The sequence below is a fragment of the Schistocerca cancellata genome, chromosome 1 (assembly GCF_023864275.1).
Source record: "Schistocerca cancellata isolate TAMUIC-IGC-003103 chromosome 1, iqSchCanc2.1, whole genome shotgun sequence".
Classification (NCBI taxonomy): domain Eukaryota; kingdom Metazoa; phylum Arthropoda; class Insecta; order Orthoptera; family Acrididae; genus Schistocerca; species Schistocerca cancellata.
In genome coordinates, this window is record NC_064626.1 from 476,421,853 (window position 1) to 476,493,941 (window position 72,089).

Consider the following 72,089-nt stretch of genomic DNA (forward strand, 5'->3'; position numbering starts at 1 on the left):
GTGATGGTCTGGATAGATGTCTGGCTATTACACATTATGCCCCTCTTCAACTTTCGGCGGTCTCTGCCAGTCAACAGACGAGGTTGGCCTGTATGCTTTTGTGCTGTACATGTCCCTTCACATTTCTACTTTACTATCACATCATAAACAGGGGACCTAAAGATGTTTAGGAGTGTGGAAATCTCACATACAGATGTATGACACAAGTGACACCTAATCACCTGACCATGTTCAAAGTCTGTGAGATCTGCGGAGTGCACCATTCTGATCTCTCATGATGTCTAATGACTACTGAGGTCACTGACATGGAGTATCTGGCTGTAGGTGGCAGCACAATGCACTTAATATGAAAAGTGTATGTTTTTGGGGGTGTACAGATACTTTTGATCACATAGTGTAAAACATATATGCATTTCAGTTTATTCACCTTCTTGCAAGCCAACAGAGAGATACATGAGAGAGATTGGACACCTTTGTAGGACTTATTGTGCTAAGGACCACACTAACTGGTATTCTTAGATAAACACACACACACACACACACACACACACACACACACACATACACACACACACACACATGTACATATGTTCATGCAACTGTTCTTTTCAGACAAATCATGCTTCCACCTAAGTGGATACATTACTTAACAAAATAACCATTATTGGAGCTCTAAAATGCCAAACATAATACACAAGGCACCCTTGCATGACCAAAATAGGGGTGTCAGGTGCACAATTCATGGTGAGAGAATAGTAGGCCCTATTCTAATTTTACTAAGCATAGTTCTTTACTTAGAGTCTCACTCTGAGCATTTACTTGCAGACTCTGAGCTTTAATTAAATTTATCAACTCAGCCCAGTTAGGCACTTCTTTGCTAATTTTCATGGCTATAGCCAGTTCTTGAGTATCCTCAAACCTGTTGTATATTTTCCATACTCTTGCATGGTTTAGCTTAAAACCAACTTTGAATATGATAACTACACAAATAAAGTTCACTCAGCAGTATCTTGTACCACTTTGTGCTAAAGTAATGAAGTTTAGTTTCACACTCGCCTGGTGTAGAATTCTCGTAGCATAGGTGGAGGCAGGTCAGCACCAGTGAACAGCAGCTGGTGTCAGTGGCGTCGGATGTACGCTGGTTTCCGTGTCTGTGTTCCTGTGATGTGTGTGAGAGCTGTATACTCCCTGCACTGAATCTTCTTGGTTGAAGCTTTCTATGCATATTTCTCCTTAGACCAATATGTCAAAATCTTCTTTGCTGTATTATCGTTGTAAATTTTTAATGTATTCACCATTTTTCATTCAAATTTTGCTCCATTAGATACTTGAACATGTTCCAATGTCTCAGAGTAAATTCCTTGTCATATTATGTTTGGTTGCTGTGGCAACACACAACAGCTTCTTTTCTCATTTTTGACTGAAAATTCCTGTTTTCCAGCCCTTTCACACAGGTTGCCATGTTCTAATGTTCTGTGACATTTTAAAGTGTGAAAGTTGACATACAAACTTTACATTTCATCAGTTAATGATGTATTTGACTTTCATGCACAATACAAATCACACTTTCAACATACATATGTAACTTTCTGTAAGTATCTCATACCGCCGAACATTAGAAATAAAATGAGTTACAGGTAAAAGATAGCTGGCCTGACTACCATGACTTTCTTAAAATGAATCAGAAAATATGTCTTGCCTCTAATAAGGCTGATTCAAGAGTCTATACAAGCATTTTTTCAACTGTTCTTGTTTCAAATAACAATAGTCAGATCAGATTAGATTAGATTTACTTTCATTCCAATTGATCCGTAGTGAGGAGGTCCTCCAGGATGTGGAACATGTCAGAAAAACAACAATACATGACAAATATTTACAACTAAAACAAATAAGCTAATGTACCATTCCACAGGTCCCAAGTGGAATGATCGTCATTTTTTAATGAACACTAAGAGTCATTTTACAAATACTAATGCACTGAATTTAAAATAAAAAAGTTTTTTATTTATTTATAAGGTAATAAACATGTAATAAAACTACTGTAATACTTATTTACAATGAACACATTACTGCACTGAAATGGTGCAGAAGTTAGATTATACTTATACTTACACACACACACACACACACACACACAAATTTTCAATGAACACAATACTGCACTGAAATTGTGCAGAAGTTATGTTGTACTTATATACAAATCAGTTGGTTTTACTAAGAAATTCATGAATGGAGTAGAAGGAGTTGGCCACCAATAAATCCTTTAGGCTTCTCTTAAACTGAATTTCATTGTTTGTTAAGCTTTTTATGGCTGCTGGCAAGTTATTGAAAATGTGTGTTCCTGAATAATGCACACCTTTTTGTACAAGACTAAATGACTTTAAATCCTTGTGAAGATTATTCTTATTTCTATAATTTCAGTGACACAATAAGCACAGAGCGGCATAAAAACTCCATGGTTCTTACTTACACACGCACTAAAACCTCTATGGATTGCCCGACAGGTACTTGTTGGGGCCCGAGACTGATTTTAAACCTGCACACACAAACATGTGACATGCAATACGTAGGAGTTTACCATCCCACACTCATATCTAGAATATTGTGTGTTCGAGATGGTAGAAGGTTGAGTGGTCCCAGAATTTATGCAGAAATTCTCAAATCACTACACTGTTTGTTTTCTGGGAAACAATTAACAGTGAGAAATATGTGTAAAACATTTTCTGGCCTTTTATTGGCCGGTTAACAGAGAGAAAATATGTTTTCATGACCTTTGAGCATGACTCTGCAATGGCGCAAACAGCCAACTTCTCATTTCAGGAAATTTGTGATGTGTTTCAAGATTTTATCACTAACAACATATGGCCTCTGTGTCCCCCAGTTTAACCCTCTGCAATTTTATCTCTTGGTGGGAGGGGGGGGGGGGGGGGCATTAAAAGAGAAAGTGTACAAATCAAATCCATACACTTTAGATGAACTTAACACTAATATCTATCAAGAAATTGCTGCCATTTCTCCGAGGGAACTGCACTGTGTAATGAGCAGTTTCCTAAACAGGTCTCAGAAATAACTAAACAATGAAAGAGGTCAGTTCCAGTCTCCCCTTGCTTAATATATGTGAGTATTTACTTCTCTTTTTGGGTGTTTACATTAAGTATGTTAGAAATAACTGACATGCTGACCAGCCAAACAACTGCTAAAGCAGTTGCGTTAATGACTGATCATGTTGTATATGGTGAAATCAGTTAATACAATACTAATAGTTTTAGTTAGAAAACGGAGTACCTGAGTTGGTCTTCCACTTTGTAAATTTTGCAGTTTCTAATTGAAAATTTATTTCAATAAAGGAATTATTCAAACAAAAGCATTTTTAATTCAGCTGTTAGGCACATTATCTGTCAGGTGCTTGGAAACATTAGATATCTGACTTTAGTTTTTTGCACCAGTACATTTATCTTTATTTCAGTCTGGCAAGTGTCTAAAACGTAAGAGAAGTTCCATTCAGGTCTCCTATGGTTACTGCACTGCAAATAAATTAAAAATGGTGCTCTAGTCTAGAAACATATTCCAAGCAGATTCTGTTCATAACACAACAGAAGATTAAAAAAAAAAAAAAATTTAAGATAAATTTTAATATTTGGGTAATCATCTTATGCTGAGCCTACACCAGCCCAGTAAAAATATTACAATTAATTTTGGTAAAAAGTAATTTAATAACTGCTGGCATACATATGAATCATTAAATTTATTTTTGAATGAACATCCAGTTTATTCAGCAAATTAACTAGAAGTATGAGCAACAACAAGAAATGGCATGGTTCACAGGTCAGACATACTTTTTGTTACATAAATCCACAGTGAAGAGATCCACAAGAATGTAGAATAGTGCTGCATAACAGGTGCATTGTGTGCGAACAGTAATGGCCCGCCTTATCGACCTGCTTTGCGGGCGAGCCAAAAGTCAGGGGCAAGAAACAGGTTCCCAGTCCCTGACCTGTAGGCTGTCCTGCACAACAGGCATGATGTGTTGGAGACACATTGGCCTCCTTTATAAACCTGCTTTGGATGGCAGCCTACACGTTGGGTGTAACAAAAATTATTTTCAAGAACCTGATGTGTAGGTTGCCCTGCATGACAGGCATGTTGTGGGCATAGTATAGGCCTGCCTTATTGATATGTTTTGCAAGGATGACGTGCAGATGGGCACAGGTCAGGGAAAGTTGAGATGTATAGAGGATTTGATGGGCAGATAGAGGGGGCAGAGGATAATGTACAATATGGGAGGCAGGAGGCAATGGATAGAGAGAGAGAGAAGGGAAGGTGAGGGGGGGGGGGGGGGGAGACAGGAGTGTTGTGGACAGAGAGAGGAGGACAGGAGTAGATGGACACAAAGTGGGGGAGGAGGATATTGAGAGAGAGAGAGAGAGAGAGAGAGAGAGAGAGAGAGAGAGAGAGAGAGAGAGAGAGTTGATATTTATTAAAAAACAAAAAAAATGAAACACTGATCAACCAGAAGAGTTGGCAAAGACGTTAACTATGAATGCACAGTAAGGCACAGATAAACAAAAAAAAATATTCATTCAATTATTTGTACATGTACAGTTCTATGTTTCTATTTTTGTATTAGTTTCTAATACAACACAAGGAGGAGGTGGATAAAGAGAAGAGAAGGGGGAAGAGAGGATGGCCAGACAGAGTGGAGGAGGGTGAGATGCAGAGAGAGTATGGGGAGGAGGATATGCACAGAGAGAGTGTGATGGAGTAGGAGATGGCCAGAAAGAGGGGGCTGGAGGTGATGGGCAGAGAGAGGGGGGAAGAGGATATGGAAAGATGGAGGGGGAGGATGTGGAGGAGATGGACAATGACGGGGGTGAGATGGAGAAATACAGTGGATAGGAGGAGATGGACAGATAGGAGTGGAAACAAGGTAGATAGAGGAACAGGAGGGGGAAGAGATGGGCACACAGAAGGGGGAGGAAGAGAGTTGGGCAATATGTGTGTCGAACACATAAGCTAGTGAAGCCGGGATAGAGAAGCTAGTATAAATATCAATTACTCCAGAAGTAATCTCCATGATTAGTAGTGTGAGTAGATTAACAGTAGTAATAATTTGTTGTTGATATATTTTACACAAATATACTACAGTGCTTACTTCTGCCTGTTAACACAGAAATCAATTCATTCCACATCCATGAAACTTCTCCGAATAAATAACTACACTAACCTACTGAATTTGATAAGCTGATTGAAAGCTGCCTTGATTATCTGATTCTTTTTTGATTCTGAACACAAAGATATTACTCCCTGCACTGAAAAAAAAAAAAATCACATGTGGTAGTTAATCATTGTTTATTTTACTCACATAAACCAAATGTGAGTTTATTAATTATCAAGTACAAAATTATTGGCAATAGATATTAACTATTGCTGGTTACATTATTTAATCTGCAGCTCAACTACCACAAACTTTGCTGAAAAGTTAAATATTCTTGATATAATTGTATATCCCTCAAACAACTGAAGCCTGCATTTTCAGCACAGCTTTAAGTCCTAAAAGTACCAAAATGCACCTTATTTCCTTTTTTACAGTCTACCAATAGTGTGTGTCCTTCAGCATGCCATCCAAACTCTTGTGCTGATAGAAGATGCGTAACTATCAACGTGTGTCATTACATCTATATCTGGCAATGGCACTGCCAGCAAAGGAAAAACAGTATCTTGAACTGACCAATCATGTAAGACCAGATACCTGATTGATTTAAGCCCGAGTGGCCAGGAACTCACTCTCATTCTCTGCAAGTCAGCCAATGCTGTAATCTAATGTGCAAGTTGAATATGACCATATGTGGGATTGCTGAAATTACATTTCAGTGCCTACAGACTGGTATACTTACTCAGCCAAGCAAACTAACTATCACACTGGTTTCCACTACTTTCTATCAATATCACCACAATGGTGTTAGTACACGGTGGAGCAAAGGAAATGCATGTTTTTCACTATTGAATGACTGGAACATGGTTTTATAAAAATAATAAAAACAAGCACTAAGTGATAGATTCTTTAATGCAGTTTTGAAATATACATGCTTTAATTAGGTTTGAAAAATAATGTCTTGGAGATGACGTCCTTCTTGCTGGATACAAATTTGGATCCTCTCCCAAAAGCTACGCATGGCTCTCTCCAACATTTCATTCGGCACGGCTACGATTTCCTCACAAAAGGAATTCTTCACGTCATCAATTGTGCTAGGCTTGTTCACGTAGACTTTTGATTTTAAATATCCCCACAAAAAGAAGTTGCATATTGACAAATCGGATGAGTGAGGGGGCCAGTAAACATCACCATATCTCAAAATACGAGGGTAATCCCAAAAGTAAGGTCTACTATTTTTTTGATAAGTACATAAACCTGTTTATTTCTACAATAGTTTACATCAGTTTACAGCTTGAACATTTAGCTATTTTTCAACATAATCACCATTTCTGTCGATGCATTTTTGTAGACGCTGTGGCAGTTTCTGTATACCAATGTCATACCAGCTCGCCGCCATGCTGTTCAGAAAGTTATGAACCTCTTCTTTCACCTCATCATCGGAGCCTCACAGTACCTGTCAGCGTTAATTGTGGTCCCAGTGGGCATAAAGTCAACCAGCAATACTCCTTTCCAATCCCAAAAAATGGTTGTCATGACTTTGCCGGCAGACTGTGTTTGTTTGTATTTCTGTGGCTTTGGTGAAGAAGGATGCCGCCACTGGCATGATTGTTGCTTGGTCTCAGGTTAAAGTGGTATGCCCAGGTTTCATCACCCATGACAATTGAGTCCAGAAAGTTGTCCTGTTCGGCTGCAAAGCAGTGAAGAAATGTGCGGGAAGCATCAACTCAATGCACGTGGTCCTCAGTCAGCATGCATGGCACCTATCTTGTGCACATCTTCCCGCAGTTCAATGTTTCTGTTAAAATTCTGTGAGCGGTGCTTTGGTAAACCTCAGGAACCAGAGATCGTCCAGGGTGATCCGCTGATCTTCACGCATGCTTTGCTCAACCTTCAACACTGTCTCCTCAGAAACTGATGGTCTCCCACTCCTTTGTTCGTCGTGAATTTCGGTCTGACCAGCTTCAAACTCTCTACGCCACTTATGAACATTTTTGACAGCCATGCATGACTCACCATACACTTCCATCAATTGGCGATGGATTTCAATTGGTGCAGTGCCCTTTGTGTTCAAAAACCGAAAAACTGTGCGCAATTCACACTTGGCGGTAACATCCCACGGGAGCTCCATTCTCAACAGCTGCCAAGCCAAGGCTGAGCACCTCAGTGTGACGTGCACATGTTTACACACAGCGTGTGACACACTCTTCATAACAGTGTGACCAACTGCCGCACAAACAGAGTTCTGTACTTACAAAAAAAATAGGAGACCTTACTTTTAGGATTACCCTCATAACATGTCCTGGGAACATCTGTCGAACCACTTCCATGGATGCTCTCGCCATGTGAGCTGTGGCATCATCCTGCTGAAACCATATTTATCTCATGTTCACTTGATGCCTTTCAAGTTGTGGATGAAGAAAGTTGTTTAACATTTTAACATAGCGTGCTGATGTCACAGTAACTGCAGTTCCTTCCTCTTCAAAAAAAATAGGGTCCGACAATCCCCATCTTTGAAATACAGCACCACACTGTTAGTTTTAAACTGTGGAGAGGTCGTTGGTAGAATTCATGTGGGTTCTCTGACACCCAATACTGACAATTTTGAACATCTACATGAAAATATTCTTCATCACTCATGAAGACTGTAGCATCTGCATCTTCCACAAAAATTTCGTCCATTAAGCGACAAAACTCTCTGTGCTGCACAAAATCCCCTTCACTAAGCTGCTGGACAATTATTATCTTGTAGGGGTGAAACTAAAGATCATCGTGTAAGATGCGGTGAAGCAAATGACGTGACACACCCAGCGCTACAGCCTGTCATCGAGCTGATCCTTTCGGACTAGCAAGAACTGCCGTTCTCACTCGGTCTACATTTTCCAGGATACAAAATGAATGGGGAAGACCAGGTGGTTTCTTTTTCATCACAGATCCGGTACTTCTAAACGCTGCAACCCATCGTAGTACAGTATTTCGATCAGGCACTGCACCTCGATGTTCAACTCTAAAATTTTGACAGAAAAGATGTTACACTGTGACTACAGAATCATTGTTTCTAAATTACTGCTCAACAATGAACGAACGATGCTCTACACTCCAGTGCTCCATAGCAACTGAAACTCCATTGTATGGGCAGTCTGCCAACATTCATTCATGGCCAATACCACCTCTCACTGCTGCATACTAGTGGTTCAAAAAACATGCATTTCCTCTGCTCCACCCTGTATATGACCACAGGCCTGTATCCAGTTTAACTTATGGGTACAGTGAATTACATGTGTGAATCTGTCTTTTTATTTTCTTCCAGACAATTATTTAATTTCATTGTGGATTATGAACTTTCCTTTCACATTGCAGTGTATTTATGCCAGTGTAATAAATAATTGTTGCCTTAATAGGACAAGTCATATGAATGCAAAAATGATTCCCCTTACTACAAACTCTGGTTCAATGATCTTAATATTTCCTCAGAGTGGAGGAATCACACTTAAATGTTTTAAAAGTCATCAGTGTGGAAGACATGGTACTATTACATATGGTCCTGTTTACCTCTAGTGTAGATAAATTTCAGTAATAAGGTTGAAAACTTAATAGCGCTTGTTTGAAAGTAAGTCTGGAAATCAGTTATAACAGAACTAAAATTATATACAATGAATACATCAATGACACAATAGTAAAAGTTATCAAGTGTGTCACTGAACCAGATAAGGAGTAATTGCATTTAGGGCAAGTGAAGATGATGACAGAATGGACAGGAAAAGAAATAAACAAGATGGTAAAAATGTTTGGACTGCTTCTGCCAGACCGAATAAGGTTTTCAAAACTATATGTTGGGGACTGCTAAGAGAGACAGGAAAACAAACAAATGGATCAAAATATGGAGTGGAATGGAAAATATAACTATGATCATAATCAAAATGAAATATAGCTGGGCAGGAAATATAAAAAGGCAAACCTATGGTAGATGGACAACAGTTGGTCTTTACTAGATTCCGAAAGATAAGAAATGATGAAGGCAATGCTATAATGGAAGGAGGCTAGATGATATCAAAACACATGAAGCACCTATGTTGGTGTGTATAGCTGAAAACCATAATGCCTGTACTAGTCAGGAGAAAGTCTTCATCAAGCAGTGGACATCATATGGCTCATCATGACAATGATACACTGCTTCCCATTAAAACTGCATCAGCATGAAGGTGGGACAGGAAAAACATTAAATGGTTCGAAGAGTTCGGAGATGCAAATGATTAGCATTTCTGTGCTACCACATGTATTAGGTTGAAGTATATCCTGTATATAAGAAAATATTATGCAGCACGTTTAAATGTTGTTGTGATAAGATAATGTTATGTCTCTTGTAGGAAGCAGAAATGTCTACTACCACATACTGGAATTCCACAGTAGTAGAATTGTGGTCTATTGAGACTCCAGTTTATCATTATATGATATTAGGGCTTGTGTCAGTTAGGATCCTATGACCATAATGCCAATATGGAACTGATGGATCCAAGAAGGCCATAATGTGCACACACTGACTATAGCACAGGATAAAAACAGCCCTGCTCTGTTAGCACCTGCGAGGATAGGTATATTATCCTCTCAGCTGTGCAGTGTAGTACGGAAAAATCATGTGCAATTAGTCAGGAAATGGGCTTGTTTGCAGGAGCAGATGGACGTGCACCAACATTGGTGCAACCAACATCACTGACCACAGGAGTGTCCTTAAGTCATGTTTTTGTAGACCCACTTCTATGTACAGCATCACAATGGATGTACCCATGTGTAGAGAATACTGACAAAATACATTCCTGATAACAATTGGGGCCTGGCACCTGATGTGATGGTATTGGATGCCATTGGTTACATAACACAATCATCCCTGCTTCACGTAGTCAGTATTCTGACCGCAACTGTTATATTTCTAATGAGTTAAAGCCATTGGCTGTGGCCTATCTTCACGGTCTGTGTGAGATTACCTTCTGACAAGAAAATGCAAGACCATATGTTGCCAGTACTGTTAATACCAACTTCGACATAGAGTGTGTTTTCCAGATCTCTCACCTATTGAAAACTTCTGGTCACATGTTGCCGAGAGCCTGATATGGCTCCACTTGCCAGCCACTATGGCTGATGAAGTCTGGCACCAAGTTGAAACAAGATGGATTGATGTATCCACATCTGTCTTCTAAGCTCAGTTTTACTTGATGCCCAGCCAGGTTAGACATGTTGCTGCCACCGGTTGCAGCTGTTCTACCGTGTCTGTATCAAATTTTTTTATTTTCTGTTCTTCCTAGTGTTGGAGTTTTAGTGCCAAGCAGTACTATTGCCTATGAAATAGATAAAGGCATGATCCAGGCTTCTGCCAGATGAAGTTATGTGGTCATCCTCGTAATTAAAAAGTTACTCGTGTTGTTGTAAATTGGAAAGTAGTGTGGATTACAACATCTCCAATGCTTAAACACACTGCTCCACAACTCATTTTATTACAACATGTAAAGTTGAAACCATTGCCAGCTTGCAAAGGATTGAAATTTTACAGAGACAGAGCCAGACAGCACTGCCTGTATCATTGTCAGATAATTGTCTGAACTTTTTATATTTATGTCCATCCAGAGTCTGTTTCCTCCCATCACTATTGAAAAGAAGACAACACATGCTTGTTTTGTAGCTTCATACTGTTGGATGCTGTCTTTGACTAGCTTTTGTTGATTTCTATGCTGCATACTTCACTCTGTGTGTGTGTGTGTGTGTGTGTGTGTGTGTGTGTGGGGCCACCGTACCATTCTTCAAATCCAGAATTTGGAGTGATATTTTCTCTCCTCCCGAATCGCATTTCCTTTAAAATAAAAGTTATGAAAGGTAGATACTGATGTTTTTAGCTATTCATTTTGCAAGATAAAGTCTTTTGGATTTTGTCTCCCATCGTTCTTCTACTTCCCTCCACTGCTACATTGTTCAAGTTCAAATTTAATTTCCCATGGTTCATTCCTAGGTGGCATCCTAAATTATCAATAATAATAATAATAATAATAATAATAATTATTATTATTATTATATTATATTATATTATATTATATTATATAATAATAATAATAATTATTATTATTATTATTATTATTGTTATTATTATTGTGTGTTGTCGGTGTTAAATCTTGACAAATAGTAAATACCAATAAGTAGCAAAACATGATGACAGTTGAATTACAGAAATCGAAATAGCACCTATGCCTCCACCACCCACAACACTTTATTACTGTACAACATGTGCACTAAAACTTATAACAGAAAAAGTGAGTAACTGTTACAACTTTAAACCTTTTTTGGGCAGGGAACATTATTGTCATTTTCTGTATTTTTTCCTTGTGCTGTAACTTGCTGAAATAAGGATTTTCTTCATACCAGTACAGCTGTATGAAATGTAGTATGAGGTCATGATGACACTGACTGTTTATGAACAGTTTCATGATGGGCCTTGGTGAGTGCATTTGAGTGAGAGAGAAAGTATGTATTTATAAACTGGGAAATAGTTTCTGTACTATGAGGTATGTATACAAAGTAAGTTTCGTTTGGTTATATAAATCAAACATGTACAGATAGAGAAAAAATATTTATTCTACAAAAATCTAAAACTGTTTAACTACTTTTCTACATAGCTTCTGAAATTTTGTAGGCACTTGTCATAGCATGGCACAAGTTTTTGTATGCCTTCTTCATAGAAGGTTGTTGCTTTTTGTATTCAACCATATGGTAACATGTTCTTTCAGCTCGTCATCATCGTTGAAGTGTTGACCACAAAGGACAGATTTTAGGTGTAAGAAGATATGAAAGTCACTACAAGCGAGATCCGGGCTGTACGGAGGATGATCAAACGCACCCCAGTGAAATTCCTGTAAGAGCTGTTTGGTCACATTCGCCATGTGAGGTCAGGCATTATTGTGGAAAACAACACCACCTTTCGACAGTAATCCTCGGTGCATGTTCTGCATTGCGCGGTGCAATTTCTTAATGGTCTCACAGTAACCATGTGCATTGACTGTTTGGTCTCGGGGTAAGAAATCAATCGGCAAAATGCCTTTTTTGTCCCAAAAAGCAGTGCACATGACTTTTCGAGGTGTCAAGATTTGCTTAGGCTTAACCTTTGTTGGAGATGAAGCATGACTCCATTCCATTGATTGCCGTTTTGTTACAGGGGTGTCGTACGATACCCTAGTTTCATCCCCTGTGACTATCCGAGAAAGAAAACCATCACCTTCTTCATTGTAGCATGTAAAAAACGGAAGTGCACTGCCCATCCATTGTTTTTTATGTTGTTCAGAAAGAATTTTGGGTACCCAACATGAGCAAAGTTTTCGAAATTTCAGTTTTTCAGTAACAATGTCAGGAATTAGTGATCATGAGGTTTGCGGAACTTCCATAGCAAGGGCACTAAGCGTAAACTTATGGTTGTGTTTAATCTTCTCTTCAATTGTGTGAACCAGTTCATCAGTAACAACAGATGGGCATCCACTTCGTTCTTCATTGTGCACTTGATCACGTCCTTCATTGAACAGTCTGATCCATCTTCTAACCGTTGAATCTCTCATAGCGTTGTGTCCGTAAACATCACAGATTTGGCGATGAATTTCCTTTGGTTTGACTTTATTTATGTTTAGAAAATGAATCACAGATTTGATTTCACATGCGGCAGCATTTTCAATAACAGCTGACATTATAAAGAAGCACTACAAAGCAAACATCCTTTAGTCAGAGTAACTGCCGCATATGCTTGGAAATGTGATCATAGTGCTGCCGTGGATAGAAATAGAAATGGAACTTACTTTGTGGACAACCCTTGTATTACATGTGTTTAAGTGCCTCACATCAATCAGCTATAGGTGAGCGGTTGCCTTTCCTCATTTTGTTAAATCTGAGCATTAATATGACAATACATTTGAAATATTGGTTACCAACATTTTTGTCAATGTTTAGCAGAACATGATAATAATATTAAGTACAAAACACTTACTAATGTCCCACTAATTAGTATTTATTTGCTCACAAACCAGATTTCGGATATCTTCGGGTGTAAATTGAAGATGGCTGAAGAAGCCAAAAGCTAGTTCACGACCAAATAAATATAATTTTACAGAACATTAGGAAGTGTTTCCTATTCAATATCATCAAATATTTTATAATATATATCAAATTTCAACAATTTAAAGCTTCAGATGATGTATGCCCATCATACTGATGGAACAGTTTTGTAGTACATTCGCAAATGTGTGCATTCGCAAATGTGTGAAGAGAAAAAGTTACCATCAATTTTCTAGCATGAATCATGAAAGAGGAAATGAATACAACAAGGAAGCAAGTGTGTCGAAAATTTACTGAGTACAGAAGAGCAAGTGCTCTTACACTTACACTGTATTCCTGAACAAGATGGGCACGAATGTAGAAGTGTGAGATTCAAGCTTGAGAAATAGTTATACTTATGTGGTTAAAAAGGGAGTTTATAAGAATTGTAACACTGAAATAACAACACTAAAAGAATGAATTGCAAGCTTACAATTCATAGTCAGTGATTTAAGAAGGCACATTGATTCACTTAAGAAAGAAAATCGGGATCTATGACCGAAGCCAACACCAAGTGAAGTGATGCAAGTCAAAAGTAATAAATCGTCTGAGTGGGTAGAAGTGTCATATAAAGATAGTTTTCCAACTGAAAAATGTACAACAGCTAAAATTGTAACATTTTCCATTAAAAACAAATATGATGTTTAGCAAATGAGCAACTGTGATAATGGCTCTCCAAATGATTGTGAACTTGTAAAAATCATTGAGCAGAAAATGAATAGTGTTTTTGCAAAAAATGTCAACAACAAACACAGATGATCAGGGAAAAAGAGTAATGTATTATTACTAACAGACAGTCATGGTAGAAAGCTATCCAACATGTTCCGTGAGAAAAATCGCGACTTAGCAGTGACTAGTGTAGTGAAACCAGAGACGTGATGTAAAAATGTTGTAGATAGTAACTCTAAGATGAAATTAAAGCAGGAAAATGACTATCATCTATATAGTGGGATCAAACAATGTAACCAAAAATTGTGCAGAGGTTTGTGTGCAAAAAGTGCAGAATATCTTACTAACTAGCAAATGCAGAAACACAGTAGTTGCCACACTGCCTGTTAGGCACGATCTAATTTATAATTCATGTGTAAACCAAGAAACTCAAAAAACAAACATTAAAATAAAGAAACTGAGTTCATAATACCTAAGTGTGTTGTACTGGATATAATAAGCAAGTTGCATCAAACTCTGAACACTGTAATGGGACATCCTTTTCTAACATTACCTTTTTTCATAAAAATAACCGATACCATTTATACTATCGATTTTTGTATAGGTGAACATTACCTCAATTGTTTAACTAAACCAATATCATTTGATTTTGTATAAAATGTATTAAATTTCAGACTAAAATGTATAAAAAGAAATTAATTTTTTAGTACTATGTACAGTTAAAATTATTTTTCTTTTAGAAATAGTTGAAATTACAAAATTATGGCATATTTAAAATTCATATTATTAACTGCACAATGTAGCATGAATCATTAAATTTTGTCCCTGGCCTCATTTATAAAATAATGATATAACTTGAAGATTCTTCTTTTGTCAAGAAAGTATGTAAATTATTTTGCTTTGTAAGCTCTTTGGAATATTGTGAATACTGCAGAATGTTAGTAGTAGTGGGCATGTCTCTGAGGGAGAAGTTTGGGTCGGTTACACCACACAACACTCCCATTTTACAGTAGTTTCTTCACCTCCTTACACAAGCAAGGTTTACACAGAACTGGATGGCAGAACTACACAAAGATAATGTTTAGCTTAGTTCAAAGACAATACTCAGATCGATACTGGTAGTGTTGATCTCACCGGCGCCACATACATAGCCCCCCCCCCGCATTACAGAGTGCTCTTGAGAGGCGGGGGTGGGTGGGGGGTGACTATGGCGTCAGCAGGGGTGGTCCGGCTCCCGCAGACCACGGTCAGCTCCACAGCATCGTCGGGTAGCTGTGTGGGTAGATGTCGTGAAGGAAGGTCCAGCCACCGAACTTGGAAGTCGTTGAAGCATGCTGGGCGTCGTACTGGGTGTGCTGGTCATGCGGCAACAGGTAGGCCAGCAGTTTGCGGGAGGAATGGAGCGATGACGACATTGTCTCCGGTGGGTGTTGCGAACACACGAAGCATGTCCAGATCAACGTCGGGTGAGAGGGGAACATATTTCACCAGGTGGCAGGGAATGGCAGAGGTTGTGTCATGAGCACCGGATGAAGGGAAATGCACGACGAACAGTGTATCATTGCGTGGAATAATAGAGATGTCATGGATTATGTCCGGGGGAACAGGCACAAACCCCTCGAGTGAGGGCACGTTCAAGACGGGGGGGCGTGAGAAACCTCGACAGGGCGAGGCAGGCGAAGGGGGAGAGGTCAAAGGGACCAGCGAAGGGCCCGGTGGCAAGGGCGTGATCGTAGGTGAGCTCGATGTGGGGAGCATGGGGTCACTTGATGGAGTGCATGAGACCAGAGTAGGGAACGAGGTTGGAGGAGAGCTCGACAAATGGAGCTGGAAGTCACTCGACCGAGTGTGTAAGTCCGACGTGGAAGGAGTGGTTGGAGCGTCGTGGGCCACAACAGTGAGTGGTGTGATCATAGCCTGAAGGGGGGTAGAAGCGGGCTTGACATGAGCAGGCTTAAGTCTGTTGAGAGAGACTGTAACAGCTGAATTTTTTATCTGGATGTCATAGGTGTTGGCTGAGCATCGGAGAACTCGGTATGGGAGGTTGGAGGGGAGCACGGACAGTGTCATCTCAGAGCATGACGTACTCGCAATTGTCCAGAGATTTCAGGACGTGAACCTTAGGGTGGGAATGGCTGGTGGGCGGAGGGATGTGGAGGTTAATGAAGTGGCGTCTGACGTGGTCCACGAAGGAAGGTAAGTCAGACTGACAGAGAGAAACAGAAAGCCCCACAAGTTCACCAGGGAGAATAATGTTCTGGCCATATACGAACTCGGCTATTGTGCCTTTGAGGTCTTCCTTATAGATCGCACAAATGCTGAGTAGCACAAGGGGAAGGGCTTCCATCCATAGAGAGTCGTGCCATCGAAGAGCAGCCTTGAAAGTGCGGTGCCGGCGCTCAACTAGCCCGTTACTTTGCGGGTGATATGCTGTGGTATGGATGCGCTGGATGCCACAAATGTTACAAATCTTGTTGAACAGGGCTGACTCAAATTGTCTGCCCTGGTCAGTCGTGATGATAGCTGGACATCCGAAACGCGATACCCACGACTCGACGTAAGCTCGAGCAACAGTTTCTGCCGTGATATTGGGGAGGGGGACAGCCTCAATCCAGCAAGTTGTTCGGTCGATAGACAAGAGAACATAACGAAAGCTGTTAGAGGGGGGAGAGGGCCGACAATGTCAATATGAATATGCTGGAAATGCCCAGGAGGGATCGAAAAGGCGCCGGGGAGGGGGGGGGGGGGGGGGGGGGGGGGGAAGTGTTCTTGTGTACTTTGCAGCATTGGCACGCAATGCAGGAGCATGCCCATTGCTGGCAGTCCTTGTTGACATTTCTCCACACAAAGCGCTCCGCTACGAGGCGGGCGGACCTACAAACACCGGGGAGGGTTAAATTATGCAGTGCGTGTAAGACAGCTCAACGGAGCGTGGTTGGGATGAGGGGGCGTAACGTGCCCGTACTGTCGTCTCACCAGATATGCCAGGGAAGGAGGTGCGAATGAAGTGTAGTGAAGAGGTTGAGTCTGAAATCAGGTTTTGCATGTCCTCATCAGTGGGTTGGAGGTTAGGCAGTTCAGAGAGGTCTAACAGTGAATGAACGGCGTCGACTCGTGAAAGGAAACCAGTAACTATATTGTCAGCACCCTTTATGTGTCTGACATTGGTGGTGAACTGAGATATGAAGTCCATGTATCTGAAGCGGCGAGGAGGCGGGTCAGCTGGTGGGTTTGTAATGGCCGCAGCCAAGGGTTTGTGGTCTGTTAAAATATAGAAAGGGCATCCCTCAATGTCAGTCTCAAAATGCTTGATCACTTCATAGACCGCTAGCAACTCCCTGTCAACTGTGGAATGTTTCCGTTGTGCATTGGTGAGCTTGCATGAGAAGAACTGCAGAGGCGAAGTTCGGCCATCGTCTGTCTGGCTAAGGACAGTGCTGATGGCAGTCACCAGTGAGGGGGAAGTTCAGGTCGGTTACACCAAACAACACTCCCATTTTACAGTGGTTCTTTATTCACCTCCTTACACAAGCAACGCTTACACAGAACTGGATGGCGGAACTACACAAAGATAATGTTAAGCTTAGTTCAAAGACGATACTCAGATCGATACTGGTGTCGATCTCATCGGCGCCACACCTCTGATGGAGACAGGCGTATTTATATAATTGAGACTAACAATGTAATTTGGAATATTAAATGGAAATTGTAACAATGGTGTGATATTTAATAATGTGACAAAGAATTAAATCCAAGAAATATACAGGTAAATCTTCATCAGTTATTTAGTCACCAGGAACCCACAACGTTAAATCAAAATTTCAGCCACAAGAATGTACCCCAGATGCAAGATTTGGAGCCAACATGAAGAGGAATTGAAGATAAGCAAAAAGTTTTTCTTTTGTATATCTTATGCCTCTCAAAGCTTTTGAAAATTTATGAGGAGACTAAGAGAAATTTAATGATGATGTGTGGGAGGGTAAGATGAAAAATGTGGGCTTCAGCTGTGATCTGTTGACTGATGATAAAGTTTTGCCTGTCGCAGAAGAAGAATGGATTTTGTATTTGTGTATTTGCATTTTTCATGTAAGTGAACTTCAATCACTCAATGAAAGAAGATACGAGAACTGCCCAACAAAGTTGGACCAACACTGATGAGATAATATCAACAGTGATGGACTGGATTAATTGAAAGAGGACTTTACAACTACGATGAGGGTTATCAATAAGAAAAAAGATAAGTACAAACTATTTGTGAAATTAATATTTTTGGTGGTCTCGTGTGATTGCTAGGTTAATGAATAGAGATGAGTTTAGTGATGATGAAATGAGAACTGTAGAACCAAGTGAATGTTTAGTTAGCAAAGAAATGTTTATTTTGGCGAAATTGAGTACGTTTACTGATCAGTTAATGGTAATATGAACTGAAAACAATCATAAAATGGACAGGGTACAGTACCAAATAGACCAACTTAGTGATAAGGTTTCGGAGCCAGAAAATGGGTTGTCAGATGGATGAAAAAGGATGAATGAAAAAGTTGATGTATTAGAAAATAAATTTATTGTTTTGGAAAATGAGTTAGTTGCACAATCTGAAAATAAGGATAAGAATGTTAATGATATAAGAGTTCAATAGAAGGCCATAGAGGAAAAAATGTAACAGAACTTTAGTAGTTCAGGTAAAAAATTTTAAATGTTGAAAACAGTATGCTAACTAATGTAGATGTTTTAGATCAAAAAATTTCATTAGTTCAGGAATATTGCAGTCACAACAATCTGTATTCAAATGATATTGTGTGGTCCAACATGCCTATCAAAAGTTTTCCATCAGACAATTTATATCCAGTTGATTTTCTACACCACTGTAGGGATAGTTTTGTGTTGGGCATGATTGGTGACCAAAACATTAAATTTGTTATAAGATGTCTTGAAGGTGAAGCTCTGTTATAGGAAAATCTAAAATTAAGTCAGTGGGAAACATATCAAAGTTTCGAAAAAAGTTTTTTAAATAAATTTTGGTCAGAATCTGAACAATGGATAATTAAAAGTGAATTGCTGAATGGCCCAAAGTATTGGAATAGGGGTGGTACTCTGAAAGAGTTATGTGAGAATCAACATAAGAAACAATACACCTTGACAAACCATTTGATGAAATGACTTTGATGCACTGAAGAGGAGATTACTAGAGAGATTGCGGTAGGATTTAGTACACAGACTTGACAATTGCCTTGAACAATTTTTACAAGATGTTGACAGGCTGAACAGGGCAGTAGAAAGAAGCATGTAACATAACAATAGTAATGATAGAGACCACAATCGTAATAACTACAGAAACAGAGATAATGGTAATTTCTATCAGGGTCAAAATGGTAATAGAGATATAAACTTTGAACATCAGCAGAATAGGGATAATGGGGATAACCATTGTCAATTTAATAGAAGAAATAATCACAGAGATGGCCATTCGGGAAACGGCAGTCTGCCTCAATGGAGGTCCACAGTTTTGGGGCGAGCAAACACAACAAGTACAGGACCCCAATTTACAATTACAATTAGACAACAATAACATTATTAATAATGTAGCACAAGTATCTGGAGTTGAACAGAAGGAACATCAGATTTCTCACTTATGTTTTGATCAAAAGTTTTGGAATACTATGTTTAATTATAGTAATGTAGATACTAATCGCAAACCAGAATGTGAGAGTAATGAGAATTTTGATGTAATGTGTAATACTTAAGAATAATGAAGTTTCAGAGTTAATTGTGAATACAGGTAAGGTAAGTGATGTTCATGATGATATGAGCCAGTCATGGAATACCAGTCAGTCTGTGATATTATTGGATTTCAGACATTTTGCATATGAGAAAAGGACAGCCACCAAGCTGTAGTTTGCAGTGATACTAAGCATGACAACACGAGAGTAAAAAAAAAAAACGAAATCTGTTTATAACGTTCGCCTACACCAAGACGCGCGGCCAGCGTTTAAAAGGTACTTTTAAATACTATGACACGCTGGGCGCAGATATTTAAAATCATTGCCGCAGCGCTTGATAGCAAGAAGCTGCGAAACAGAAGAAAGAACAATTTATCATTTGTTAGGAAAATTCTAGAGTCTTTATAGTTGGTTGTACTTCTGGTCGCCGATATGTTAACATGTACTTCATTACCTTTGATGTTTGGTTGCCGACTTGTTAAGACGTGTTGTGTAGCACCGCTACAAGTTATATTTCTTTTGGTGTGAAAAACCACGTTATCACCAAGAAAACAAAAACGCTTTTATAAACTTTGTGACGACAAAAAATACTTACGCGCACGCCAGAACATTTAATTTTTACAAAGTATCACACATACAGAAGCAGCGATTGTTGGTCTGCTCCATGTATGAGAAAAACATAAAAATGTAAGTTTTGTATTCATTGTAAATTTGGTAATGTTTATAGTTTAACGCCTTTCTTCTTTAAAAATATACTTTTCCTCCACTGTACAGAAAATCTATGCTTATTCTTTTCTTTAAATTAACCACAAATAATGTTTATGTTTAAATGAACTTTGTTACAGGTTCGCTCTTTATCGCGGTGTGTCGATTGTATTTGGGAGACCATTAACGTGTTCAATTTACGATCTGACAACTTTTTTTACAAAATTTCACTGTTTTGCATTCATTTCCAATTTTTTTTATTATTCAAATAGGTCCCTTAGGTAATTTCATTGAAGAGTCTGATTGCGTGAAAGCAATCCGGGTTAAGAGGTCATTTGAGAAACTATTTTCACGCAATCAATCCGTACGTCTCCTAAACACAATCGAGAACCGACGCATCATCGATCATTCATTAATTTTTCTCTTTTTCCAAGTCGTACCAAGAAACGGCCAAGGAGAACTGCCGTGAGTACGCAATCTAGTGTTAAAAGGTTGCATTCTTTATCTTGTCGGCAAACATTGCCATGAATTATCAACATCAGTGTTATATTTGGTTAAATGTGAAAAGCCACAAAAAACCTTTTAACGCTAGAAGTCAAAGCAGTTTTTCATTAATGTCATGCAGAGTAATGATCCAAACGGTAAAGGTGAGTCACCTGTAAGCCTAGAGAATAAAGATGAAAACTTTTTGAAATTTGTTTGGACAGCATAGATAAATGTGCATTTGGAATACGTTAGCTGTGGTTAGTCAAAATTTGTATCCAAATTGGTGGAATGAAGTGAAAGAAGATCTAAGTAGGAAATATAATTTTGACAGTAATATATTTTGTGTCCCTTCTGCAATAAGTGATGTTAGTTGTGTTATGAAACCCATTCAGTGTATTCAGTCTTTACCTGACAACAAGAGTAACCAAAGTAATGCTATGATACAAGTAAAGTTGATAAAACCCTGCAAAAACAGTGTAAATGTAGCATTTGATGAAATTGAAAGTGATCTCTTACATGAAGTATCTAATAAGAGAGACGATGATTCAGATTTTGGATGTCCTTACATTAAGATTAAGACTGATCAGGAGGAAGGGAACTGTTTGATTGATACAGGTAGCCCAATTTGTTACATATCTGAGCAATTAGAGATGAGATCCAGTATAGTAAGAATTTTGTCAAAATGTCCATTCCACCTGGAAAGATAAGAGGAACCACTGGGAAGCAAAGCAAGCAAGAATGTAAAATGTCAAGTACTGTTAACGTTTAGTATAGAGGACAAGACCTTCGAACATGAATGCTTAATGATACCTAGAAGAAAATATAGACTTCATAAGTAGATTCGTAAGACTATATAATCCTGTTTTGTTCGCCATTAATGTAGTATGTAGGATCATGTAGTTTTTTTTTAGTTTTATCTTATCCATTGACTGAGTTTAAATTTATCTGTCAATTCATAAGACTATACAACCATGTTTTGTTTTCTGGAATTTAATATGTAAGATGTGATTACTAAACTTTTGTGTTATCTATTGACTGAATTAAAGTCTATGATACATTAAATAGTTGTGTTCTGTAATATATTCGTGCTTTAGAATTTGATACATATATGCCATGAGCCTACATGAATAGATCTTTTTACAATTTTGAAATGGGACAATAATCATAATTTGTACTGTAAAAATTAGGAATAGTATCTGAGCATAACTGTGTGTATTACCTTATTAGTCCATTTTTTACTGCATTTAACTCTGTTTATTAATGTTTCTAATATAAACACTTTTTAATCACACCTGACATAAATCCCATATAACTGACTTTGAAAAGTTACTAAGGAGAACATGTCTCGTGTGATGTGAAGGAGGCATTGAGCACCATATTTAGTACACAAAAAAATGTTTCAGGATTTGATGTGAATGCTACACAGGAAGTTACCTATCCATTGGAGTATGTGATAAGAAATCCAGGAAGGGAGCTGAAAGATGTGGGCAGATCCACTCCCCACATTGCTGAATGGTTGTACCATGCTGGACCAGTGAACTTACAAGATATCTTGGGTGCTCGGTAACATACTCGAGCATGTCAACTAAATCAGTGTTGTGACTGATATTTGTGAATTGTTAGCCAAAACTGCTAAAGACAGTGTCATTCAGCATAAATGGATGTTTTTTCAAGTAGAGGGATCAATTGTAAATGAACCTTCTAGGTCTTTGTGTACATAGGTTAGTTGGTACGGACAAATTAGCAAATAGTGTGGAAAACATTTACTACTACAGGCAATATAAAAAGATGTATACATGTCTGCTTTTGGTTCTCAAGCTACTGGATTGTGTCATCCTTCAAAGCTATTTACAACTATGTTTACCTGACTTTATCCTGAGTATTGCAATATTGTATCTGATTGGAACTCGAGTTGCGGACATACACATGTTTAACTCTGTTTTGGGTATCCCTAGCCATCAAGACTGTGTGTGTGTGTGTGTGTGTGTGTGTGTGTGTGTGTGTGTGTGTGTGTGTTCGTTCAAGGAGAGCATACACTCATTGATTGAGGCTAGATGCTTCTTACAGTTATTCTTTGCATATAATTGGACTTACTGTTGTGATTATTAACTTTATTCATTTTGTTGTACCCAGCTTGGTTTGGATTCATGGGTGATCCCCACATTGTAAACTTAGGCCCTAATATTTTTCCATTATTTTGTTCTTTCATGAGTCAACACATCCTTGAATACTCTCATTTATGTGGCTGATTGATTCCTACTCATGATTGAGTATATTTTTCTGTTCTGTACTCATCACTGTCAGTTTTTCGAGTTGGCTCACTCGTTTTACACTTCAGCTCTGAATTTTTTTTCTCTTCTCTCTTGATGATTTTGAAGGTTTGATTGTATGGATGTTAATGTACAATTTATAATTCTAGTAATTTACATTGTATTTGTATTTATTTCTATAGTTTAGTAGCGTAATGTTGTAGTTTTGACCTTGTATTATGTCTTGTGACAGTATCTTTCACAGATCCTGATATATGTATAGATGTATAGATAACGATTTGCAAAGTAGATATTTTTCATATGTTATCTGTAATATGTTACTTATCAGATACTTCTATGCACCTACCTGCTATCCTGGGCATCATTATGTACACCGTTTGGCAAACCTTGAAGTCTGTCGCAAAATGTTGTACACACACTGTTTCTAAATTTTGTGAGGGGGATATTCCAATGGGACAACCTTTTCTAACATTAATCAAATAATGGAAAATCCAAGATGGAATGTATCAATACCAGAGAAGGAAAGTTGGTACTGACCTTATAGTGGAGATGCTGAGTTGCGATAGGCACAACAAAAAGATTCACACAATTACAGCTTTTCTAACATTACCTTTTTTATAGAAGTAATCGATACAATTTATACTATCAGTTATTGTATAGGTGAACATATGATGTTAAAATATCACAAGATTCTCATAACAGTACAGTGAAAAATAATGTTAGTATATCACAAGATTCACATAAAAGCACAGTGAAAAATAATGTTAATATGTTGCATCATAATATCAGGGGATTACAAAACAAAGCAGATAAGCTTCTTGTTTGTTTGGAATATTTAGAAAATGAGTGTGGAATAGCTGTACTTTTTTTTGGTCATCAGTCTACTGACTGGTTTGATGCGGCCCGCCACGAATTCCTTTCCTGTGCTAACCTCTTCATCTCAGAGTAGCACTTGCAACCTACGTCCCCAATTATTTGCTTGACGTATTCCAGTCCCTGTCTTCCTCTGCAGTTTTTGCCCTCTACAGCTCCCTCTAGTACCATGGAAGTCATTCCCTCATGTCTTAGCAGATGTCCTATCATCCTGTCCCTTCTCCTTATCAGTGTTTTCCACATATTCCTTTCCTCTCCGATTCTGCGTAGAACCTCCTCATTCCTTACCTTATCAGTCCACCTAATTTTCAACATTCGTCTATAGCACCACATCTAAAATGCTTCGATTCTCTTCTGTTCCGGTTTTCCCACAGTCCATGTTTCACTACCATACAATGCTGTACTCCAGACGTACATCCTCAGAAATTTCTTCCTCAAATTAAGTCCGGTATTTGATATTAATAGACTTCTCTTGGCCAGAAATGCCTTTTTTGCCATAGCGAGTCCACTTTTGAAGTCCTCCTTGCTCCGTCCGTCATTGGTTATTTTACTGCCTAGGTAGCACAATTCCTTAACTTCATTGACTTCGTGACCATCAATCCTGATGTTAAGTTTCTCGCTGTTCTCATTTCTACTACTTCTCATTACCCTCGTCTTTCTCCGATTTACTCTCAAACCATACTGTGTACTACGCCTGTCTAAACATCATATAGTCACAGGTATGTAAACGTAGATGGATATAAGCTTTCAGCACATGTAAGTAGAGACACTATGGAGAGAGGAGGAGTTGCCATATGCTTAGGTGGCGCAGCTACTGCATGGCTGGCAGACAGTGCCGCACGTAGAGGACGCGCGTAATTGCGCGGCGGCGCTTTGAATGATCGGCGAGTCACAACATATACGTTAAAATCTGTTATAGTGTGAAAAATTTGGAAACTAAAAAATTTTGTGTAGGCAACATATAGAAGTATGTGTATGATAGCTTAAACTAAATAATGGCACTTTTATAATTGTAACCATGTATAGGTCCTCATTGGGAAATTTTCAACTATTTTTTAAAAACTTGGATTCTTTGTGGTGCTATCTGCCAGGAGGAGGAAAGCAAATTCTTGTTTGTGGGGATTTCAATGTAGATTTTCTGAAAGAGTCTAATAGAAAGCTTGCCCTTGAAGTATTACTTGGTTCTTTCAATTTGACATCAGTTATTGATTTTCTTACTTGGGTGGCACAGGAAAGCAGCACACTGATCGATAATGTTTTTATAAACCAAGATAAATTTAATCAAATAAAAACTTTTCCTGTTATGAATCATGATGCACAGCTAGTTACAGTATATGATATAGCTCCATACAGTAATGCAAAACAATCCTTCAAAATAGAGTGTTCAATTAACTATTTAACAATTTAAAATTTTAGGGAAAGCTTGCAACAGTTAGACTGGGATGAGGTGTACAGGGAACATGATGCTAATTTAAAATTTAACCTATTTCATGATACCTTTGAGACTATATTTGAAAAATATTTTCCCCAAGAAAATAGTGAAATATAATTGTAAGAAGCCATGTAAAAAGCTATGGCTTACCAAAGAGATAAAAATATCTTGTAAACAGAAAAGGGAAATGTATCTTATAGCTGTGGGGAGTAATGATCCCAAAACAAAACATTATAAAAAAAATACTGCATTGTATTAAGAAAAGTTATTAAAAAGTCCAGAAGTGCATGTATTATGTCTGAGATCAGCATGTCTGATAATAAACTTAAAACATTTTGGAATGTTGTTAAAAGGGGAACAGGGCAGCCGAGGGCACAGAAAGACTGAATTTCTATCAGTCACAATGAAAAGTTTGTTAACAAGAAGTTAGAAGTAGAAAACATTTCTAATAATCATTTTTTAAGTGTTGTAGAGAAAATAGGATCCAGCTATTCATTAGAAAATGCAAGGCAATATATGGAAGAGGCAGTACCTACGCAATTTTGATAACACTGAAATTCAACCCACCTCTCCTACTGAAATTAGAAAAATAATAAATTCACTCAAAAGTAAAAGCTCACATGGAATTGATGGTATTTCCAACAGAGCACTAAAAGCTTGTTCCCAACAAATAAGTAGGATTTTCAGCCACATATATAGTAGCTCACTGAAACAGAACATTTTTCCAGATAGACTAAAATACGCTATTGTTAAACCATTGCATAAAAAAGGGGATAGATCTGATGCTAACAACTATCACCCAATCTCACTTCTGACGGCTTTATCCAAAATTCTTGAAAAAGCAATGTATTCAAGAATAGCATCACATATTTGTAAAAATGAAGTACTAACAAAATGTTAATTTGGTTTTCAGAAAGGCTTTTCCACAGAAAATACTATATATGCTTTCACTGATCAAATATTAAATGCACTGAATAATCGAATGTCACCCATTGGGATATTTTGTGATCTCTCAAAGGCTTTTGATTGCGTCAGTCATGAAATTCTTCTATATGAGCTTAAGTATTGTGGTATGAGTGGGACAGTGCACAAATGGTTTAATTCATACTTAACTGGAAGAAGGCAGAAGGTTGAAATTAACAGTACAGATAGTCTGCAAGAACCAGCAGAGTTGTCTAACTGGGGAGGTATCAAGAACGGTGTCCCACAGGGTTCAGTCTTGGGTCCCTTATTGCTCTTAATATATATTAACGACTTGCCACTCTATGTTCATATGATGCAAAGCTAGTTCTTTTTGCAGATGATACAAGTACAGTAATCACGCCCAACAAGCAAGAATCAGCTGATGAAATTACAAATAATGTCTTTCAGAAAATTATTAAGTGCTCTCTGCAAATGGACTATCACTAAATATTGAGAAAACACGGTTTATACAATTCTGTACAGTAAATGGCATAACATATAGACTTTGAACAGAAGTCTGTTGCTAAGGCAGAATACTCAAAATTTCTCGGTATGTGCATTGATGTGAAATTTATATTATTAATTGCACAATGTAGTGAAAATCATTACATTTTGTTTCTGGAATCATTTATAAATTAATGATACAACTTGAGGATACTTCTTTTGTCATGAAAGTATGTACACTCTTTCACTTTGTAAACTCTTTGGAATATTGTGAGTACCGCAGAATGTTAGTAGTAGTGGGCATGCCTCTGATGGAGACAGATGTATTTATATGATCAACACTAACAATGTAATTTGGAATATTAAGTGAAAGTTGTAAAAATGGTGTGATATTTAGTAATGTGACAAAGAATTAAATTCAAGAAATATACAGGTAAATCTTCATCAGTTATTTAGTCATCAGGAACCTACAACCTCAAATCAAAATTTCAGCCACAAGAATGAACCCCTAGACGCAAGACTTGGAGCCAACAACATGAAGAGGAAATGAAGATAAGTACAAAGTTTTTCTTTTGTATATCTTACACCTCTCGAAGCTTTTGAAAATATTGAAGTGACTAAGACAAATTTAATGGTGATGTGTGAGAGGGCAAGATTACAATACAAAGCATGGGATACATTTGAACTCTGAAGGGAAAAGTTTTGTTTGTGATCATGTTAGTGAAATAATTAAAGCAAGACTTTTTAAGGAATAGAACAATCCATCAACTTCCTGTACATCTTTCCAACAACACTGAGGAAAACAAAATGAATAAGAAAAAATAATGAAAATTCAACACTACTAACAATCCTAATTTAAATTAAAGGTATGTGATGCTTTAAATATTACTCCCAATTACCAAATTGTGAATACGCACGACCTAAAAATTTATCACCATAATGTGCAATCCTTGCATAATAAGATTGAAGAAATTAATGCACTGTTAACAGATGAACTTAAAAATATATCAGTGTTATGCATTTCTGAGCTCTGTCTTAAACCAGAATTAATCCATAATATGAAAATAAACATATTCATTTTGGCCTCTTATTACTGCAGGAAAAATAGCAAGCAGTGTGGGGTGGCAATTTACACAAAGGAAAATGTAGATTTTACTACCCTCCGTGACTTAAATAAAACAAATGTCGAAAAGGATTATGAAATTGCAGCTATAAAAATTATTCCGTTGAACCTGGTTATTGCTGCAGTTTACTAATCAGCATTTGTAAATCATTGTTAAATAAAGTAAATAAATTGGACAGTGAGTTGATAATCTGTGGTGACTTCAATATTGATTTCCTCAGAAATCGTGGAAACTTGTAACATCCATTAATTTAAAGGATGAAGTTTGGAAATTTGTGGTAAGTTCTATGGGATCAAACTGCTGAGGTCATTGGACCCCTGGATTACACACTACTTAATCTAACTTAAACTAACTTACGTTAAGGACAACACACACACCCATGCCCAAGGGAGGACTCGAACCTCTGACGGGGGGAGCTGCGTGAACCTTGGCAAGGTGCCTTGGACCGCACAGCTACCCCGTGCAGCAAGGATGAAGTAAAAGCTGCTACCAGAGTAACAGAAAATTGCCAAACAGCTCTAGATTAAATTCTAGTCAAGAAGAGTTTACACAACACTTCACTAAAAATTTTCAAAGCAAGTTTTAATGACCATCTTGCTCAAATATTAAGCATAAAAGTAAAAGGCAGCATTAGAAACAATGTGTCTTTAAAAACCTTATGTAGAAGTTATAATCAGAATAATGTAAACAACTTCGACAGCTTATTACAGAAAGAGAAATGGGCAGAAGTGTACAAAATGAATGATATAAATGAAAAATTCAGTGCCTTCATCGATACATTCTCACTGAAAACTGTAACCATACAGGGGAACTCTAGAACAAAGGGGAATAAGGATTTCATGCTAGAAGAAAAGACTACTTCATGAAACACATAACTCAAAAAAATCCTCACCCGAAGTATGCCCATACTATAAAAAATACTCCAAAATATTAAGAAAAAAAAACGAATCTGGAGAATACAGACAGTCTTGCAAAAATATAACACTGTCACAAAAAAATAAAAAAAATAACAAACCCCTTCTAAGTAGTCAACCCATTTAACAATTTTTTCACAGGTGTTGCAGATAATATGTTACAATCAAACTTACATAAAAGCACCCAGGTAAATGAATATAAAATAAGTGCATGTAGATAATCAATGTACATCAGTTCTGACTACGAAGTCTTTCGTGACGGAGTCCTTGCATAAAAAGTTCTCGGTTTACTTGCTGTGTCAAATTTGGATAACATCCCAAGCTTTCGATGACTACCTCCGTCATCTTCGTCAGAGGTAAAACTGACTGTCATGGACCGGTGAGGCTACTGCTTTTATAAGCAGTGGACGGCTTCTCATTGGCTGGATGACATCACGGTGAAAACGGCGCGTACCAAGGTGGCGGACTCTATATCCACAGATTTTCTTGGGCGCTTTATCCAGCGCTGCTTGCAGCGCCATCCATTGCAACAGGCGGAAAACTGTGAGGAATGTAAAAATTGTCCCTCTGTGCTTTTTCTTTATCAATTGCGCGCTTCCATGCATTGCTGAGTGCATAACCGGAGTCTCTGTTGAAATTATTTTCACAGAGTCTAATTTCAACTGCTTCCCTGATGACAGAGTCGCAATAGTTTGAAACATGAGCAAGTAGTCTAGTTTCATTGAATAAAATCTTATGTTTATTTAACAAACTGTGCTCAGCCACCGCTGATTTTTCTAGATACCTGTTTTCCAGGTGACGCTGATGTTCCACACAGCGATCAGCAACAGTTCTTATAGACTGGCCCACATAATTTTTGCCACACTCGCAAGGAATACTGTGGCCAGATTAAAAATGTATCATCTGGCCACATGGCAATGAGGCACTGCAGCAGTTTGTTGATCATTTGAATGGTATACATCAGAACATACAATTTACAGTGGTGGTGGAGGATGGGAAGTTACCCTTCTTAGATGTGCTGGTGGAGCAAAAATCAGATGGACGTCTTGTACATTCCGTGTACAGAAAACCGATACATACAGATTTATATCTAAACGTGCATAGTATCCACAACCCAGCTCAGAAGAGAACTATGCTGAATACCTTGGTACACAGAGCAAGGACTATTTTGGACAAGGATCATCTCGGCTCCGAGGTTAACCATCTGACGACGATATTCAGAAAAAAAATGGATATTCTGATCGTGATATCAGATCTACTATGGCGAAGAAACCTAGGAAGGATGCTGTTCGAACAGATGAAGAGGACCAACACATTGCGTGGCTACCATCCTGCGGTGTAACGACCAGCAAGATCGGCAGAGTCCTGAGCCGGCAGGGAATCAGACCAGTCTTCCGGTCACCCAGGAAGATTAAGGAGATGTTGCGACAACCAAATGCTGAGTTGGTGAAAAAAGAATAAGTGAGTAAAGAAACAAGTTCCGTAGAAAAAGCAATTCAAAACTTGCACAAACCAGTCTTCTCACTAACAACTGTCAGAGTTGTAGTTCAAAACAAATGATTTACTTAGTACAAAAAATGTGGCTAACATATATCAGAGACTAAGCAAGTTGATGGACATGGCAGATGATATGATGGAAGATATCACAGGCATATTACACACAGGCATATTAAAAAAATCTGTCAGGAGTATTCTATATGGAGTTAGATGTCATCAAAAACTGTGAAAATAAACTACAAATTACATAGTGCAAACCATATTGCTCCCAACCAACTAACTGTGTGAGATCAAAAAGGGAAGTTGCAGGTGCTAAACTGAGGTGTCAGAAAGATCAGATGACAGATGGCAGTTTCATGGTGATACTTTATGCAAAGTGTCATAATTCAATAATCAAGAAAAACTTAACACATTATTACAGAACTTTCAGGGAGTTTACCAATGATCTCACTTGTTAGTACTAGCAGATGTTTGGTGCAGGGAACATGCAAACATTTCTACTGGTGTTCCATCTACTATATCATCAACTAAGTTGTGTACTAAGGTTGTGATTGATGTGCACACAATGGAATAATAACTGTTTATCAGCCATGGACTAATCTCAGTACAGATTCTGAGGACAAACATCCACACAAATTGATTACAAATGAAATATCAATCCTTGTCATTATCTAGAAGATACTCACTATGACAAAGTTAATGAATGTTGAAGTTGGGATGTGCCGTAGTGACACAGACCCACAAGGTGATGGCTTATGGGTAGTTCAGATGCTGGTCTAGCAAAGCAAGATCCTTGGAAGCAGTTCATAGTGAAGGCAAGATCGCACAGTCTGATAGGTAATAGCCGTGACTGCATTGAGTATGTAGCAGAGACAAGGAGGCGGTTGACATTCAGTCTAGTGCCCAGAGCAGAGGCGGCTGTTGAAGGGCCGAGTGGTGATCTAACTAACTGTCAGTGTAGGGATAAAGGAATATGACCACGTGGACGTGAATAAGTGCCTGTGATTGCAGCACTGTTTATCGCAACCTGCACACCAATTATCGGCAAGGCTTGCACCCACAAATGCTGTGGAGGCTGCAGGAGGCTTGGCGGTAAATATCTCAGTGATTCTTCTGCTGACAAACAAATTGCTTGGGCTGCGCTTTGCCTGGAAAGCATATCTGCAAGGAGGCAGTGGAATATGCAGGGGCTCAGCCTTGCATATACTACACTATCAGTTTATTTTTAGAACTCTAGGAAATAATACACAATATGACAGGAAGGTTGTATACATGGAAGAACCCTGGAGATACTAAAAGGTACCAGATAGATTATATAATGGTAAGACAGAGATTTAGGAACCAGGTTTTAAATTGTAAGACATTTCCAGTAGCAGATGTGGACTCTGACCACAATCTATTGGTTATGACCTGTAGATTACAACTGAAGAAACTGCAAAAAGGTGGGAATTTAAGTAGATGGGACCTGGATAAACTGAAAGAACCAGGGGTTGTACAGAGTTTCAGGGAGAGCATAAGGGAACAATTGACAGAAATGGGGGAAAGAAATACAGTAGAAGAAGAATGGGTAGCTTTGAGGGATGAAGTAGTGAAGGCAGCAGAGGATCAAGTAGGTAAAAAGACGAGGGCTAGTAGAAATCCTTGGGTAACAGAAGAAATATTGAATTTAATTGATGAAAGGAGAAAATATAAAAATGCAGTAAATGAAGCAGGCAAAAAGGAATACAAACGTCTCAAAAATGAGATCGACAGGAAATGCAAAATGGCTAAGCAGGGATGGCTAGAGGACAAATGTAAGGATGTAGAGGCTTATCTCACTAGGAGTAAGATAGATACTGCCTACAGGAAAATTAAAGAGACCTTTGGAGATAAGAGAACAACTTGTACGAACATCAAGAGCTCAGATGGAAACCCAGTTCTAAGCAAAGAAGGGAAAGCAGAAAGGTGGAAGGAGTATATAGAGGGTCTATACAAGGGCGATGCACTTGAGGACAATATTATGGAAATGGAAGAGGATGTAGATGAAGATGAAATGGGAGATACGATACTGTGTGAAGAGTTTGACAGAGCACTGAAAGACCTGAGTCGAAACAAAGCCCCCGGAGTAGACAACATTCCATTGGATCTACTGACGGCCTTGGGAGAGCCAGTCCTGACAAAACTCTACCATCTGGTGAGCAAGATGTATGAAACAGGCGAAATACCCTCAGACTTCAAGAAGAATACACTCCTGCAAATGGAAAAAAGAACACATTGACACCGGTGTGTCAGACCCACCATACTTGCTCCGGACACTGTGAGAGGGCTGTACAAGCAATGATCACACGCACGGCACAGCGGACACACCAGGAACCGCGGTGTTGGCCGTCGAATGGCGCTAGCTGCGCAGCATTTGTGCACCGCCGCCGTCAGTGTCAGCCAGTTTGCCGTGGCATACGGAACTCCATCGCAGTCTTTAACACTGGTAACATGCCGCGACAGCGTGGACGTGAACCGAATGTGCAGTTGACGGACTTTGAGCGAGGGCGTATAGTGGGCATGCGGGAGGCCGGGTGGACGTACCGCCAAATTGCTCAGCACGTGGGGCGTGAGGTCTCCACAGTACATCGATGTTGTCGCCAGTGGTCGGCGGAAGGTGCACGTGCCCGTCGACCTGGGACTGGACCGCAGAGACGCACGGATGCACGCCAAGACCGTAGGATCCTACGCAGTGCCGTAGGGGACCGCACCGCCACTTCCCAGCAAATTAGGGACACTGTTGCTCCTGGCGTCTCGGCGAGGACCATTCGCAACCGTCTCCATGAAGCTGGGCTACGGTCCCGCACACCGTTAGGTCGTCTTCCGCTCACGCCCCAACATCATGCAGCCCGCCTCCAGTGGTGTCGCGACAGGCGTGAATGGAGGGACGAATGGAGACGTGTCGTCTTCAGCGATGAGAGTCGCTTCTGCCTTGGTGCCAATGATGGTCGTATGCGTGTTTGGCGCCGTGCAGGTGAGCGCCACAATCAGGACTGCATACGACCGAGGCACACCGGGCCAACACCCGCCATCATGGTGTGGGGAGCGATCTCCTACACTGGCCGTACACCACTGGTGATCATCGAGGGGACACTGAATAGTGCACGGTACATCCAAACCGTCAGCGAACCCATCGTTCTACCATTCCTAGACTGGCAAGGGAACTTGCTGTTTCAACAGGACAATGCACGTCCGCATGTATCCCGTGCCACCCAACGTGCCCTAGAAGGTGTAAGTCAACTACCCTGGCCAGCAAGATCTCCGGATCTGTCCCCCATTGAGCATGTTTGGGACTGGATGAAGCGTCGTCTCCCGCGGTCTGCACGTCCAGCACGAACGCTGGTCCAACTGAGGCGCCAGGTGGAAATGGCATGGCAAGCCATTCCACAGGACTACATCCAGCATCTCTACGATCGTCTCCATGGGAGAATAGCAGCCTGCATTGCTGCAAAAGGTGGATATACACTGTACTAGTGCCGACATTGTGCATGCTCTGTTGCCCGTGTCTATGTGCCTGTGGTTCTGTCAGTGTGATCATGTGATGTATCTGACCCCAGGAATGTGTCAATAAAGTTTCCCCTTCCTGGGACAATGAATTCACGGTCTTCTTATTTCAATTTCCAGGAGTGTATAATAATTCCAATCCCAAAGAAAGCAGGTGTTGACAGATGTGAAAATTACCGAACAATCAGTTTAATAAGCCACAGCTGCAAAGTACTAACGAATTCTTTACAGACGAATGGAAAAACTAGTAGAAGCCAACCTCGGCGAAGATCAGTTTGGTTTCCGTAGAAATATTGGAACACGGGGAGGCAATACTGACCCTACGACTTATCTTAGAATCTAGATTAAGGAAAGGCAAACCTACGTTTCTAGCATTTGTAGACTTAGAGAAAGCTTTTGACAATGTTGACTGGAATACTCTCTTTCAAATTCTGAAGGTGGCAGGGGTAAAATACAGGGAGCGAAAGGCTATTTACAATTTGTACAGAAATCAGATGGCAGTTATAAGAGTCGAGGGGCATGAAAGGGAAGCAGTGGTTGGGAAGGGAGTGAGACAGGGTTGTAGCCTATCCCTGCCTATCAATCTGTATATTGAACAAGCAGTAAAGGAAACAAAAGAAAAATTTGGAGTAGGTATTAAAATCCATGGAGAAGAAATAAAAACTTTGAGGTTCGCCGATGACATTGTAATTCTGTCAGAGACAGCAAAGGACTTGGAAAAGCAGTTGAACGGAATGGATGGTGTCTTGAAGGGAGGATATAAGATGAATATCAACAAAAGCAAAACGAGGATAATGGAATGTAGTCGAATTAAGTCGGGTGAGGCTGAGGGAATTAGATTAGGAAATGAGACACTTAAAGTAGTAAAGGAGTTTTGCTATTTGGGGAGCAAAATAACTGATGATGGTCGAAGTAGAGAGGATATAAAATGTAGACTGGCAGTGGCAAGGAAAGCGTTTCTGAAGAAGAGAAATTTGTTAACATCGAGTATAGATTTAAGTGTCAGGAAATCATTTCTGAAAGTATTTGTATGGAGTGTAGCCATGTATGGAAGTGAAACATGTACGGTAAATAGTTTGGACAAGAAGAGAATAGAAGCTTTTGAAATGTGGTGCTACAGAAGAATGCTGAAAATTAGATGGGTAGATCACATAACTAATGAGGAAGTATTGAATAGGATTGGGGAGAAGAGAAGTTTGTGGCAAAACTTGACCAGAAGAAGGGATCGGTTGGTAGGACATGTTCTGAGGCATCAAGGGATCACCAATTTAGTATTGGAGGGCAGCGTGGAGGGTAAAAATCGTAGGGGGAGACCAAGAGATGAATACACTAAGCAGATTCAAAAGGATGTAGGTTGCAGTAGGTACTGGGAGATGAAGAAGCTTGCACAGGATAGAGGAACATGGAGAGCTGCATCAAACCAGTCTCAGGACTGAAGACCACAACAACAACAACAACATGACAGGAATCTCACACAAACATTTAGTACATAGTGACAGTGCATAAACTGAGAATTATATTACATTTAAGCATTTGGTGACAGGTTATTAATGTAATTAACACCTTACACAGATGATAAAGAGTAAATCAATTAACTGAGATGATGTACTGACTCATAAAAGCTTAGACACTCAATCTCTAAAAACACCAATTAACATGTTACTGACTATAAGATTGACAAATAAATTACCAACAATTAGCAAAAAAAATGCCATGTTATGTAATAAAATAATTGTCACTCGCAAATAAAATTGCTTTGGCTAAAGTCTCAATAGTGTTACTGTACTGTAGAACCACGTAAATGTAAGTGCAGCTGTGGCTGAAATATTGGTTTTATTCATTGAGTGGCAGGTATCATATAACATGAAGTAGCTCTACATTCTGAAAACTTTTATGTTAACTGACTGAGTTTGTAGCACCTTGGCCACTTACAATTTACCAACAACTATTTACATGAAGATCACACTACATTACTATCAGCTTGTAATGAAAGTAATAGCTAACTTGTGTAGTTTACTGCAAGAGCTCTATCGCTGTGACATAAGTGAGTTAAAATTTATTACTATTTCGAGAATTATTATTTACATGTTACAAATGACATATTTTAGTGCACATATAATAATTAATAATTTCACTTGGTCACAATTGTTGTTGTGTTTATTTGTATAAATCAATATAGTGACTGTAGTGTAGACATAAATGAAAACACACACAGAATCCAAACTGTAGAGCTCCTTGCATGTGTCACAATCAATCATTATCACCATTATCAACCATTATTAAACGACTGGAAGTAAATAAAATAATATAATATTTTGAGGAAGTAAAAGAATTCTTAATTTAATTTTTAGTGGGGATTACATCAACTACAGAAGGGTATATGATGTTTGATGTGTGAGCAAAATTGTTCAGCATATAAGATGGTGCATAAATTTTAGTATATCTGTCATTTAAATTACCTTATAAACCACCCCTCTGCTGGGAGAAGTGCCATGGAGTGCAGCTCTGACCTAAAAATATTAAGTTGCTTTGCTCTACTGTCAGCTGATCCACTGAACACAGTCAAACTATTGGGGTTTGGCAGGCAACGAGTAAACACTGGAGTTGTCATACAGAACAGAACACATACCCATACATATCCACCTATGCTCCCTCCCTCAACTGCCATATTTTTGCCAGCCAAGAACTTTTCATGTAGCCGCCATATGAACCCAGCACTGAAATATTTCTTGCTGCATTAAATTATAGATAGTGTCACTGTCAAGTTCAAAAGCTGTCACCTAATGAAGTACTTAATCAATATGAACTAATAATTTATGTGGTTCATGCGCATGGATGATAAAAAAAAGAGAATAGTTTTACCATCCTGTACAAAAAGTGAGATATTGCAATGCAGTTAGTTTATTTATGAAGTATTTGTGTCACATGGAATCTGTGTTCAATATCATATAGTTGTGTACAGCTCTGTGATGTGAACTGCAGTAACAAACACAAGTCGTCCTGCTTTAGAATGCCATTTTCTGGGTATTTTCCACACATTTGCCAGAAGTTGCAGGTTTTAGACTGCTGCATGGCCCATGATGTATTTCTGGAAAAAAAAAAACAAATGAAAAATGGTACAGTATTTTGAATGTTCAATCTTTTTCTTATAACAGTTGTTTATCATTATTCTATTAATTGCACAAGTTTACCAGTTTTATATAGACACAACACATACCAGCAAAAAATCCAGGATGTGATAAAAAATGTTCACACAGAATATACTGACAGACAAAAATCCCAACACCAAAAAATAATTAATGTAGAGTAATGATACTATGGGAATACATTTGTCTAGGTAACTTATTTAAGTGAGTAACATTGTAAGATCACAGGTTAATGTAAGCATGGGATAAGCCATTGCAAATGCAAAATTCTGGTACATTAATAACCAATGTCACCAGCAGAATGTTGAATGCAAGCATGCCAATGTGCACGCGCTGTGTTGTACATGTACCGGATGTTAGCTTGTGGTATGGAGTTCCCTGCCTGTTGCACTTGGTTGGCCAATATGTGGACCGTTAATGCTGTTTGGGGATGGCACTGCAGTTATCAACCAACGATGTTCCACATGTGCTCAATTGGAAACAGATCTGGTGATCAAACAGGCCAAGGGACATTTCAACACTCTGTAGAGCACGTTGGGTTACAAAAGCAATATGTGGGTGAGCGTTTTCCTGCTGGTAAACACCCCCATAAATTCTGTGCACAAATGGTATCACAACATGTCATATCACCAGACTGACCTACAAATTTGCAGTCAGGTGTGCAGGATAGCCACAAGAGTGCTCCTGCTGTCATACGAAATTGCACCCCAGACCATAACTCCAGGTGTAGGTCTAGTGTGCCTAGCATGCAGACAGGTTGGGTACAAGCCCTCAATTGGTCTCCTTCTGACCAGCACATGGCCATTACTGTCACAGAGGCAGAAACAGCTTCTGTCAAAAAACACAAAAGGCCTCAAACCTGCCCTCCAATAAGGTCTTGCTGAAGTCATGAATGTGGTATTTTGTGGTCAGTGTATGGCACACTACACGTTATGTGGCTCATGCCAATTACTGCTCATGCTTTCCCGATGATCTGTTGACATCTTGGATATTGGGAATCCAGCCAGATGTTTGCGTCATTCTCACACTATATTTCAACAGCGTGCCTCGCTGTCTTCTTCAGGTGCTACATGATCGAGTACAGTATTTATGCCTGGAAGGAGCTGGGCATTCCCTAATCGGTCTGTGCCACGTAATGTGTTTTGTCTGCGGTCCGTGGCCACCAGACGCAACTACATTGGCCCTCTCTGGTTGCCCGTGTTCCGACCGCCATCCATGCCCGGCCTGGCTATCTTCTGAAGTCGAGTTCATGATCTGGGATGTGTCAAATCTGGTCTCTAATATCCAACACCTTGTCTCACGGCTTTTCTCTCGGTCTCCACTTCCATTTCTTTTAGAATCCCGGAGTGTCCTGTGTTGAGTTTTCACAAGCTCTCCAGGCAGTGCTGATTTGGTATCCCGAGTCATGGTTGATTAGATTATCTGTGACCTTAATTTCAATGGCTTATTTAATGACACTGTCCCAAAATCTTGAGGTCTGTGTCACAATCTTGGTGTCATTGTAATCCATTGAATGACCAAGTTCCAGACAATGCTCTGCTATGGCTGATTTAGTTGCCTGTCTGAGTCTGGTGTGTCTCTGGTGTTCTTTACACCTGATATCAACAGTTTTGGTGGACTGGCCAATGTATGACATCCCACACTGGCACGGTATGTTGTAAATATCTGGCTTGCGTAGCCCCAAATCATCTTTAACATTCCCCAGCGTAGTCCCAATTTTGGTGGGTGGGCAAAATATGTTCTTGATGTCATATTTCTGGAGAATCCTGCTGATTTTGGCAGAGATATGTCCAGTGTATGGCAGGTATGCCATCTTCTTTGCCTCTCCTGGTTCTTCTTCTGATCCTTTGGCCGATTGGCAGGTTGAAGTGCCTTCTGGATATCTCTAGAGGAGTACACATTCCTGCTGAACACTGATCATAAGTGTTCTATTTCTCTGGCCAAACTGTCAGGATCTGACAGAGTTTGTGTTCTGTGGACCAGTGTTTTGAGCACTCCATTTTTCTGTACTGGATGGTGGCTTGTAGGTATAAGTCAGTGTGCGTAGGTTTGCGATACACACTGTGTCCAAATTTGCCACCTGCTTTTCTCTTCACTAGAACATCCAAGAACGGAAGTAGTCCATCCTTCTCCATTTCCATTGTGAACTGAATATTTGGATGGCAAGAGTTCAGATGTATCAGGAATTCATCTAACTTCTCCCTACCATGGGGCCAGATGAAAAAGGTATCATCCACATACCTAAAAAAGCATTTGGGTTGATATGTGGCTGAAGAGAGTGCCTACTCTTCAAACCTTTCCATAAATAGGTTGGCCACCACTGGTGACAGAGGGCACATTTGGACACAGTGTGCATTGCAAACCTATGCACACTGACTTATACCTACAAGCCACCGTCCGGCACAAAAGAATGGCACACTGGTCCACAGAGCACAAACTCTGTCAGATCCTGACAGTTTGTTCACAGAAATAGAACACTTATGATCAGTGTTCAGCAGGAATGGGTACTCGTCTATAGACATCCAGAAGGCACTTCAACCTGCCAATCAGCCAAAGGATCCACAAGAAGAACCAGAAGAGGCAAAGAAGATGGCATTCCTGCCATACGCTGGACATATCTCTACCAAAATCAGCAGGATTCTCCAGAAATATGACATCAAGAACATTTTTGCCCACCCACCAAAATTGGGGCTATACTGGGGAATGTAAAAGATGATCTGGGGCTATGCAAGCCAGGTATTTACTACATACTGTGCCAGTGTGGGATGTCATACATTGGCCAGACCACCAAAACTGTGGATATCAGGTGTAAAGAACATCAGAGACATACCAGACTCAGACAGGCAACTAAATCAGCCATAGCAGAGCATTGTCTGGAACTTGGTCATTCAATGGATTACAATGACACCAAGATTGTGACACAGACCTCAAGATTTTGGGACAGTGTCATTAAAGAAGCCATTGAAATTAAGGTCACAGATAATCTAATCAACCGTGACTCAGGATACCAAATCAGCAGTGCCTGGAGAGCTTGTGAAAACTCAACACCGGACACTCTGGGATTCTAAAAGAAATGGAAGTGGAGACCGAGAGAACCGCCATGAGACAAGGTGTTGGACATTAGGGACCAGATTTGACATATCCCACATCATGAACTCGACTTCAGACGATGGCCAGACCGGGCGCAGACGGCAGTCGGAGCACCGTTGTCCAGCGAGGGCCAATGTATCCGCGTCTGTGGTGGGCGCGGACTGCAGACGGAACACATTACGTGGCGCGGACTGATTATGGAGTGCCCAGCATGGAACAGAAGTGGAAATCATAGTAACAGTCATGAGACAGAGGACCCAATATCTCAGATCGGGTCTGACACACCTGAGATGACGACCACAACCATTGAGGACAGCCAGAACAGAGGTGGACAGCAGTCGGAACATCCGTGAATGGAGGGGTCCATTGAAGCCGAGTCTGGCGGGTGCGGACCACAGACGGAACACTCGAATCGGCGCGGATCAATTAAGGAATGCCCAGCTCCTTCCAGGTGTAAATACTGGACTCGATTGACCCAAGGACCAGTCTCAGGTAGCACCAGAAGAAGACAGTGAGAAACGCTGTTGAAATATCGTGCGAGAACGACGCGAACACCCGGCTGGATTCCTGAATATCCAAGGTGTCACTGCTAATATTGCTGCTACAGATGCTGTAAGCTGCACCAGATTTGTACACCAAACATGATGGTCTTCCCTCTCATGGTTTGGAGATTAAAGGGACTAAACTGCATGGTTATCAGTCCCTTTTTCCTTACTCACACAGGTGTCTGATTAAAACCATACCCCAAAGGAACCACATTGCTTGAAATCCAGGAAAGGAACAAAATATGTTAAACTATGTGTGTAACCACACTGAAATAGAAAATTGAAGTATCAAGCCAAAACTGAAAACATTAACAAAAAGTAAGAATGTGGTAAATGGTATTAAAACAATATACTAGATGGTCATGGCTGTCTGATCACAAGAATAAAAAAGGATGAGCCAGCCCCTCTGTGCAACACTAAAAATCCTCAGCCTAAAACCCCAAGGCAAAATAAACAAATGGTGAAACAACGAACACCAAATCAAACAGACAGCACCAGAGAAAAAATGAGAGACAAAATGCAGGTAGGCTTGAGGGCCTGAGAGATGAAGGTAAGGTGCCCACCCTTAAATAGAACGATAAAAATCTCCTTCACGGATAAAACTATAAATTATGTTAGCCACCGAGGCACTGTCACCTAATAGCAGAGGGAGCATGTCAGGGAGGTTACACCACAGGGTAGCTAAATTTGGAAAGTCCAACAAGATGTGGACCACTGTCAAGCATGAACCACAGCGACACTGAGGTGGGTCCTCACGACGTTCGAGGTGACCGTGAGACAGCCCAGTATGGCCGACGCGGAGCCGGCAAAGAACAATGGAGTCCTTGCAAGAGGCTTGCACTGAGGATCTCCACACATTCATTGTCTCCTTTACCATGTGTCACTGTGCTATGATATAACATTCTGTGCCAATGTAGAAGCACAAAAATGGTCTTCAAAGCATAGAAAAGAGTAGTTACAATAATGTGTGGAGTAACCCCCCCTCAGTCTCAGGCCATAATGTTATCAAAAGACTTGGTATAATATCATCTCACTATGGAAGGTAGTCATAAAGCTTTAATTAACACCTCAAAAAAATAAATTATGTTCACTTTTAACTCTCGTAGACACACCAACATACCATAGAATACCTCTAAAGGAGCCAAAACAAAATGACATATCTCTTAGAAAAATATTGGTTCTACAAGTGCCACACTACAGTATTGTGGTAAAAGAATTTCAGTGTGTACCAGGACTGCAGATGTGTGCCTACGAGCAAACAAAAATCTGTTAGTGCAGGCTCTACTGGTTTATTGGCCTACTGTTGGTGAAATGCTCTCAGGTTTCCAGGTGGGTGGCTGTATTAAAATATCACAGTGTGCCCTTGTGGCCAATACTCCACATCATCAGTTCACACAATTACAGCCTGGCCAAACATCTGGAAACACTTCTAAAACTCCCTGTGAGCACTGTATCATTACATTAGGAACCCAGCTGATTTCATGAAAATACTTAAGGGCATGTGATTACAAAGAGATGATCTGCTAGGGATGACCTACTCATGAGTTTCAACATTACACTGCTATTCATGAAAGTACCTCCATAAGATTTCTTGGCACTGCTGTCTTAACGTTTAGGGGTGCAAATAACTGAACTCTTAGAACATGCACTGATGACTATCTACCAGTGCAACAGAGGGTTTTATGAACAGATGGATGAAGTGGCCATGGAATTCCCACTGCCTTCATAGATTGTAAACCTCTACATGGAACACTTTAAGGAGGTGGCATGTCAAACCTCTCACCACAAACCAAAGCACTTCTTCCACTATGTAACGACACTTTTGCAGTATGGGAACATGGCAGATAGGCACTGAATGAGTTTCTGAACCACCTTAACAGCATTTATCAAAACACTGCTTTCACTACAGAAATAGAGGAGATTGGTTGTCTCTCTTTCCTTGACATACTAATAAGGAAGAAGGCAACATGATACACTAGGCAATTCAGTATAAAGGAAGAAGACACATGCACACAGAATTGTATCTACATGCAATGAGCTGCCACTGTCCAGTGCAACTGCAGGTAGTGTTGACCACTTTGGTGCATATGGCACATGTCATCTGCGATTAAGAAAGCCTCTCAGATGAACTACAACATCTGAAGGAAGTATTCCACAAAAATGGGTAGAGTGAAGCACAGACTACTAGTGCGTTCAAGGAAAGACAATATACTGGAAGGAAGAGAAAGAAGACAACAGACTTGCTTTCCTTCTCTTCCTGGGACCACTCTCAGTCAAACTTGTGAGGCTGCTTGAAAAATCCAACATAAAAACTGTTTTCTGACCATCACCAAAGGTGACAGAGTGCCTTGGCTCTGCAAAATATGCACTAAAATGAACGTACCTGGAGTGTATAGCATCACTTGGGGTTGTGGCCAACACTACATTTGGCATACACAGTACCGGTATTTTGAAAAGTTCTGAGAAGCGTATCAGGCATGTATATCTGGGCAGGCAGAGAAATCAGCAGCAGCAGATCATACCATCAGGGATGACCACAACTTTTACTTTCAGAACACCAAGGTGCTTAGCTGAGCAACTGGCTACTGGGACAGTGTCAAAAATGGTTCAAATGGCTCTGAGCACTATGGGACTTCACATCTGTGGTCATCAGTCCCCTAGAACTTAGAACTACTTAAACCTAACTAACCTAAGGACATCACACACATCCATGCCCGAGGCAGGATTCGAACCTGCGACCGTAGCAGTCCCGCAGTTCCGGACTGAGCGCCTAGAACCGCTAGACCACCGCGGCCGGCTGTGACAGTGTCATAAAGGAATCTACTGAAATATAAATTCACGAGAATCTGGTCAAAAGAGGTAAAGGTTACCAACTAAGTGCGGCACAGAATCATGCATTAGCGATAATACGATGAGACAGGCCAGCATCCTCCAACTCACAAGATGCAATTTGATGCCCAAAAGAGATATCAATGGTGCACACATTTCCCCCACCATTGCAGCCTCACACCTCTTCCCATCTGCCAACCAGACAGTAGAGCTCCACTAGTATAAATGTTACAGCATATGTGTATCTTGACACATTGCCAGAAGGTAATGAGTATAACAGCATTTTAAGACTGCCGCCCAGCTGGAGACCTGAGAGCTTTTCACTAAACAAAAAAATAATTACATAACTATATTTCTTCAACATGACTATTAAAACTTAATGACCACCCTTTATATAAACACCCCTTAATGCGTTTGGTCATAAATAACTTTGTTTACTGTGTCACAAATTGCCAATATCATGATCATAACACACGAAGGAAAGACACACTACACTCTAAGCTGAAGCATTGGTACTTGTTCAAAAACGGGAAATAGTGTGCCAGTACTAAAACATTCATTTCACTGTCTAATAATACCAATACCCAAGTAGCAATATTTCTTTCTTTAAAAATAATTTTAAAATGTACATGCTTGAGCCCCATTTTACTCTGCAGAACAGTTCTTTTGCAGTAACAAGTAAAACATTTGACATGAGGTTCTTACATTCATACAGTATTAAAGCGGTAAGTATATTAATATCATAATGTTCAAAATTGAAATTCCTGTTAATCACTTCCTTGTTTTATACATTATTTCAGCTATTAATGTACTACCCGTACTGGTAACCTCCTGTATTTTACTCTAAGGTGATACTCCTTGCAAAGTTTGTAACTACAACTGCATTGCTACTGTTGTAGTACTCATTACTATATTTGTATGTGCTGATATTTATATTCCACATTCAAGTGACCTGTCCACACATATGGAGCTATGAAACATGTATACCACAAACAAATAAATGTTTCAGCATTTCAGTACTTGGTTTCCTAGCTTTAGTTCTTTGCAGGTATAAACAAAGAATTCACCCTCACAAGCATATTTCTGGTATAAATTATACAGTACGTAAATATGAGAAAAATATCTGTATGTTGAAAGTGTCACATGTATAATTGTTCTCATAAATTTAAATTTCAGAATAAGAATATGGTAAACTAAGACACAGTAGAATTTAAACATTCATTCATATGTAATTTTTGTTGTTGTCTTTTGTAGACTGAATACTTTACTGACTTTCAAAGGAGTGCTGCTATCTTTGATGTATGACATAGAAAAGGGTATTCCTTACACATAATTGGTTTCTGGAACTTCTGCAACTGAGGCACACCTTTTTCCTAGTTAGGCCAATGTTGTCTTGTTATTTAACATCAATAATGCCCAAGCACTACCAGTCACAACAAGTAACGTAAACAAAAGCAATGCAGCATATTTTTTCCTTCTCCATAAATCTTAACTGCTAATACATGTGGGGATGTGTTTAGACATTGTCATGCAGTGTGTTACATGCCTACATGTCAATAAAACAAAGTAATGTGCCTGTGCTGTTATTTTTTCAAAGTGACATTATTCATTTTTATAGCTAAGGAACTGTGATATTCATAAAGTATAAGGTGCATGGATTAATATTAGACATATGCCAACAAAATATGTTAAGGAGCTTTTCAGTGAAGAACAGTGATTTGAAACACAATAATGAGAAACAGTTATGAAAAATAAAGTAACAAGTTCACAGGTGGAGAGAGTAAAAGAGAGAGTCATCACCAAGCAAATCATGTGTGAAACAGGAATCTGCAGCACCCTGTATTGCAGTCAATTAAAATTACCAACTTGATGACATACAGGGGGTAGCACAGATTTCAGCACCATACAATGGTGCAGCAACCAGCACTTGCAGAAAAAAACATAAAGGCTGCAAGAATGCCACTTGTACACCGTTTTAAATTGGTGCTGTAGGCAAATCTTTTGAATTATTGGACATGTGATGAATTTTGTGTGGAGGAGATTAGTTAGACTTGTGTCTTGTAGTTTTGACTTTCAAGTATAACAATATTTTCAGTGAAAGAGCACACAGTGTTGGAGGAGCTCATCTCAGACCACAATAGTGCAGGATTCAAAGATGTCAGTACTGAGTATGTGACTAATAGAGAGTCTGTAGACTTGGAACTAGTCTACAGGTATGGAACTAATGGTGGGATTAAGTGCAAGTAAAACTCAAAATGACAGGAAAAAACGGGAAGAGCTGGATAGGACCCCCGCCCTCCACTCCACACCCTTTAGCATAAAAACTGAACATCAGTTGCCTCCAGGTATCAGTCAGTTGGCTACAGCAGCATTGTTTAGCACAATAAAGGAATTGAAGGAAGAAATAAAATCAGAATCTAAGGTGTATTGAGAGAAAATCACAAAGGAATAAAAGAGGTACAGGAAAGTTAAAAGGAATTAAGAGAGGAATTTAAATTAGAATTCCAGAAAAGTCAAGAGAAGTTAATTGCAGATTTTCAAGATGAGCAGGAAAAGTTAATCATAGAGTTCAAATGAGAGCATGAAATGCAACACACAGTTATGTGTGGAAACATTACTGAGATTGAAAAAGCACATAATGTGTGTTAAATCAGTGTAGAAGAAGACTTGAAAAAACTTGCCAAAAAATTAGAGGAGACAGAAGTTAACACACAAAAGGCCTTAGAAGTACATTCAAAACAAAGGAAGAAGTAGTTACGCAGGTAGGAGATGTAACAAGAGGAGTAGATATGCTAGATGTAATGCTAAAGGAGGTACAACCAAATATTAACAGCTGTATTGAGCAAACAACAAACAAGAAGCTAAGGAATGAAGTGAGGTGTGTTGCATGTCATACCAAATTCAGGCCAAAAAAGAGACCCACAAGTGGTACTTGAAAACAGCTGTAAAATCAGTAAATTTATTCTCAGTGGCAAACTGCACACTGCTGAAGTTTCCATGATTTACTGCCAAAGTGAGGAATGATACAATCAAAATTACTTATTTCGTAAATCAAATGAATGATGAGGCTTAATAATAGTGGAAAATAGCTTGAAATGGAAAGTTTGTAATATGCAGAGTTTGAGACAATGTTCATCACAAAATACTGGTCTAAAATAAAGTAAGACAATATTCTGAATTCAGTTTGTAATTGTCCATATGGCCAGAGATATTATCGAACATACACTGAATTTTTAGAAAAGAGTTAGAAAGGAATCAGTATCTGGACCTGCTGTATGAAGGAGGTCACACTGTACACTCAGTAGTGCAACAGTTGGCATGTGAGGTTCATACTCATCTGATTTGCATGATAATTAACTATAGAACAAGCATGACAAATATTAGCACAAACTGAAAGAGAGAAGAAACAACAGTGGAGGAAACAAGAGAAGCCACAATTATAACTATGAACGTGGTGGGATAACTATAGCTCGTCTAATTACAGCCAGGAAGAAACTGGAACAACAGAAGACAGCCAGTGGCTTACAGACCACCATGAAAGGGGTGCACTTTCATCTGAGAGATTATGAAGAATGACAGCAAGAGAGACACAAAAATATGTCAGCTAATCATGTGATGGGAAACTTGCATTAGTTTCAGTTGAGGCCCGCTCTAAGACTAATAACATTGGGCCAATAGAAATAGGTGAAATGCAGAGGATATGTGTGATATAAACAGATGTAATGACAGAAGCACAACAACAACTGATAGATGATGAGCACAAGAACAATGAGTGTGATGCAGTGACCCTGATAATCATGCCAGAAGTATGTGGAAAGAAAACTAAAGTGGTGGAGGACTCTGGGTCTCAGACTTGTGCAGTGTCAAAGAATTTATATGAAGAACTGTTGAAGACAGACGTGAAAATGTCTGACCTTTCTGATACTAGTTTTAAGCTGAAGTGTCAAGAGCTATTGGAGGTGAAAATTGATAAGGAGGTGTTTAGACTGGATCTTGCACTAGTACCTAACCTGTAAGCTGTGTTGATAATGGGATCTGACGGGTTAACAAAACAAAAGGCAGAAATCAATTACCAAAGAAATGAAATTAAAATGTGACACGAAGACAGAGAAAGAACAGAAAAATTGGCTGGTTGGTTGATTTGGGGGAGGAGACCAAACAGCAAGGTCATCGGTCCCATTGGATTAGTGAAGGATGGGGAAGGAAATCTGCTGTGCCCTTTCAAAGGAACCATCCTGGAATTTGCCTGAAGTGATTCACAGAAAACCTTAATCAGGATAACTGATGCTGATTTGAATTGTCGTCCTCCCAAGTGAGAATCCAGTGTGCTAACCTCTGCACCACCTTGCTCAGTAACAGAACAATCTTGTGAGAAGACAGTCAGCGATAATGAAGGAGAGTTACCACGTATCTATTACGCAGCAGTAATGGAAGAAAGGAAAGAGCAGAACAAAATAACCATTAAGAAAGAGGAAGACGGGGCATTTCACAAAAGCCAGGACTGATTAAGTGATCACTTGAGAAAATAAGTTCACCTCCATAGCTCAGTGGTTAACAAGGCCGATTGTCATGCGGAGGGCCCAGGATTGATTTCAAGTATGGCCAGGGATTTTTCCTCAATGAGAGGACTGGTACAGGACACACACAGCCTCATGAGGCCAACTAAGGTGCTACTCGATGGATTAGTAATGATTTCAAAGCCAAGAAATCCAACAGTGGCTGTGAGAACGGAGTGATGACTGCATGCCCTCCATACCGCATCCGATTATGGCATGGGCAGAGGAGGACACAGTGGTTGATCAGGTTTGATGGGCCCATCTAGGGCCAGAATACGGAACTTTATTTACTTTTTACAAAATAAAAATAAAGCAATATACACAGCATTTCATGCCTCCATATCTGATTCCCCAAGCAAAAAAGGCAGCCGTGGAAAATGAGTTGCAAAAGATGTTGGCATTAGGAATAAGAGAGTGTGGGCGTAGCCAATATAACAGTCAGTTGCTCATCGTAGGTAAGAAAGGTAGAGATGTGCATGGTGTACCATATGCAAGGAAGGTGAAACAGGTATTTGAACCAGAGAGAGCCTGAGCAGAAGACACTGAAGAGTTGCAGAAGTTTATTGCTACTGAAGTGCTTACATACAATTCTGGACCTATCCTCTGGATATCACTGTGTGCTGTTGGGCCCATAATGCAGACAATGCACCACCTTCCTTTATGAGTGGCAGTGCTATCAGTATCAAACGCTTCCCCATGGGCTCAATATGGCCACATCAACATTTGTTGAGGCATTTGACAGAGTTCTAGGTGAAGATCTATTGAAACACCTCATCAAGTATGTAAATGACATTCTGATTGCAAGCAGCATGTGGAGACAGCATCTGGCAGTGTTACAAGAAATTTTTCAGAAATTTAAAGCTGAAGGAGCTAAAGTGAAACTGAGGAAATCAGAGTCTGGTACGCAGGAAACAACACTATTATGGCATGTGGTTATACTGGAAGTATAAAAGTAAATGAAGAAAAATTGGAGGCAGTCAATAATTTCCTGATGTCTATCTGCCTGTGTGGTTTCTATTGTCGTTTTATAAACAAACAAGTGCTAAACAACTGATATTTGCACAATGTGAGCACATTACTTCTGTAGATATATATAAAGATGCCTTTAAAGTAGTAAAATATGATGCTATTCATAGGAAAAGTTAGTGATCAGATGAACAATATGGAAAAGAGATTCAATTGAACTGGCTCAAGCAGCTTTTGACACTACTGGCAAGAATACTGAATGAGTACATCTGTATGATTTTCATGTATATTCCATGTCTAGTTACCATACATGTAAACAAAATGTAAACTTTCAGTGTATGGATAAGAGAATGTGAAGCATGCAAGACATTTTTTATTGTATTGCAATATGATGAATCAAGAGGAGGGATCCATTGCTGATGGTTCATTGATTTGTAGTCATTTGTTTCTCCAGGGATCTTACTGTCGTTTCAAAATTTTCTTTGAAATTTTTAGTTTCTGTTTGCAAAAAAACATTTTCATGGTTTGTTTTGAAAAACTTCTATCATCTGGGAGAGGGGGGGGGGGAGGGAGGGAGGAGGGGGAAGGGTTTTACGGAGTGCTGCTGTCTTTGATGCAGTAACTCATACTACTTACACACAAGACCACCTACAATAAATCAGACCTTAAGGCAGATATCGATAGTTGACAATATGGCGGCAATCGTGGGGGAAACAAACCAGCGTGCTTGTGTTTCCATAACGCGTGTGTGTAACATTGTATACGTGACGTTCAGGAGAGGCGAAAGCATTTATTACTAGCTGTTATTTATGCTATATGCTGTGAATGTCGTCAAAAGTGCTACGCTAGTATTTATTTTCTATATTCAGTAGTAAGTTCAAGTGTAAACTGTTCTTGCGATGGGTTGTAGTTGTTGTGTACCAGGATGTAAATCCAATTACGGCAAAACATACGATACCTCAACATTTAAGTTTCCCAAGGAAACAGCATTGAGGAACAAATGGATGAAACTAATTCATAGAGATAATTTTGAAGTGAACGATAAAGCTGTGGTGTGCATTAAGCATTTTGAACCTAAGTTTGTGGTTAGGGAAGACATTTTTCCTGTGGAAAATAGTGAACCAATACGTGTGCCACGAAAAATACCAAAACTAACAAATGATGCAATCCCAACTATCTTTCCTAATCAACCTTCATATCACACAGTACCAGTTCCTAAGCAAAGGAATAATCCTGAAGATCGTGTTCAACAGCTACTGGAACGTGATGAATGTAGTTTCAGTAAGTGGTGCCAAAATGACAATATACCTGACTTTCAGCATTTTAAAAGTGAAGTGCAGAAAAGGAATGTTTGTCCATTTACAATTTTAGTAAAGGATGACTACATATCTTTCATTAAATTAAAGGATGATTCAGTCAGTGATGTGCCATTAGTTTCAGTGTGCTTCAAAATATCAAGTTCCTTGGAAGTAAAAGTGTTTCACAAAAATGTGTGTTTGCCTACGGAAACCCTGAAATGGATACTACAGTCTGGGGAGGAAGAGAACTTGAAATGTGACAAGTGGACGAAATTTGATAATCTGGTGAGTCACCTAAATGGTTTCACAGATAACTCTACTGGCACCACTGACAAGATTGTAATTTTAGTCAACGTTCTCAAACAAGCACTAAAAACTGGTAGTGATTTTGACGCTGAAATAGCACCTAAAATAGAATTTGTTTTGGAGCAATTACAACTCGCAATAACAAAGCAAAGCAGATATTCTCCTGAGCTTTTGATATGGGCAGCAACCATTTGCTTTTCATTTCCTGGTGCCTACCATCACTTGAGAAAAACAAATGTATTAACATTACCTCATCCTGTCTATTTAAGGCATTTTCTATGCAAAATGGGTCCAAATAGACCTTGTATTGGTCCATCACAGGTTGCTTTTTTGAGGGAAAAAAATAAATTTCTTCAGGGAAGTGACAAGGTAATTTCAGTGATGCTAGATGAAGTTTATGTTAATTCAAAATTCTCTTATAAGGCAGGAAAGATACTTGGTGTTGCTGAGAATACTTGAGATACTACAAGAGCAGGTACAATGCAGGTTTTCATGGCATCATCTTTACATTCTCATTATAAAGAAGTGATAGCTCTCTTTCCTGTAAGAAATGTTAATTCTGATACTCTACTGAAAATGACAATTGATGTATTGAAGTTAATGCATGAGCTGCAGTATGATGTTATATGCCTGGTAACAGATAACCATAGCACTAATAGAAAAATGTATCAGCTTATGTGTGGTGGCACTTTACAGCCGTGTATTACAAATCCAGTCGCTCCATCCAAATTTCTCTTTCTTCTGTTTGACAATGTGCACTTGCTTAAGTGTATCAGAAATAACTGGTTGAATGCAAAAAATGAATCCTTCATAATGCCAAATATTGAGGATACATTTGCTTTCATCAATACCTTTCTACACAGTGATGAAGGGAATGCTGCATGTGAATATACTGTCAGTGAAGCAAAGTTTTCAGATTTGAGGAACCTGTTTCATTCTGAGAAAAATAAACTGTTGAAACTTGCCCCAAAGCTAGTGAGAAAAGCAGTATATCCAACTTCTATTGAGAGACAGAATGTTACCCTTGCTCTCAGTGTTTTTGATTCCAAAAATGTGGCAGCACTAGGAATTTTGAAAAGTCAGGGGATTGAGATTTCTGATGGCACTATTCAGTTTTTGAAATTAATCATTAAATGGTGGACAGTTTCTAATGTACAGCATCCCATGAAAGGCAAATACACATCAGATGATAATTCTAGCCCAATCACTGGACCTACTGACTCCAAACTTGTGTTTCTTGAAAATTTGAAAACATTTCTTGATATCTGGCATGCATTGCCTACTCATGGAAAATTAACCAATGAAACATATACTGCTTTCTCTCACACACTTGCAGCAACAGTTCAGTTATGCAGATACATTTTTAACACATATAACTGGTCCTATATTCTTACAGCAAAATTACAAACTGATGCTTTGGAAGCAAGATTTGGAGCTTACAGAAGGCTAAGTGGCTGCACATATAATGTTTCAGTTGAGCAAATCTTGGAATCTGAGAGGAAACTGAAAGTAATAAGTCTACTAAAGCTCAGATCTACTAAACATGGTGAATTTACATTAAATGATTTTGCAGCAAAAGTAAATTACAGCATAAAAAACCAAAAGTATGAAAATTTGGATAAATTAGAACCTGCTCTAGAGGAACTAGCAAACATTCCCATGATGGATGAAGACTTGAAAGTCTTGGTCTGTATTGCTAGCTACACCAGCAAAACAGTGCTTGAGAAGCTGCAAAAAAGTGGAAAATGTTCAGGCTGTGAAGAAATGTTGCAGACACAGGATGAAATTTTGTTGCAGTGTGAAACCAAAGAACTCCTTTCCTATTTTAACCAGTTGAATCGTGGGGGATTGAAGTGTCCTCCTTCTATAATGATTTCCTTGTGTTGTAACATATATAAACTTTTTCAAGTTCTGATTAGCAGCACATATGAACCAGAATTCCTAAAACTTGAAAATCAGAGAGATGCAGTACTTGCCTTAGGAACTGAATTGTGTGAAAATGCCGTTAGTAACCTCAGTGATGTGTGCAAATGTGGCATTCCTTTAAAGACAATAATCAAGAAAAGTATTAAAGTGCTTTCAAATATTTTTATTAATAATTACACAAAACTGTTGAATGAAAAGTGTGTTTCAAAGGAAATTGCTCGAACACTAGTCAAACAAAAAAGAGGAACTCATGAAGACATTGCAGCAAAAATAACAAAACGCAAAGTGGCCAAGCTGAGCAGCAAATAAATCCAACAGGTACTCAAAATCAAACACTTCTAACGTATTACGTAATGACAGTGACTAGAATTAACTGCATATTGTTTAATACAATTTTGTGCTTTAGTTACACGCTTCATTTATTATTGCTATGTAGCTTCTATTGTGCAAATTATTATTAGGGTCCAAATATGCCATTTACATGTGTTTTGTAGTAGTTTTTTGGATTTGATTTTCAGTTGCATCTCATAATTTTACTTCGTCATAGTTCTTATTACGTGATTTGTGGCTTTAGTGACAACTTTATATTTAAGTTTAAAGATAGAAAAATACATAACAATACATTTCTTACGCAATTTAGAATCTACTTTCCATTTATGAAGTCTGTAAATTATTCGTATTACGGTAGCGCTGAAATACTTGGCCTAAGACGGGCGCCATCTTGGTTTCTGTGTTGTGGTCTGATGTATTGTAGGTGGTCTTGTTACACATTACTGTTTCTGGGGCTTCTGAAGCTGAGAGTGCCTTTTTCCTGCTGGCTAAATTGTCTCGCTGTTTAATGCAACAACACTCAAGCACTACTGCTCATGTACATGTAAATGAACAGAGAATCATTCAAGTTTAATAAGGAGTGGTTACATGCAGGTGTTTTGTGAATAAATTGTACGAAGCATTTGTTGAGAGTTGATTATGAGCTGAAAGTATTACATAGTTTTGTATGATAAAAGTAATTTATGACTTGGTTTATTCATGGAAAGGTACATAAAATTATTTCAGAATTTTGTGGATGAAACAGTATCATGATTGTTAGTAACTTCTCATTGTGGAACATACCGATGTTTGAACTTAAATGAAAAAGCTTCTGTAAGCAGTGATAACTTGTTAAATTAATGTAAAAAACTGCAGTGTAGCCATGGTTTCTTCTGCATGAAAGTAGAATACACTTAGCTGTTAATACAAGTGTGGGCAAGTTTAGGCACTGTTAGGGAGTGCATACATACCTAAAGGTTATTAAAATGAGGTAGTGTTGATCTGTACTGTTTTTATTTCATAGTGACATTATTCTTCTTTTTTTATTGAGGAACTTTGATATTTGTAAAGTATAACAGACATGGGTGTGTATTAGGCACACAATGAGATTCATTTAGTAACAAAGCATTTTTCCTCTGTAAAACTTCCATACTCAAGTCAGATAGCCACAAAATTAATAAACAAAGTATGTAAGGAGCTTTACAACTTCAGTTTATTACAGTAAACTAAGACACAGTAGAATTTAAACATCCATTCATACATAACTTTTATTGCTGTCTATTGTAGATTAAATACTTAACAGACTTCAGTTGCATACACCTAAAACATATTTCATAAGATGTCAGTGAGTAAAAGCATACAAAAAATACTAGCATTAATGGATTTCTTGAGGGCCTAATCAATTTGCTCACTCCATTTTGTAATTTCACCCAAATGGATGCTAACAAATGAAACATTGAATTTATTCAAGTGTGGCCATTAACCACTTATTTTGGACCTGTAAGTCAGTTTCACTTTTTTGGTATTTCAAAGTTTGAGTTTCTGTAAGATTACAACTAAAATTCTTAGCAATTAACTGGTTGTACATCTGTTCACTTACTTTATATGAACAAAAATAATCATTATTTGGAAATGTGATGTAAATGGATAGATAAAAAGTCTAGTCAGCAAGCAGCAGCAGAGGAAAATCTATGGGAATGCACAAGCTTTCAGAACAAGTGGTTATTTCTTCTGGCGGAAGTGTTGAAGGGAAAGGAAGAGGGATAAAAGAAAAAGACTGGTGAGATTTAGGAAATGGGGAGAGTTATGGAAAAGTCTCCCATAACTCTAGGTCATGGGATACTTATCAGACGGCCTGAGAAGAAAAGACTGAGCATGGGTGCCAGCACCACATGAGATTTAAAAACTGAGAGCTTAAAGGTGCGAGATAAGGTAATAAGCAAAACAGAGATTACTGAAAAAAAAATCATCATACAAGAATCATTAAGAGCATAAATCTAACTGCATTATTCATGGTACAAAGGTGAGGCAAGGGCGGGTGGTGGGTTGGGGGGAAGGTGTTGGTGGAAGAGTGGACAGGTAGGAAAATAAAATACATGGAAAAAGGAAATGGGAGTGAAAAAAGGAATAGTTGCTAATAAGAAATACTAAGACCATAGGACCTGATGTAAATTTAGGCCAGGTGGATGGCAAGAACCAAGCACATGTTATAATGTTAGTTCCAACCTCGGGGATTCTGATAAAATTGTATCAGAAGGGATAATCCAGATGGCATGTGTGTTGAACAGGCACTGTTGTCATGACTTTCAGGCTATAGAACGTCCTCTGCAGTAGGATATTGTGTGTTGTCAGTATAACCTATCCATCTGTGCCCATTCATCCTAAGTGATAACTTGGTGGTAGTCATACCAATATAGAACGCCAAACAGTGTTTACATAACAGATGGTACATGACAAGTGTCATTTCACAGGTGGCTCTTTCTTTGTCAGTATTTGTTTTTACAGTTACAGGGCTGGTATAGGTGGTGGGTGGCAGGGTGCATTGGACAATCTTACAGTGCAGATGGTCACAGGGGTAGGAGCCATTCTGACGAAGCAAGCCGGGATATTTTTTCTTCCCGTCTTGTATTGCCATCTGCCTACTTAAATTGGTTTTTTCACTTTTAGTTAATTGACAGTGACATACGTGAATATAATCTGCATTTTCACAAAAGATATCGATTGGCCCACAATTTTAAACAGTATAACACCAGATCTAATTTTGTGCTTAGTTTTATATATGTAATTGATTTTCCAATTTATTTTGACTATTCCTAATTTGTATCTTTCATTATTCGGTGAAATCAGTAACTTCCATAACTTAAATTCTATTGTTGACGTATAAACATTATAAATTCTGTACTAATTATAAACATTTGGAGGAACAACTAATAGTATACTTAAAGTATTTATTTGGCTCTATTTGAAAACATGTTAGCAAAGCCAGCCCTTAATTAATTCCAAAGTAATTAACAGTTTTGTCGAAAGTATTGTTTACGTAACTATATTTGTTAATTTCTTGATTTAAACAAATAATTCGGCTAAACCCTTGTAGCAGAAGAAACTGTTAAAAATAACCAATTTTTTGATGTAGTCAGTTAGTTTAATGAGTTAAGTTTTAATTGTAATTTCTGTAAATTTAACTTTGAACAATGTGTAGTTTCAGCACCTATTATTGTGAGGATATGTTAGGGCCCGATTTTTGGTCACGGGACAGTCAGTCCACAGCCAAGTTTCAGACAAGGAACCTGTGTTGGTTAGATCAGCAACAATGCGTCCATGAAATAAGTGTTACACAATTAGGCTGTGTGTTAAAACAATGACAGTGACTTATCGAAAGCTAAACAATAATGCACTGGACACATTAAATGTGTATATGGGGGGTTGGGAAACACAAATGTACATCTGTTGGCTACATCAATTACAGTGGACAGTAGTTACACTTCTAACAAAGAGATAGAGGGGCTGGCCAGTACTTACCTCAGCTCAGTACAGCCGATAGATACACACAAAACAAAACCGAAAATTTATGTTCCTAGCTTTCGGAACAAATGTTCCTTCATCAGGGAGGAGAGAGGGGAAAGAAAGGGAAGAAGGGAAAGGAGATTCAGTTACTCACAACCCAGGTTATGAAGCAACAGGGAAAGGAAAATAGGGAGGGTAGCAAGGATGGAGGCCTCCATCCTTGCTACCCTCCCTATTTTCCTTTCCCTGTTGCTTCATAACCTGGGTTGTGAGTAACTGAATCTCCTTTCCCTTCTTCCCTTTCTTTCCCCTCTCTCCTCCCTGATGAAGGAACATTTGTTCCGAAAGCTAGGAACATAAATTTTCGGTTTTGTTTTGTGTGTATCTATCGGCTGTACTGAGCTGAGGTAAGTACTGGCCAGCCCCTCTATCTCTTTGTTAGTATTTGTTTCACATTTCTATATGAGATTTTCCATTAATCATTTAGATCACCTATATGGTCCACATCCTTCATTGTTTTGTCCCTTTTGTTAGCTATCACTTACGTCTGTCATCTTAACATTTTCTCTTCTTCAGTGAGAATATCTTTGGCTTCCCTCTGACAACCATGCCTCCATCCTTGCTACCCTCCCTATTTTCCTTTCCCTGTTGCTTCATAACCTGGGTTGTGAGTAACTGAATCTCCTTTCCCTTCTTCCCTTTCTTTCCCCTCTCTCCTCCCTGATGAAGGAACATTTGTTCCGAAAGCTAGGAACATAAATTTTCGGTTTTGTTTTGTGTGTATCTATCGGCTGTACTGAGCTGAGGTAAGTACTGGCCAGCCCCTCTATCTCTTTGTTAGTATTTGTTTCACATTTCTATATGAGATTTTCCATTAATCATTTAGATCACCTATATGGTCCACATCCTTCATTGTTTTGTCCCTTTTGTTAGCTATCACTTACGTCTGTCATCTTAACATTTTCTCTTCTTCAGTGAGAATATCTTTGGCTTCCCTCTGACAACCATGCCTCCATCCTTGCTACCCTCCCTATTTTCCTTTCCCTGTTGCTTCATAACCTGGGTTGTGAGTAACTGAATCTCCTTTCCCTTCTTCCCTTTCTTTCCCCTCTCTCCTCCCTGATGAAGGAACATTTGTTCCGAAAGCTAGGAACATAAATTTTCGGTTTTGTTTTGTGTGTATCTATCGGCTGTACTGAGCTGAGGTAAGTACTGGCCAGCCCCTCTATCTCTTTGTTAGTATTTGTTTCACATTTCTATATGAGATTTTCCATTAATCATTTAGTAGTTACACTTCCACAACCCATATTTCAGCCAGAACCCATATTTCAGCCAGTACATCGACACCGAGGATAACAAATGAATAAACAAAGTAGGCTGAACCACTACACTGTGGAGCAGGGAAAAGAATGGAGAAGGTGCATAGATTCTAGCCAAGATGTCGTCGAGGGGTTTACATTGGCTACACACAATATCCTGTTGCAGAGCATGCTCTACAGCATGACAGTCATGACCTTGGAGCCTGTCACACCACACATAACATCTGGATTCTCCAACCTTACAACACGTGCTTGGTTCTCAGAACTTAACATGTGGAAACTAGCATTACAACACATGCTTGTTTCTCATCACCTACGTGGCCTAAACTTACATTAATTTCTGGGGATTCATCATTTCTTTTCAATAACTATCTCTTTTCTTTGCTCCAAATTTTATTTCATTTTCCAGCCTTTCAATTTGTTTCTTCTTGGGCTAACAACTTTCTCCACTCTCGAATGACCTTTTCCAAGACACAGTTGAAAAGGAGTGGGGATAGTCCATCTGCTTGTCTTCCACATGTTCCAATTTTAAAGGGTTCTGATATCTCACCCATAAATTTTATTTTTCACACTGTTGTAGTGGCACCACAGTTTAAGATAGGTAAGTTAGATTTGGTGCAGTATTTAGGAGCGCACAAGTTACAGCCGGGTGTGGGCTGAATTGCAGTAAGATACGCTGACCAGCGGTTGCGAAATGGAATGGAGGCCACAGGGCCATCAAACCACTGAAAAGAGTAAACGCAGCGGTTGGCATGTCGCAAGCTATAGGCAGAAAGGGCTCACTGGCGCAATCGGTGGGGTGGGGCATATGTGACTCGGAGCAATGCGTTAGCGAAACGGAGGCACGCAGCCGAGTATAAATAGGTGTGATTTTCTAACGAGAGTCATTCAAGTGTGGAAGCTCTCCTGCTGGCCGCGCGTGTCACACTGCCAGGCTACATGCAGCAACGGATGTGGCGACAGCATCACAGTCCACGGCGGGTCGTTGGTTCGACCCTCTAAGGCCGATGCAGGGTCCGCAGCCATCCAGTGCGGGCCACTCTTTGCTCGCTACCGCGGACAGTCATCTCGGCTCCTGACACACGCCGGAGACTTACAAGGCGAGGGCCGCAGGTTTGGATGCCGAAACGGGAGTGGTAATTGCCGCCGCGTTCCCAGCTATGCCAGCTGAGGAAGAAGCAGCAGCGAGGCCGGCCTATGGCTCCTGGTGGAGCAGTGCAGAGTCAATGGGGATGGTGGCCACTGAGTCGGCTGCTAGCGCAGCCATCCTGACTTAATTGGAGCTCTGCAGCTGGCGTACAAGGCTGGCTCAACACAGTGTGTTGCACAGGCCGCTGGGGTGCTACCCTAGCAATGTGGGGCCAGTGATGCGAATCGAGGTCAATGAAGCTCTGTAGTGGAAAAAATAAATCATTTGAAAAGCTCGGACGAGCTTTAATACGGCACCTCCTGGCACCCATCCACTACATTTGGTGTCAGAATAGCGGACGTCGTCTGTCCAGTATGATGTTCGAGACCACCACCTGCAGTACAGTCACAATATGTGGTGAGTGGTGTCAAAATTGTTCTTTTGAGTGTTGGACATTTTCTTTCTTGTTGGTTTTTTGAGTATGGCTTGTCAAGCCACATTTTAGTTGTTTGCGTGGGCATAGTATTTTGTCAGCATAAGTGTTAATGTATTTGGGACAGTACGATATTGTTTTCCATGGCATTTGATTACTTTGCATTGGTTTATGATGTTCCTCAGTTTGATGATACGGAGTTGTAGGAAGTCAGATTGTTCTTGTACTTAAATGATTTTGTCGGGACTAACTGAGAACGAAAGCAACACAATGGCAGAGTCAAGGACGCAAGGTGTGTCGGAACCAGAAGCAGTACGGATTTTAATGGAAAAGATAGCACAATTGACAGCAGACAATACGCAATTGAGAAATGAATTAACATCTAGAAGTAAGCGGGAAAGCGCATCTGATCAGACGTTGTTGCCTAGGGTGCAGGAGATTGATCCAGCCGCCATGAGTTTGATTATTCCGTTTTCTGGCAAGGTATCTGAGGATGTGCGTTCGTTTGTGGAGGACTTGGAATTCAGCTGCGATGAATGGTTGGTCTGATGAGCAGTTGTTACATGTAGCCAAGATTAGATTAACGGGTGAAGTGAAAACATACGTAAGGTGTTCTGAGGCCTTAAGGAAGGCAGGACAGTTTAAGCAATTAAAGGCAGGGCATTTAGAAAGGTACAAGAAACAGAATAGCACTCAGTGCTTTAGGGAGAGGTTAAGTACAATGACAAAGAGACAGGGGGAGATGGTGGAGAAATTTGCAGACAGGATAAGGGAAATTAATGAGTACAGTTACGAGTTGGGTCAGAGCGATGAAGCAAATAGTGTTCTGTTGCAGGAGGCCGAGCAAAGGGCACTTGTTTATTTTTGAGAGGGTTACCGGCACATATGTCACGGAAAGTGCATGAAGGAACTCTAAAAGATTTGTATTCGACCACTCAGCTGGCAATTCAGTGTCAGGAAATAGACGTGGCAACAGGAGTACATGAGGGGCATACAGTATTTGCAGCAGGTATAAAATGTTATAAGTATGGTCGTATGGGACATGTGCAGAAGCAATGTACCCAGTCACCATGGAATAGAGGAATGGGAGGAAATCAGCAGCGTGGAGGATGGAGAAATGAAGAAAGGAAAGGAGGACAAGCGTTAAATGACAGAGGGGGCCCAAGACCCACCTAAAGGAGCTCCTGTTTAATTTCAATGCTACAAATACGTGTGCAGAGGTGGAATATTCAGTGGTAGGATCGGTAGGAACTAAAAGTTTAACATTTTGTTGGACACAGGGGTGCAAGTGAGAGTGGCTACTAAGAATATAATGGGATGAAGGAAGTTATACTCACCACGTTATAGGTTGCATGGAGTGGTGGATAAGGAGGTCACGCCTTTTGGGTCAGTGATAGACACAGGCATAGGGAAAGTCCGATTTAATGCATGCATGGAGGTAGTACCATGGGCAAGTGAGGGCTACGACATGATCCTAGGAGTATATTTCTTGCATCGACATCATGCCAAAATTGACCTTGGACAACGAACTGTGGAACTTGGTGGAATGTTATTTCCGCTAGGGGAAACTGTTGTCAATGTAGAGCTGTCACAAGGGGCATTCAACGTAATGAACAAACCAACTGAACCACATACATTAGCTTTAAGGCTTAATTCACATGAGTGTGTGTCTAGTGGCACCGGGAAGTCGCTTTGGGTAAGTGTGGAGTTGAATTTACCTGTGGGTACAGTATGTGTTATTGAACCATTGGAGGATAATGAAGATTTGGGTTCACCGGATTGTTTTGTGAAATGTAGTGTTGAACGCGTACAGGAGGGGAACGACGGGTGAGTAGTTCCTGTGAACATGGATAATTTTAGCCCTATAGACGCGAATTTGGAGTTTTTTTATTGATCAGCAGCTTGCGGATGGTATTATACAGCATAGTAGTAGTTGCTGGATGTGCCAGATGATGAAGACTGGTGTTTGAGAGGTAGGCATAGCGATCAACCACTAACTGCTGATAGAACTGCATTGCATGACAAAATTAAGCATTTGAAAGGAGAAGAAAGCGAGCTGATGGAAGAATTACTGTGGGAATTTAAGGATTTGTTTTTCCACAAGGGCTGTTACCAGCAACTCCATTAGTTCAACATAGGATACCAATAGGGAATGAAGCACCGGTTTACCATAATCCATACAGAATACTGAGGTATTTGCAACCGATTGTGGAGGATTTCATTGATCAGCAGCTTGCGGACGGTATTATAGAGCATAGTAGTAGTTGCTGGGGACCGGGCATTGTCGTTGTGCCTAAAAAATCTGCCAATGGAACTAAGAAATACAGGTTCAGTTGTGAGTACCATTACCTCAATAATAAGACAGTAATGGACACATACCCCATTCCAAACATATCGGAGACTTTGGAACACTTGGGACAGTGCCAGTACTTTTCTACGATGGATTTGACAAGTGGTTATCATCAGTTAGAGGTGGCTCCAGAGGACTGTCCAAAAACTGCTTTCTCTACACCTGGAGAACATTACCAGTACATTAGAATGCCATTAGGTTTGAAAAACGATCTGGCAACATTTCAGATGTTGCTAGATAATGTCTTGAGGGGTTTGAAACCACGGCGTGTCTTGTCTATTTGGATGACATTATAGTGTTTTCAAGTAGTATGAAGGAACATGGAAAGTGGTTAAGGGAAGTCTTTATGAGGTTAAGAGCAGCTCATTTGACGTTGAGCCAGAAGAAGTGTCATATCACGTTAGAAGAAGTAAAATATTTGGGTCATATTATCAGTAAGAAAGGAGTACGAACAGATCTGAGGTTGGTACAGACTGTAAGTGATTTCCAGGAACCGAAAACAGTTAAGGAAGTGCAGTCATTCATCAGAATTTGCATTTTCTATTGAAAGTTCATGAAGGGTTTTGCAGATTTAGCACAGCCGTTGAGGAGATTGTTATGGAAGGGTGTGAAATTTGAGAGGACAGAAGAGTGTCAGAAAGCGTTTGACAAACTGAAAGAAGTGTTAACATCAAGTCCGGTTCTTGTGTTTCCAGATTTTGAAAGGAGTTTATACTAGCATGCGATCCATTGAATCAAGCATTAGGGTGTGTACTTACATCAGGAAATTGATGGGAAAGAACATCCTGTAGCCTATAAATTGATGGGAAAGAACATCCTGTAGCCTATGAGTCTAGGCAGTTGAATGCAGCAGAGAAGAATTACTCAACAACAGAGAAGGAGATGCTTAGCGTAATCTATGGAATCACTTATTTTAAATGTTATTTATATGGGAGAAGATTTCGGGTAGTGACGATCATGCTGCGTTGAAGTGGTTGTTGGGGTTGAAGGATCCGTCTACTAGACTCGCTTGATGGGTTGTGACGCTTAGTGAATTCGTCTACAAGGTGGTGCACAAGCCTGGGACCTGTCATCTCAGCTCCTGACACATGCCAGAGGCTTACAAGGGGAGGGCCGCAGGTTCGGACGCCAGAACAGGAGCAGTCATTGCTGCCGCATTCCCAGCTACCAGCTGAGGAAGAAGCAGCAGCGAGGCCGGCCTAAGCTACCAGCGGAGCAGTGTGGAGTCAATGGGGACGGTGGCTGCTGAGTTGGCTGCTAGGGCAGCCATCCAGATGTCACTGGAACTCTGCAGCTGGCGTACAAAGCCGGCTCAACACAGTGTGTTGCACAGGCCGCTGGGGTGCTACCTCAGCAATGCGGGGCCTGTGACATGGACGGAGGTCAACGAAGCTCTATAGTGGAAAAAATAAATCATTTGAAAAGCTTGGACGAATATTAATACGACACCTCCTGGCACCCATGTGAGTTCGTTTGATCAGCTTTCTTGATATATCATCCACACCAAACTCTACCAAAATACTTATTAATGCCTGTCGGTCAATGGAGTAATATGCCTTCTGAAAATCGACAAACATGAACACGTAGTTATTTCCTCCAGTTTTTCTGCACCTGATGATGTTCTTCAGCTTAAAGATCTGTTCTGGGCATGAACAGCCCTTTTGGAAACCAGCTTGATATTCACCATTCAGTTGGTCAAGATGACCTCCTATTCTGTTCTGTATCACTTTTGACAGAATCTTATATGAAACTGATACTAATGAGATGCCCCTATAGTTATTGACATTCTTTTCATCGCCTTTTTTGTGTGTATGGATTAAAGCTGACTGCCATTCAGTTGGTATCATCCCAGTTCTCCAGATCTCCTCAAAAAGTTGGACTAGTAAATCTAGAGTTTCATTATTTGGCAGCTTCAGTAGTTCCGCCATTATTGAATCCTCTGCAGCTGCCTTACTATTCTTAAAGTTGTTGATCTCTTTGAGCTCCTCTTTACTAGGTGGAGATGAGTTGGATAGTTTGTGGATCAGGGCACATACAGGGAATATTTCTTTCGGTTCATCACAATTAAGTAAGTATTCAAAATCACGAGACATGATCATGCAGTTTTCTTTGTTGGTCAAGCTGACCTTTCCATTTTCGTCTCTAAATAAAGATGCAACCACGTAGTTATTTCCTCCACTTTTTTTGTACATGATGATGATCTTCAGCTTAACGATCTGTTCCGGGCAAGAACGGCCCTTTCGGAAACCAGCTTAATATTCCTCGATCAGTTGGTCAAGATGACCTATTCTGTTCTGTATCGCTTTGGAGAGAATATTATATGGAACAGATACTAATGAGATGCCCCTATAGTTATTGACATTCTTTTTATCACCTTTTTTCTTCCCAGTAATCTCTGTCTTCCTTATTACCTTATGTTCTACCTTTAAGTTCTTAGGTCTCCAAAACTTGTCTAGTGCAGACATCAACAGTCAGTCTTTGCTTCTCATCCTATCTGGCAAATCTCCACTGACCCGGGGTTCTGGATGACTTTTTCATATCTGCCCTCACAAGTCTTTTTCCTTCGTATCTCTTCCTTTCCTTTCAACCTTCTCCAGAAGAAGGGACCACTGGCTCTAAAAGCTTGGAGATTTCCATACCCTTTATATGTTTCCTATACTTACATTTTTAAATGATGGAATAACAAGTAGCTACAGAATATCTTTCCATAATAACAATGTTCGTCAGTTCCCGAGGTTTTTCCAATGGTCCATATGGAATAATTCATGTCTTGGGGCATTAGTAGCATCATAAGGCCCCTATTAACCATTTTCCTACATAGTGTTGTTCTGCTGTTATTGGACTGGTACTTTTTCAAAAAGACACAAGGTTAGGCACATGAATTCATTGCCATAACAGGGCTATATGCTACATGCAGCAATACGCTAATAAATGATCGTATGGTAATTTGGATGGAGGGACCCCATTTAGGGTTGTTGGGTTGGTTGGTTGGTTGGTTTGGGGAAGGAGACCAGACAGCGTGGTCATCGGTCTCATTGGATTAGGGAAGGATGGGGAAGGAAGTCGGCCGTGCCCTTTCAGAGGAACCATCCCGGCATGTGCCTGGAGTGATTTAGGGAAATCACGGAAAACCTAAATCAGGATGGCCGGACGCGGGATTGAACCGTCGTCCTTCCGAATGCGAATCCAGTGTCTAACCACTGCGCCACCTCGCTCGGTATTTAGGGTTGTTCAGCTGCCTAATGCAAAACTTTTTATTTGCCGCCGTTTCAGTGACTTTTGCATCAACCATGATGAAATAATAATGAGGGCACTACAACACCTTCTCCCCAAGCAGATAAAATCGTTGACCCAGCCAGGAAGCGATCCCAGGCCCCCCACACAGCACTCAGCCACGCTGACCTCTGAACTATGGAGGCAGGTGTATTCAGACATAACATACTGCCATGACATTCACCAGGCATCACCATCCATCTGCCCTGACAATTATCAAAACAAGGAGGCTCTTCAGCATGCAGTGTATGTGACTTCAGCAGCCCCAACATCACAACAGATCTGCTCTGGCACAGATACATACTGGCCATCCGACCAGGCAGATTATTGCAGTATTGGGTCATGAGACGGATCAACTCGCCGATCATTCAAAGCGCCGCCGCGCAATTACGCGCATCCTCTACATGCGGCGCTGTCTGCCAGCCATGCAGCAGCTGCGAACAGCGAGCAGCGGCTGCTAGACTGGGACTCAGTGCTCATTCGAATGTTAACGTGTGCACATGTCTTGCTTGCCAAGTTACTCTGTGACTTATATGTGTTGTGTCATCCTGAATATATGTGTTCAACTTGATGTTATAACAACTGGCGAGGAGGTAGTGGATTTTTCTGTTTCACCGTTGACCCACAGGTTTCCATGGCTACTGTCGAGCAACTATTGCAAAGTCTCCTTGAACAGCAAATGCTTCTAATAGCGGTGATTCGCGATTTCGTCGCAGCGTCAAATGCGGGGCGTTTCTCGTCTTTGGCTATACCTCCTTTTCCTCCTTACGACGAGACGGCGGAAGACTGGTCTAATTATGAAAAACGTCTTCGACAGCACATCTTGGCATTTCATGTCACGGACGAACAACCATGTAAGTCTCTGTTCCTTACCTGGATTTCACCTCAAATGTATCGGTTGTTGTCGCAATTGGCTCCTTTGAAGGCTCCTGCGTCTTTCTTTTTTGCTGAAATGTGCTCACTTCTGTCTGTCTATTTTCAAAAGCAAACGCATGTGGTAGCCTCTCGTGTTGCCTTTTATCGTTGTCAAAAACAGCCGCATCAATCCTATCGTGCTTGGGCTGCTGAACTTCACGGCCTCAGTTGAAAGTGTCAATTTGTTACTGACGTTCACAAAGAATCCTATGCCAATTCCATGGTATGGGATGCTATTATCCGGTTGGCGCCCGAAAAAGAAGTCTGGCAACGTGCCCTTCAGTTGGCAAATCCGACTCTAGATGAAGCTCTTTCCATTGCACATCCCACGCGCAGCCTCGGCCTAACCGTAAACAACCTGCTAAGAAACTGCAGCAAAACCCCCTGCAACTTCCCTCATGTCCGCGGTGTTTTATGAAACATTCACGCGAGGATTGTCCCCAACGTTGGGCTGTGTGTCACAATTGAAAAAAGAAAGGTCATGTGTCTTCCGTTTGAAAATCTGACCGCATACATGATGTTCATGAACATGACGCTGATTCTGATTCCGTGTTGTCTGTCAATTGCACTTCTTCCCTTTCAGGGAAGTTATTCCTCAATGCCCAAATCCTTGGTCGAGATGTTCGCTTGCAGGTGGATACCGGTTCTGCTGCCACTATAATTAATTCTCAGACAAATCTTCAACTGGGTTCTCCACTCCTGTCACCTGTCACTCGGCAATTACGGACGTACAATAAGCAGAAGATTTCTCTCTTGGGACAATTTAATGCTGAGGTATCTTACAAATCCGTCTTTCACACTGTTCCCATATTTGTGGCCGACCAGAGTAACACAGAGAATCTTTTTGGTTTCGATGCCTTTCGTGTTTTTGGGTTCTCCATAGATGACTGTCAGTATCGTCTCTGATGCTATTCCTTATGCTCAATTGGATTCCTTGTCGATGACATTTTCGCCCCATTTTTCTCCTGGGTTAGGCCATGCAAACGACTTTGAAGCTCATATCACGCTCAAACCCACTGCTCGGCCTAAGTTTTTTTGGGCTCGGCCCATTCCTGTGGCCCTTCGTGATCGGGTAAAATGGGAGCTGGATCATCTCACTACTTCAGGTGTCTTGCTTCCTGTCACTTCCAGTGAGTGGTCCTCTCCTGTCGTTGTCGTTGCTAAGCCAAATGCTGATATTCGTCTCTGTGGCGATTTCAAAGCCTGTAAATGCTCAATGCCTCATCGACACTTACCCTATGCCCCGTCCTGAAGAATTGTTCACTAAACGTGCTGGAGGCCAGTATTTTTCTAAAATTGACCTGTCAGAAGCTTATCATCAACTTCCTCTCGATGCTGCTTCCCGGAAGTATCTGGTCCTTAAAAAGCCTTTCGGCCTCTATCAATACCAACGCTTGCCATTCGGGGTTGCTAGCACCCCTGCTCTCTTTCAGCGATTCTTGGAACAATTATTGCTCCCTGTCCCTGAGTGTATCAATTACATGGATGACATTGTTGTCACTGGCTCCACCACTGAAGAACATCTTCAAAATCTCCGCACACTTTTTCATGTCTTACAGACTGCCGGTCTTAAGTGTAATCTTCAGAAATCACAATTTTTTCAGGCATCTACCACGTACTTGGGGTTTCAACTCTCTCAGGATGGTATTCGACTGCTTCAGCAAACTGTCACTGCGATCGATGCCCTTCCTCGCCCTACATCTGTTAAGGAACTGCAGGCCTTCTTGGGGAAAATAGCATACTATCACAAGTTTTTACCATCTGCGGCTTCGGTGGCTCAGCCGTTGCATCACCTGTTGCATAAAAATGTGCCTTTTCACTGGTCCGCGTCATGCGATGCAGCTTTCCAGAAATTGAAGACTATGCTGAAACAGGCTCCGTGCCTGGCTACTTATCGACCTGGCCAACATCTTGTTCTTGCCACAGACGCCTCTCAATACGGGGTCGGTGCAGTCCTTGCGCACCGTTTTTCTGACAGTTCGTAACAACCCATTGCTTATGCTTCCAAAACGCTCACGGATGCCCAACAAAAGTATTCTCAAATTGAAAAAGAAGCTTTGGCCATTATTTATGCTCTTCATAAGTTTGGTGTTTTTCTCTATGGCTCAAAATTTCATCTTGTTACGGATCACAAACCACTTGTTTCCTTGTTTCATCCATCAACATCACTTCCCGACAAGGCTGCACACCGCCTCCAGCGTTGGGCTCTTTACTTGTCTCATTTCAATTATGAGATTCACTTCCGGCCAACGGCTCTACATGCAAACGCTGATGCTCTGTCTTGCCTTCCCATGGGTCCTGATCTGGCATTCGATAGGAACGAACTTTTGTGTTTCCACCTGGATGTTACCAAGCAGCGGGTTGTGGACGGGTTCCACATCACTGGGGACTGGCTGGCGGATCACTGGGGACTGGCTGGCGGCTACTACTGGTTCTGACCCTACCCTCTCCTGGGTTTTACTCTGTATTCAGAAGGGTTGGCCAGATCGCCCGTCTGCTAAGACTTCTGATCCGTTGCGGAACTACTATGCTTTGTGCTACCGCCTCACGGCTAGGGATGGTGTTATCCCCCTTTCCACTAACAATGCTTCGCCACGTGTTGTGGTACCTGCGTCTTTGCGTGCTTCGGTCTTGCGCCTCCTTCACCAAGGGCACTGGGGTGTGTCTCGCACAAAATCTCTGGCACACCATCATGTGTACTGGCCTGGCATTGACTCTGAAATAGCACACATGGTCGCCGCCTGCGGCCCTTGTGCGTCACAGGCCGCTGCCCCGAAGTCATCTTTGTCACCGTGGCCTTCACCTGAGAAGCCCTGGGAGTGCATTCATGCTGACTTTGCGGGACCCTTTTTAGGTACTTATTGGCTCCTCGTAATTAACGCCTACTCTAACTTTCCTTTCATTGTCCGTTGCATGTCACCTACCGCCGCGGCAACCACAAGTGCTCTCGCCCGCAGTTTTTCTTTGGAAGGGCTCCCCTCCACTCTTGTTACTGATAATGGTCTGCAATTTGCCTCTTCCGAATTTGCGGATTTTTGTGCTCGTCATGACGTTATGCATGTCACGGCCCCGCCGTTTCATCCACAATCAAACGGTGAGGCTGAACGACTGGTCCGCACATTTAAGGCTCAGATGCGGAAACATCTGACTTCTTCTGCTGCTGATGATGCACTTCTCCAGTTCCTGGCGTCTTACTGTTTCACCCCCATGGGCGACCGCAGCCCAGCTGAGCTCTTACATGGCCGACAGCCCCACACGCTACTTCATCTTCTGCGGCCTCCAACCTCACGGCCGCGGGTGCTTTCCCTTGGCCGGTTCACCACCGATGACCTCGTCTGGGTACGGGGATATGGCAGGCGGCCAAAATGGAGCCCGGGCCGCATCTTATGACACCGTGGCCGACGCCTGTATGAAATCCAGACGGACACGGGTGTTGCAGTGCATCATTCGGACCAGCTTCGGCCTCGTGTGCCGGCAACGCCTGTTCCGAATGCCGCTACACCACCTTCGGCTCTACCTGACACTCGGGATCTTGGCATCTCTCAATACTCACAACGCAGCTTTCTCACCATCATTTCGATGCCAGCACAAGAATGGATGCCACCAGGAGACGTGCCCATGCAGGAACCGGATGACCATCCTCTGTCAGAGCCAATCTACTCGCCTCCTCCTCCAACAGACGCAGACATCGCCCATGTCTCCTGTTACATCAACTGGACTTGCCGCAATGGGCAGATTGGTGCATGGGGCCCCAGCAGATTCGACCCCTACGTCTCCTGTCATCTCGACCTGTTACCATCGGGGACACTTCTGTCCGTATGGGAAGCCTCCTCCTGGAGACTTTACGGCGAGTCAAACAACGCCTATGGACGTTAGCCATCTCCAGGACACCTCCATCAGGACCAGTGCAACAATTTCAATGGGGGAAAAGTGTTGTGACTCGCCGATCATTCAAAGCGCTGCCGCGCAATTATACACGTCTTCTACGTGTGGCGCTGCCTGCCAGCCATGCAGCAGCTGCGGCACCTAAGCGGCCAGCTGAGCAGCGGCCACTAGACTGGGACTCAGTGCTCATTCCAATGTTAATGTGTGCCATGTCTTGCTTGTCAACTTACTCTGTGACTTATATGTGTTGTGTCTTTCTGAATATATGTGTTCAATTTGACGTTATAACATCAACAAACCATTGAGTTGTCAACTGCCAATTTGTTGGAATCTGCTGTGAGATCATTCCACTGCCTCATGTTGACAAAGGGATTCGTACCCAGATGCCTCCATCACCTCACAATGTGCTGACTGCCAGCAAGCCTCAGCTTCAACCCAGCCTGGCTGTGCAATGTCACCCCACAGCTGAGCCAGCATCACCAGCCACCTCACTAGCACTATAACAACACCAATCAGCTGCAGCAAACACTGACTCAGCACAGTGCTGCTGGGAATGCCTAAGCATGCAAGGTGACTCCACGGTGAGTGTAACAGCTACTTCTGTCTTAAAGACAACACTTCTCCCCTGTGGCCCATGAGATCCAACTTGTGACTATGCCAAGAACATGGATACCATGCCACATGATAAGGGCACAAACCTGCATTTGTGCTAAGCTTTCAGTGCAGCTCTTGCAAACCCCTCAAACCCAAAACGCCCTGGTAGGGGAGCTAAACACCACCCACATAACGACAAGATCAGCTATTCCATCTCCATCCTGGAGCAGTCATTATACACAAACCTGCCATGCATGACAGTCTGGAGTCAGAAGTGGGACTGGTAAAGGTATTACAGTCAGCAATGCAAGTAAGTAGCAGCATTTGCATTTCCAACCACACATGGGGTTCTCACATCTCTTGTTCCTGGGATTTTTCCTATTTGCGTTATTCTATTTTTCAGTGTGTCAGCAACTTTCTCCTCAGAGAGTGAAAATATTCTGTTTCCCCATCTACATAAGTACAAATGATCATCATAATAAAATAAGAGAAATCAGAGCTTACATGGGAAGATTTAAGTGTTCATTCTCCCTGTGCACTGTTTGAGGGTGGAACAATAGAGAAGTAGCTTAAAGGTGGTGTGATGAACCCTTTGCCAGGCACTTAATTTTGAATTGAAGAGCAATTGTGTAGATGTGGATGTCAGGTATCAATTTAGATATGGTTCCTGGGAATGGCTCAAGAGATGGACAAATGACACAATGTGACTTACGGGGTCATGTGGATCCGTGCACTGAATCACTCTACTAGAATGCCAGAGAAAGGGCATATGCTAGGCAGTGTAGGGTGATTGGAATGAGGAGGTCTGTGGATACCTGAGAAGTTTAGGTCAATGATAGTAGGGTTGGTATGTGAATTAAGAATTTAAAAGTTCACCGAGGGTCTCTGCTAGTACACATGTGGTTTTAAGTCCACAGAGTGCCCAAGACGTGAGCTGAGATTTTCTCTTTTTCCACTTCTGTGCCGCACTCCTTCAGCTGGTTCTATTTCCTGGTGAGGTAGTTGTGAACTGTGGTACAGTGCTGATGGAGTAAGACATAGATCACAGTCAGAGCAGTATCTTATGGTTTGAGTTTTTGTCTTTATGTCATTCCACACTGGCTCAAAGCAGCATGGTAAGGCACTGAGATATCACGGATGAGAAATGGGCCATTGGTCACAACATCATCATTATACCACTCCAGGTCTCTCAGGTTCAGTGGGTATGACAGCAGAAAATCTGTATAAGATAGCTGTCTGGGTCAGTGTAAGGTGTAATGAAAAAACATGTCAGGTAACAAGCGGTTATGGAGTATTGTGGAGTTGTATTAAAGGGCGCTAGCTGTAGCTGGTAACTGCCTGTAGTTAAGTAAACATGTTAGTGGTATCGCAGAGCTCATGAAGCACAACAAGCTGGACAAGCCTCTCAGGGATAAGAGGTGAAGTTTAGGGTTTAAGTATTAATTCTTCAATAATTATGTTTAGATATGTGACTAAAATGACTTTATCAAATATATATACTAAGCTGTTTCTGAACTTCTGTGTGTATTTTTCATGATGAGTCAATAAATTGAAGGATAAAATAACTAGGCCGAAGAAGATAAATGGTACATTGCTAATGCTAAGTATATAGTCAATGAGGATTATACATGCAAAATGGTGGGTACAAAGGTTTGTAATGCTGGTGGGAGTACAGTACAGGATGCCCCACAGATTTCCACACCTTATTCTTACAAGATAGTTTGACACAATGACAATATAGACTGAGAGTTATGGACTCATCAACAGGACAGCTTGGATAGTTCTGCAGGAAACAGCAAGTGTATCATGAAAGCGAACTTAAGCATGTGT